General features: G+C 36.7%; 1 pseudogene; it reads left to right on the top strand.

The window, feature by feature from the left end:
- Positions 1-34,388: 34,388 nt before the first annotated feature.
- Positions 34,389-49,343, top strand: LOC149239231 (uncharacterized; annotated as a pseudogene).
- The last annotated feature ends 22,746 nt before the right edge of the window (positions 49,344-72,089 follow it).

Raw genomic sequence — 72,089 nt, 5'->3', positions numbered from 1 at the left:
GGGAACTGATCATCCCCCATTCCTTCTTCACCTGCAGGAAGATTCACTCTAGACAGAAAGCTAGCAACAACGTTTTCTTTACCAGGCTTATCAACAATAGTTAAATCAAACTGCTGCAATAAAAGTAACCATCTTATGATTCTAGCATTTACATCTGGTTTGTTCATTAAATATTTAATTGCAGCATGATCGGTATGCACAAATTTCTGATAGCCTATAATGTAATGCCTAAACTTGTTCAATGAATGCACAATAGCCAGGAGTTCTTTTTTTGTCATGGTATAGTTTAGTTCAGCCTTGGACAGGTTTTTACTGGTAAAGTAGATGGCATAAGGCAATTTCTCTTCTACCAGTCCTAAGGCTGCTCCTATGGCTTTATGTGATGCATCAACATGTATGTGAAATGGGAGGGTTGTTATTGGGAAATCTAGTGTCTATGAAGAGATGCTAGTCCCACTAAGGCTGATAGCTACCTCAGAAACAAACAAACTAAAGCTACTTTCGTTTTCCTTTATGAGAAATAGATAAGAGGGGAATAAAGGAGACCAACCTCTGTCTTGCACTTGGTTCCTTGCTTGATTCCTCTCCCTTCTGATAGATCTTTGCCACTCGCTTCCTCATCTACCCAGCGTCAAAGAGCACCTGTAGAATCAAAGCAGCATAACACTATCCAAGAACATAGATCTATTATCACAAACAATATAGGACCAGATATATATTGACCGCACAAATGCATATATCATCAATCATACAAGAATGTGGAGGAAAACTTGAATAGCTTTACTGATAATCAAGAAAGAGCAAAGAGGATTACAACCAATTGTTCTGACCCAGCATCATCCTCTCAGCAAAAAAAGCCCTTCTTCACCTCATGAAAAGCTTAGATCACCCAACACTATGATATTGCACCAAGAAACCAACAACACTTCCTTACAAGATACAAAATTCCAGCCTCCGGATCTCTGGGATGAGGGATCCATATATAGATGTTTGCAAGGGGGCTGAGTCAGCTTTTGAGATTTGATTAGTGTCCTCTCTCTGATAGTTCTTGATTCCACTTGGAGATTTATGATCTCTTACTCATCCCTAGGCGAATGCAGAGAGGCAAGTGTCACAGGAGAAGTTTCTAGAAGATTCCATGATCCTCCACCTTGCAGATTGACCCTGCCATTTGTCCTCTCTCGCCCATCGCACCCCATAGAAGGTCTTTTCAAGATGCATCACACCTCATGTGTTTATTTAGGTGGGATGCAGCGCACTTTGACCATGGAGCAGGTGAGATGGTCCAGTTTTGACCAGTTCTAAGCAGTATTTCATGAAGAACGTCTGGGAGAAGATGTAACGAGTTGACCTTGTTCTTTTAGAGGTTGGAACAACACGTTTAGGGACTTAAGAGCCCTTGGTTTATGGTAATTTATGATTGGGGTTGCAGTGCCCAAAAATGTCTATAACAGTTGCCCCCTAAAGCATGAGGTCATTAATATGTTGATGTCGGGTGAAATTCTTTATCATGAGGATCTGAAGTTCTTTCAAGCTAGAAGGTGACCTGTAATAAGATACAATACAATACATTATCTTCATAATATTTTCATGATCTAGCTGAGGTGGGCATTCCCATGCTCAACTTTATAAATTCATTTTCATCTACATAAGACAGACAACCGTCTGAGTGTAGACTGATGATTCTGGTAGAGCCATCATCCCTTAGGTTGGATGATTATCTGTGCAGTAATGATGTACATTTGATGTCTTTATTTTCCTGAATATATATCGCGGCCCAGATGGATGAAATTAGATCCGGGTTCTTCAATCTCGTTCGATCTTCACTCAAAGTAGAAGTCGATCCATGTGAGAGATGTTCTGGAGTCGAACATGGAAAGACATCGTCTGATTACCAGCCAATGATGTAAGTTGTTAACAAGCGCGAGAGGAATCACCGATAATGATGATGACCCTCAAGGTACTACAATACAATTCACGTGGTGTGAATAAAGGACTTGGCATCGAACACCATGCAAAATCTTTCAGTCAAAGGCCATTGATGTAAACCTGTCACTGGAAGTGAGAAACTTTCCATTGAGGCATGCAAGCTTCAAAGTACTGAAAGGGTTGTTCCTAGATCGACTTCTTGGATAATGAGTTGATGTCGACAAGAAGCGATCCGTCATAGGAGGGCCTTAGTGAATCCCACATCAATGACACAGAATGGAGCAAATTATTTTAATCGAGGTGAAAACGATCTAGTGATATAAGGTTCAGGGTGGCGGTCATGAAGAATGGAGTGTAAATGTATTGCAGTGGGTGAGACACATGCGAATTCTTTGAATGACTTCTCTTGAACATATCGGCGACACTGACATGATGGATCGGTAGCATTAACCCCAAATATGGATGGTGTGAAGGAACCATGGTGATGTGACCAGTGAATGGAACAACCCAACCCGACTCAGATGTGGAGTGAAAGTGTCATGTTGAAGAGCGACTTGCTACCGATAAAGTTTCTTCAAGTTTTATTCCCAATTTTTCCCCAGTCATTGCTAAGCAATACCTCTTTATTTTTTTCAAGCTTGAGGAGGATAACATATGATTGTTCTATAATTTTCCCTCTGGGCAAACCCATCGCTATGTTTTAACAAGCCTAGCGATAGTGAAACTCGTTCTTGTCTGTATGAACAAGTTTGTCGCTATTTTGGTTTTAACGAGTTTAACGACAAGGATAACTCGGTCCTTTTCAATTTTAGAGAGTCTGAAAAAGGGACGTAAAGAAAACTCCAATAATCCTTTTCCGTCATATAATCCCTTGAGCCCGAAAAAGTATAAAACAATACAAAAGGGATGAATTTTCAGTACTTTTAATGAGCCGAACAAGACAAGCGCTCGATCTTTTTGTGTAATAATCCCTCAAGTCCAAAAATATTAAAATCTAAAGGAGGGATAGCACTTCCGGTCCCTTTAATGAGCTGGAGAGGCCAATGGATTGGCAATATTTTCATATTTTACGAGTTAGTTGAAAAGAGTTTAAAGGAGACTCGTTTTTTGAGGAACGAGTGATAAATTCGGGTAGCAGCTGATTCCAGGTAAGGTTTGGAATTTTCGAATCACGGCAGTGTCAAAAGGAAGGCTAACAGGATCACTCTTCGCAGTTGTTCCTAAAAAAGGGTAAACAATCAAATGGAGGTGAATGATCGGCCAATACAGAGTGGAGGTGATGATGAGAACACGACCAAGGTTTCAAAGGCTGGTGATAATACATTCATGATGGTTATTTACCGGAAATTGGTTCATTTTTTAATGAGCTTAAACTCTGGGGGAACATTTTCTCATTGCCTATGTTTATTTGTTAACGAGCTTGAATTCCACGTTAAAACTGCTCGATTAATCCAGTCGTATAATAAGGATGTCTCATATATAAAATGGCATTTTTTCAAAGCTTTCCCCCGCATCCTTTCTTTATGAAAGTTAGGAAACAACCAATCCTATGAGTTTAAAGGGTTAGAGGACCTATAAATTTAAAAAATAAATGGTTTCTCTTCGCTTGCATGCCAAAAGGTTTGCATGCCCTGAGGTATAGCGAAGTAGAGTTTCCAGGTTACCCCTCAATTTGCAAACAAAACACTTGTTTTATCAGGAAAGGCCTACCTTTTCCAGGTTACCCCTCAATTTGCAGACAAAACATTTGTTATATCGGGAAAGACCTACGTTAACAGAAGTATCTTATTTCGATCTAATCCCATTTTCCAAAATGGGCGGGTGTGTCAGCCAGTCATATATCCTCTGCGGAAACCTACCCTATACCCAAGGTTCTCCTATCGAAACAGGCCAGGGTGCATGCCCCCTGGGTTTCAGTCATATCCTCCGAATCACTCGCGCTCATCAGGAGGATGGACTAGGGATTGATGAGACATTCCTTGCGTGAAAAGACCATTCAGGGTTGGTATATGACTATTTTCTATGTGAACCGGGGAATGATAGCTAGTCTACGAGCTTGACCACTCTTCCTTCATGCGGAAAACACATTACTCTAAAGAGTGAGGAGACAATGGCTCCCATGCAATAAATATAGTCTGGTCCAAGGAGTAGATTATAATCCAGGGGTCCTTGGACTACCATTACGTTCATGTGAACGGTTTTCCTTCTCAATTTTATCGGCACATTGGGAAGGATCCCTAACAGTCGACTGGTTCCTTTGTCAAAGCCTATTAGATTTCTCATCTCAGGCAAAAGCGATGGCGAACCAAGCGCTTTCAAGCAGTTGAGGAAAGGATACTCATAGAATCCCCTTCATCTATGATGGTACCGGCCATGACCATTCTATATATTTGAGCAATGATTCGAAATGGTACAATAGCTGGTAAGCGGGGTCTACCTAGTAGATTCCAATCGAAGGAAACAACTAGGTTGCTTGGAGGTGGGACCGAATAGATGGATGGATATGACTCTGACGAACTTCCTTCCTACGGTAAAGGAATGGGTAGACTGCCCCCATGTTCATCAGAGTCTGTGCTTACGAAAAGAATTTGGACAGTGTCATCCTTGTTCTCTTCGGTGATTGTATCATCTGAAGATGGATCCTCTGAAGGCAAGACCGGGTCAACTGTCGCCTCGACCTTTTGACTTTCATCTGGTGTGGATTCAGATGGTTTATATTCAATGATAGACGCTTCGGCTGACCACAAGGGCGTGTCAGCCGGATTTTCAACTAGTGATGGACTCGGCAAGAGCTTCTTATATCCAAGAGGAAGTCATAAAGGTGAAACCGGACGGTCGTCCAAAACTCTTTTAGCCTCATCTAATAAGGGACAACGGTGGATGGCGTGATCACCTTCACGCAATTTACAAGGGAATTTACATCTTTCTTTTTGTCCAGGGGCTTCACTTTCACTAGTTGACGGTGTACCTTCAACATGATCATCAAAGGTTGATGACACCAGATTGTGCAAACAAGGAGACCAGTCCCTTAAGATCCGAGGGATGCAAGGACAATCTCGATGATAGTGGTCTCCTTTTCAAATGACACATGGCGATTTAGGCCTGGATGGTGCAGTGTGTGGATTTTTGCTAGATGATTCCTAGTTGCCCCTTTTCGCCTTTGGCTCCTTCTTCTTCTTCTCTTTCTTCTTCTTCTCCTTCTTCTTCTCGGTTACTCGATTTTTGACTTTACCAGCTTCATCAAGTGAAGAGGAAGGAGGAGAGGAAGAATTGGATGAAGTAGAAGGTTGGGGGGTAACTCTGGTATCGTTTAGTTGCTGACTTGATTGTTCAGGAATCATGGTGTTCTGAACGACAGAGGTTGAGAAGAGCCATACGGGCAAGCCGATTGTCAATCCTAGAAGCGAGAATGTGGCCATATGGGGCGCACCAGGATTTCCCCCAAGGGGAATTCCTTGGTTGGTGGGCTCCATTTTTCTCAACCTAAGACCAACGTAGGAAAGGTGATATTTATTCCGATTAAAATAAATTTTAGACGCTTTGATACAACTTGTTTTTTCAATTTTTAAGAGTCGAGAAAAAACAAAAGATGACTCTAGTCGCCTTCGATTTTTAATGAGCCTGAAGTGACAAGTGCTCAGATGGATCTTTTCCTTTAAGGAGTCTAAAAAGGAACGAAAGAGACTACTCTGGAAATCTAGACAAAGGGATTACCAAACCAATCGCAAAACTGCAGAATACTTTTTATGGTACGGCAGTCAATCTTCCCGAATGTTGTGTTCAGTCCATTGTGATCGATAGGGCGGCAGACATGGCTTCCTATGGATAAAGGATAAAGCCTATTGTGGTCTCCCAGTATATACTCTACGATACGTGGGAGCACAAGTCTGTACTGGCACTTATCAACTCAAAGTGGAGGAATCACCCAACCAACAATGAAAACAATAGTTACCAGGCTTTACGACGCCAGAATACGTCTCTAGCCTTGACTTCTAGATGTTGTGCGTTAGGTTCCAAAGCATTTTTAGATTCATTAAATTTATTTTACAGTTGATCTTGCTTAAGAAATTTTCCTTTCAAGTTCACCGCGTGATGTAGATGTACAATTCCTAAAATGTAATCTAAGATGATAAACAGTCGTTTAATATTCGTTTTGCAATGAAAATCCTAGCTACTAAGGAAAGAGAGATGATGTTCTTTCAACATAGAGCAGAGAGCACACACTATATGCACTGTCCTAAATCCAACCAACAAACAGTCTAAATGCAAATGCACGTGCATGTATTTGTTTTCAGCCTTCTTAATGTGTGAATGGTAAAAAGAAAGCTAAGCGCGAATCTGAATTATTTTTCAAAGCGACATTACTAGCAAGTTTCTTTTCAAGACAAAATGAGGACAATGATGACACTTTGCGATTTGGAATTGAAAAACTTACTTTCGACACTTGAAAAACTACTAATTCAAATCAAATACAAGACTAACAGTGTAATCGACTATCAAGAACAATTGTATTCTCTTCTATGACTGAAAACGACACTTCCGACACTTTCAAATCAAGAAACGACAATACAATTACGCTACTTCTTTGTAAAAGAGAACTGAAAATGGCTCAAAATACATAAAAACATCTACAGTTCTTTGCACAATGGATGCAGAATAATGGCAAGGAAGGAGGTTTCAACAGAGGTGTACTGACTATAGGCAGCAAAACTCTTGAATAGAGTTGAAAAGAGTGAACACAGAAACCAAAGTCTAGGAGCAGAAAAGGCCTTATCTGATCAGCGTACCTGTAACACAGTGAAAAAGAGATGCAGTGCACCTACTACACTCGGGAAGTGCGATGCATCTAGAATTCACAGAAGAGACAGTGTGTTGGACCAGGGACGAGACTTCAACTAGGTTCCGGGTCACAGTTTGCAGCTCAGTTCAGGGATTTAGGCCGAGCAAGTGGTAATCAGTAAATCAATCACAGGGGTAGATCTAAAGAGGTTACTAGAGCCACCACAAGGGCAATTAGAGAGCTTGTAAATCAATTGTTCAGTTCATAAACAAAACCTGGAGATAGACTGAAGCAGCATTGATCTGCTTTTCACTTTCATAGCAAATGTAGTTCGAAGGCTAGTTGGCTTGACTTCAGGCTCCGTCTGTAAGTTTATAAAGCAAACAAATGTAGATAAACAAACAATCTATTCACTCCCCAATGGAGGCGCCATTTTGTTATCGGGAAATCTAGTGTCTATGCAGAGCTGCTAGTCCCACTAAGGCTGGTAGCTACCTTAGAAACAAACAAACTAAAACTATTTTCGTTTTCCTTTATGAGAAATAGATAAGAAGGGAATAAAGGAGACCAACCTCTGTCTTGCGCTTGGTTCCTTGCTTGATTCCTCTCCCTTCTGATAGATCTTTACCACTCACTTCCTCATCTACCCAGATTCAAAGAGCACCTATAGAATCAAAGTAGCATAACACTATCCAAGAACATAGATCTATTATCACAAACAATATAGGACCAGATATATATTGACCGCACAAATGCATATATCATCAATCATACAAGAATGTGGAGGAAAACTTGAATAGATTTATTGATAATCAAGAAATAACAAAGAGGATTACAACCAATTATTCTGACCCAGCATCATCCTCTCAGCAAGAAAGCCCTTCTTCACCTCATGAAAAGTTTAGATCACCCAACACTATGATATTGCACCAAGAAACCAGCAGCACTTCCTTACAAGATACAAAATTCCAGCCTCCGGATCTCTGGGATGAGGGATCCATATATAGATGTTTGCAAGGGGGGTGAGTCAACTTTTGAGAGTTGATTAGTGTCCTCTCTCTGATATTTCTTGATTCCACTTGGAAATTGATGATCTCTTACTCATCCCTGGGCGAATGCAGAGAGGCAAGTGTCACATGAGAAGTTACTAGAAGATTCCTTGATCCTCCACCTTGCAGATTGACCCTGCCATTTGTCCACTCTCGCCCATCGCACCCCATAGAAGGGATTTTCAAGATGCATCACACCTCCTGTGTGTATTAAGGTGGGATGTAGCACACTTGGACCATGGAGCAGGTGAGATGGTCGAGTTTTGACCAGTTCTGAGCAGTATTTCATGAAGAACTTCTGGGAGAAGATGTAATCAGTTGACCTTGTTCTTTTAGAGGTTGGAACAACACTTTTAGGGACTTAAGAGCCCTTGGTTATGGAAATTTATGATTGGGGTTGCAGTGCCCAAAAATGTCTATAACAAGGGCCCAGTTTGCACCTCTACGGATTGGTGCAGTGGTTACTTTATCCTTTTAAATGTACAAGACCTCTTGACAATGGTTTGACCATATAAATTCAGAATCTTTGACAAATAATCCAAACAAAGGAGAGGCTATCTTATTGAAGTATTTTATGAATATTCAATAATATCCAGATAGCCCTAAGAAACTCCTAACATCTCCTTGCTTTTGTGGAGGTGGGGCCCTTTGGATGATTGCTAATTTGTTTGGGTCCACCTGCAGTCCTCTCTGAGATATTGAGTGAGCTAGCACAGTCCCTTCAGTCATGAGGAATTCACATTTTTCTGGACTGAGGCACATGTTCATCTCAATGCATTTGCATAATACTTTGCCTAAGTTTGTTAGGGCCTCTTGGAAATCACAACCATAAGGTGTAAAATAATCCATCTAGATCTCCAAATCGTCATGAACTAATTCAGAAAAAATACTTAGGACTTCTCTCTAGAAGGTGGCAGGAGAATTGCACAGGCTGAAAGGAAGGACCCTATAGGAAAACATGCCCCAAGGACAGGTGAAAGTGGTCTTATCTTGGTCTTCTGAGCAGATTTGGATCTGGTTGTACCCACTGAATCCATCTAGGAAAGAAAAGAATTTCTTCCCTTCCAGGCCATCTAACACTTGATCAATGAAGGGTAAGGGAAAATGATCCTTCTTGGTGGCTTTTTTCAGCTCCCTATAATCAACACAAATCCTCCACTTCCCATTTTTCTTGGTCACTAACACCAAAGGAGAGAGCCACTCATTGTCGAAGATAGAGTGAATGAACCCTACATTTAACAGTTTTTGCAGTTCTTCTTTGACTATGTCTTTGAGGGGTTGATTCATTCTCCTTTGGGGTTTCCTAACTGGCTTGCAGCCTTCCTTGATGTATATATGGTAAGTACACACCGAGGGGTGTACTCCCTTCATTTCCTTGTAGTTCCAAGCAAAGGATTCTAGGTTCTCTTTCAACAAGTTGCATAGTTGTTCCTCCTCTAAAGAAGAGAGAGATGGATTAATCTTCAAGGTTTTATCTGGCGCAAATTTGATGGTTTTGACTTAGATTGGGTTGGAATTAGCCAAGCATAAGTCAAATGGATGACTGCTCAGTGTTTCTTTTACTTCTTCTTCTAGGGGTAATAGACTGGGAGTTGGACTTTGGAGCGGGCGTTTAATTACATCATCCTCATCTCATTATCCTCCTCCTATGATGGCTTCCAAAGTATATTGTTCAGCAGAATAAAGCTCATCTTCTTCATTCTCCTCCAACCATAAAGGTAAGTCATGTTCTAGGGACGGTTGAGCAAGAGGGTATAGGACTAATTGCTTGGACATATGCCCACTCTTGATGGTAATATCCTAGCTTTGCAGCTAATGTTAGCATTAGTTGTGGCCAACCATGGCCTCCTAGGGATGAGAGGGTAACCAATTAGCTTAGCCTTAGGTTGGAGAACTAGGAAATATGTTGGGTACTCCCAAGAATCAATGGAGACCATCACATCCTCCACAATTCCCTCAGGGGTGACTATGGAACGGTCTGCAAGTTGCAACACTATTCCGGACATCCTTAATGACCCTTTAAGGTTAAGCTTGAGCATGGTGTCCTTTGTCATCACATTAATGGCAGCCCCAAGATCGATCAGAGTGTGAGGGGCAATGGTGCCATTGATGTGGACATCAACTACAGCACTTCTAGCGTCTAAGTATTTTGGACATATTTCCTACCCCAACATTAAGTTAGATAACTACCTAATGACATTAATAGTAGGAGCATCCCCTTTTCTTCTTTCTGGATGCTTAAAACACTTCTCCTTAATTAATTTATTATAAATAGGCACATCTTTGATTGCCTGGAGAAGGGGAATCTTTACACATAGGCTTTCCAATTCTCCCAGAATTTCAGTTTCTTCTTGGGTAGGTTGGTGTGGTTGGGCTAGTCTTTCAGGAAAGGGTGGATTTTCTTTAAGGTTGCTTTCCTCTCTTTTTTCCTCAACCCCATCTCTGGAGAGGGAGGTTGGTTATCTGGGATAATTCTCCCAGATCTCAGGTTGATCTCCTAAATTTCAACAACATAAGTTGGGTATGATGTCTCTCCACCGTATGTTTGTTGGGCCTGCCTATTGTTTGGGTTTGGATTTGGCTGGGCAGGCATCTGGGGTTGCCTAGGTGGAGCATAGTGCAGGAGTCGCGGTTGGGTAGGTGATGGAGGCAATAGAGCTGGAACATTGTTGAATTGGGGCCTCCACCCCTTCGATGGGGTATTCCACTGATGTTGTGGCTAATTGTACGGTTGAAATGACTGGTTGGGTGACTGGGAATGATATTGAGATGCATAGGACCAAGGAGGGGATGTAGACAAAGAAGGATTGGTAGGGGGTCCCCAAGAAGGTGTAATTGTGTTTTGGTTGGGTCTATAATATGCATGGGATGATATTTGCATACCCTGCCGGTATAGTCTAGGCCCAGAAGGTATCCTCTTGTTGATGTAGCAAAGCTTCTCATTGACCCCTTCAACTCCTTTGTATACAGCTTTGAGTCCAGTTAAGGAAGACCACTTGTATGTGGAGTGGTTTTCTTCATAGACTGAGAAAACCTCAATAGAGTTTAATGGGCATTCATTCCTAGGATGCCTTCTGGTGCATCTAGGACAGAAGATGGCCAGGGATCTATCTGCTTCCTCTTTCTTTCTTATGATATTCATGGTATCCAATTGCAAGGGAAGGATTTGTATCATATCACTTTTGAAGTCCTCCAGCATATTTCCAATTTCACCCTTGATGTATGAGTTGGAAGATGAGGTACTATCCATAGGTTGACTACTTCTACCCTTGTTTTTGGTTGCCCTAGAATGGTTTCTAAAGATAGTCTTGATGTCCTCATAGGGTAGTTAGTATATATCTCCTCCTGGTAACATATGTAAGGTGTCTAGGATATCCTCCCTTATTCCTCTAAACAAGACTAGCTTCAGTGACTTAGGCTTGAGCGTGCACCTGGCCCTTTTGTAACTGAGCTGGGAATCTTTCTTCATAGTCTTCTAGGGATTCATCATGGCCTATGGTCATCCTAAAAATCTCATCCTTAGTGTCTTTTGACCTAGAGTAGTCCCTATATTTGTTGTTAAAGGCCTACTGCATCTAAGCCCATGTTGTTATACTATCTCTAGGTAAACCCATGAACCAGCGTAATGTTGCATCCTTGAGGTAGACTGAAACAGTTTCAACTTCTGCTCATCATCTGTGTAGTCATAGGTTCAGCAGACAACAACAAACTCAAATAGGAAGGTGTCAGGGTCCTCTGTGGTCAAGCCATGGAAATGAGGTAGAGCAAAGGGTCTTATGTTTTGGATTTTAGTGTCCCCATTGGTTTCCCTAATGGGGAAGGCACTCACGATTATCCCTCTATCTCCTCTGTCATTTAAGCATTCAACCATTAGTTCAGTAGGAATATGTTCTTCCTCTTCTTCTTCCCCTATAGGTTCTTCAAATATATCAAGTTGCTCACCTAAAGGGGCTTCCAATTCCCCGTCAGTGAAGAAGAAGGGAGGTTGACTGTTGGATGAGGTGAGGGTGTTTGGTAATAATTTTCCTGAAGTATCCCTAATCGTACGAGGCATGAAAGGAAATGTTTTTGGGTTTTTGTGAGATTTTTCTTGACAGCTAGAAAGTAATTGTAGAATGGAAACTGTTGATTAAATCAAAAATACTTAATAGAATGGAAACTACTTTTCATAATTGAAATTGCTGATGGAATGAAAACCACTAACAAAAAGAAACTACTTGTTGAATTGAAATTGTTGACTGAATGAAAAGACACTACTTACAGAAAGAAAAATACTTACTGAATTGAAATTCTTGTTGCAGGAAAGAAAACTACATTAACTTGCAAAATCGAAAGGAAAGAAGATAAATAACAAAATGACAGAAAGAAGCTAGATTACTTTTGTAGAAATAAACTAATGGAAGAAAGTTGGAAACTAGAAAATAGAAGAAAAGAACAGTAATCACTACTACTCTAACACCTCCCTAGAAATGGCACCAAAAAGTGATGAGCCTAGGTATTGCAACAAGAATGTTGCAACTCCCATGGCTACCACCTTTACTTATCAACCCGGGGTTCGTACAAACTTGGAGGTGACTGTGCTATATACACAAGTAGAAGTGAAGGTACTGCCTGTTGTCATGGCTCATCTGGCAAGAGACCCCAAGGGTTCCAAGCCAGACTTTTATAAGGTCAAAAGAAGCTTGTTTTTTATGGAAGGAGAGAAAACCTAGTCTAGGGGAGAGCTATTCTACTACAGAAATGAAGAAAACAACATGCAAGCCTAACTCACACCAAACCCTAGCTAACCAGTTACACAACTATGCTAAGAAGAATCATAAATTAACACTAACCTACTCCTGATATCTAAGTTGCAGAAGTAAGGCAGCAAAACTAAGATAAGGGGTGAAAAATGGATACTAGGCTAAGCCTGCATCTAAGCGGGAGAATGGTCAGAGGCCAAAATGGCGAAAAGAGGACGTGGGGGAGAAAAAGAGCATGAGGATTGTTTGATCAGGTGGGTGAAGGGCAGATGAACAGTCAAGATCAAACAGTAGGAGGGTACATAAACAAATGGGTGGACATGGTGGCCTAACAAGATGGACGGCTAGGATTATATCACGCGGGTAGTGGGAAGATGGACAACGAAGGTCACGGGCAAGAGAGAACGTGCGGAAATGGTATCGGGTGAAGTGAGAGTTGTCAGATCTCACAAGATAGGTCGATGGTGGAGGTTGAAGAGTGAAAAGAAATGTGAAAAAAGTGACAAGCGGGTTTGGAGGGTGGTAACTAGGATAACCCATGCCCTCAAAGCCATAAATGGTTTTGGGTAATTTCACGCGATTAGCCTCCTCGGTCAACATGTAGCATGGGGAAACCACCCATATCGTGTGCCCTCAGCCTGATAACGGTCGAAAGGAAATCCACGTGATATGGCGCGAGGACTATTGGATCTATCAAAGTAGATCTATGGTGAAGAGGTGACCAAGTAGGTTGGTGAGCAAGTGTGTGACAGCCATTGGATCTGATAAGGAAAATTGACGACAGGGATTTAAAATGGGAAAAATCAAATGCGAAAATGAATTTGGACGGTGATTGGACAATTTGGCTGTGTAAAAAGTGTTTGACGGTCAAAAACTATTTGAACGTCAATGAATAGTTTCTACTGAGCTTTTCATGCTGTAGGAGAACGAATGGGGAATGTGAGTGAGAGTGACTAACAGGGAGAAATTGAACAAGCTAAGGGCCATTAAAGGGGCAGATCACCCATGAACTCAGTGACTGTGTTTAACCGACAGAACTCCATGAAAACCAAAACCTTGTGTTTTTGGGGTTGTTGTAGGGTTTCTTCCTCACACCATGGTCCCAGAGGGAGGAGGTGAGGCCGAGACACCTGTGAGAAACCTTGTGGATCTTTCTCCTTGCCAACCTACTGATTAGATTAAAGCATGAATGGAACAAACTGAAACACAACTACTCTATTCTACCCTGCTGTAATGGACTACAACTATTTAAGCAAATGAACAGAAAACAAGGAGCTACTTAAGTCAATGAGAAGGAAATCCATGAGTCTGTGTTGAATCATTGTAATGAAAATGCATCTACTTAACAAAATGAACAATAAAACCATGCATCTATGCTACTTCTGTAATGGAAATGAACTACTTGAGAAAATGCACAAAAAACATGAATCTATACTGCTACTGTAATGAGAATGCCTCTAGCTGAATAAATGAATAGAAAGAAGGACACTAAGCTACTTAACAATACAAGAAAGAGGAGCTTTGGTTTCTAGGGTTGGGCCCTAACCCAAGAGCTTCAACCCTCTAAGTTAACTCAGAGCTGGCTCAAATAAAAACTCATCTTCATTATCAAAGAACATTGTATTACATCGAACTGTTACAAGTATGCAATTGACTATTGGTGACTGACTGACTATCTGACCAACTAACTTATGACTGGCTAAAAAAACAGAGGTCCTAAGCCTCCTTATTTATACATCTGAAGTCTCAACGACTTCCCTAAAAATCAAGGAGGTAAAACTCCCAAATTAATGGTAGCTTGTCCTTTCACATACACTAGCTCGGTTGCCTTCTAGTAGGGAGGCTGCATGTACTTCCACTTGCTTGGTTGTCTTGTTGTACTCCTGATTTGGTTGTTTGTACTTTCAGTCGATGGAGGGATATTCGAATTGATGGGTAGTAAATGAGGAGGATTTACCAGCTATAATTCCTCTTTCTTGTCCCATCCGATTTTTTACCAAATTATTTTGCCATAGTTCCTTGCTTTTACCCATCTATCCCTGCATTTCCTTTTCTTTTATCCTTTATTCCTAAATTACATGCACATTAGACCACAAAACAAAATATCCAACTCTAACTCAACCCATAAGCAAAATATAATCAAAATTATGCAATAAGTTGTGAGGATATTTGGTTTTACTAAGTTAGGAGGTGTATTAAAGCCAATTAAGGCCCATATACTTACTCAATGATGAGACTCATCACTCTTATTCTTCCTCCCCACTGTTCTCTTTTCCTTCTTCTTCTTCCTATGTTTTATTTGTCTCTGCCTCCTCTTCTTCCCACAGTTCTTCCTCTTCTTCTTTAGGTTCTTCCTCTTCTTCTTCAGGTTCCTGTTGTTCTTCCTCAAGTTCTTCTTCTTCCTCCTCACCACTAGAGGTTGGGTCACTCTCATATTCAATTGCTTCAATTACAGTCTCCCTGTCCATGTCTGTAAATGTGGACCATAAAATAGGGACACTTAACTGGCTCAAGCCATCTTCTCGTATGAGCTTGATGAGTCCATGATTTGCCAACAATTGATGTTCTCCTTCCTATACCTTTAGTCTCATTTCTATTATTGATTGCAATAAGAAGTAGGGTACAGTAAGTCTTTTGTTAAGGGGTAACTCCTCTCCAAATCTCAGCTCATGGAGGAATCTAAATTATTAACCATAGATTATACTGAGCCTTTTTAATTAAAAATTTGGGGCCACATTGGAAGCCACATTCATATCCATTTTTTGATATTTGGACTTTGCTTGAGATTCAATTAGAAACCATGGTTCGTTGAAATTCAATGTTTTACTTTTATGGTTTGGTTGAAAAGATAGATCATTATGGAAGTTAAAATATCTCAAGTTTTAATTTAAGAATTGAATATATGTTTAGAAAAGATAGACCATTATGGAAGATAAAATATGTAAAGAATTGAATATATGTTTAAAAAGATAGACCATCATGGAAGACAAAATACGTGAGTTCGCATTTTATTTTAAGAGTGGTTTGTTTTTCTTGGGTGGGTAAGAATTGAATATATGTTTAGGTTAATATTGAAATTTTTTTCTCAATGTAACTTTTCATGTTTCCTAGGGTGACATCTTGAAGGATTAATTCTATCATGGAAAAATTCTTATGGTCTGGTAGCAAGCTTGAGGGTAAGTTCAACCTAGCTAGTTGGTCCAAGCTTCCACGACCGACAGAAGGAGGGTGGGGATTTATGGAGTTAGAGAAATTTAGTAAATCCATTTTTATTATAAACATGTGGCATGCATTAAATGGGTCGAGTCTATGGCATGATGTCATTAGAGGTAAATATATGTTTGGGCAGTCGTTGGCTGAATGGATCAGGGGAGGGGCCTTTTATCTCTTCGACTATATCGAATGGTATGATGAAACAAATAATCTGCTTGATGACATTTTCTAGATGGGATGTGAGGGATGGATCTTTAATTGTAGTAGGCCTGGATATGATGTTGGGAATGTCGGGACACCATTCTTTAACTTCATATCTAATTGAATTTATTCACAGTAAGGGATATTTCTCCCTCTAACAGTACAACATAGAACAAGACAATCCCACTACAGAACAAAGATGGATAACAACGGAGGAATTAGGACTTGAGGGCGGATTTGTAGTGAATGGGAGAAATACATCATGGATTTAAGGGATGTTGGAATTGGCATACAAACAGGGAAGGACATGATTTTTTGGGGAGGCACAAAGAGAAAGGATAATCCATAGGTAAAATTCATATACAAAAGCTTTCCATTTCCAGGTGAGAAATATGAACATTTTAATTGGTTCAAGTTACTTGGGGAGGGGAAACTCCAAATAAACTAAAATTTTTTGGATGATTGATAAAACATGATCATTTTTTGACCAAGAAAAACCTACAGAAGAGGGGATTTATTGGTCCAGGGGTGTGTATCTTTTGTCAGCGATGACCAGAGACCGTAGAACAACTTGTTCCTACATTGTTCCTACTGGAAGGCAGTTTGGGAAGGGGTACTTAACTCTTTCAACATAAAGGTATGTTATGTGGCTCATTTTGTGGCAGGATGCATCAAATTATGGTATAAAAAGAACAAAACTTTTCGATTCCTGCCTCTATATATTATATGGTCAATATGGAAATCAATAAATTCTGCTATCTTCCAAGAAAATATTATTTATGTTAGAACTATCATCATAAAATATGTCTCTTTCTTCAATGAAAAGGGACCGATAAAGGAGAAGGTTAAAATAAGATAGTAAGGTTTAGAGACACCTTGGGAAGGTACCCTGTTGGATTTTTTGATGTAGCTCGCAGGCATCAAAAGTGTGGTTGTGGTGCTTTCTTAGTCATGAAACCTAGCACTTTCTATCATTTATGGTGGGAAGGAGGTGAAGGGACCAACAACCAAGCTGAGGTGATAGGGTTATGGGGGATTTTGAAAGCAATGAAGTGGATAGGGATGGTAAATATTTAGATATATGACAATGCAAAGGGGGTCATCGACTGGGTAAGAGATCACAACAAATTCAAACCACCTATTTTAAGTAATTGGATGGATCAGATTAGAGATTTGATTAAATCATTTCAGAACATTAATGTTGAACACATCTACAGAGAGAAAAATATGACTTCCAACCTCCTATTATGGAAGATAAACTATGTAAAGAATTGAATATATGTTTAAAAAGATAGACCATCATGGAAGACAAAATACGTGAGTTCGCATTTTATTTTAAGAGTGGTTTGTTTTTTTTCTGTGGGTAAGAATTGAATATATGTTTAGGTTAATATTGAAAAAAATTTCTCGATGTAACTTTTCATGTTTCCTCGGGTGATATCTTGAAGGATTAATTCTATCATAGAAAAATTCTTATGGTCTGGTAGCAAGCTTGAGGGTAAGTTCCACCTAGCTAGTTGGTCCACTCTTCCACGACCAATAGAAGGAGGGTGGGGATTTATGGAGTCAGGGAACTTTAACAAATCCATTGTTATTATAAAAAAATGGTGTGCATTAAATGGGTCGAGCCTATGGCATGGTGTCATTAGAGGTAAATATATGTCTGGGCAGTCGTAGGCTGAATGGATCAGGGGAGGGGCCTTTCATCTCTCGACTATATAGAATGGTATGATGAAACAAATAATCTAGTTGATGACATTTTCTAGATGTGAAGTAAGGGATGGATCTTTAATTGTAGTAGGCCCAGATGTGATGTTGGGAATGTCGGGACACCAATATTTATATTCATAGTTAATTGAATTTATTCACAGTAAGGGATATTTCTCCCTCCAACAGTACAACATAGAATAAGATAATCCCACTACAGAACAAAGATGGATAACAACGGAGGAATTAGGACTTGAGGGCGGATTTGTAGTGAATGGGAGAAATACATCATGGATTTAAGGGATGTTGGAATTGGCATACAAACAGGGAAGGACATGATTTTTTGGGGAGGCACAAAGAGAAAGGATAATCCATAGGTAAAATTCACATACAAAAGCTTTCCATTTCCAAGTGAGAAATATAAACATTTTAATTGGTTCAAGTTACTTGGGGAGGGAAAACTCCGAATAAGCTGAAAATTTTTGGATGATTGATATTACATGATCATGTTTTGACTAGGAACAACCTACAGAAGAGGGGATTTATTGGGCCAGGGGTGTGTATCTTTTGTCAACGAGGACCAGAGACAGTAGAACACTTTTTCCTGCATTGTTCCTACTCGAAGGCGGTTTGGGAAGGAGTACTTAACTCTTTCAACATAAAGGTATGTTATGTGGCTCATTCTATGGTGGGATGCATCAAATTCTGGTATAAAAAGAACAAAACTTTTCGATTCCTGCCTCTATATATTATATGGTCAATATGGAAATCAATAAATTCTTCTATCTTCCAAGAAAATATTATTTCTATTAGAACTATCATCATAAAATATGTCTCTTTCTTCAATGAAAAGGGACCGATAAAGGAGAAGGTTAAAATAAGATAGGTAAGGTTTAGAGACACCTTGGGAAGGTACCCTGTTGGATTTTTTGACATAGCTCGTAGGCATCAAAAGTGTGGTTGTGGTGCTTTCTTAGTCATGAAACCTAGCACTTTCTATCATTTATGCTGGGAAGGAGGTGAGGGGACAGACAACCAAGCTGAGGTGATAGGGTTATGGGGGATTTTGAAAGCAATGAAGTGGATAATGATGGTAAATATTTAGATATATGACAATGCGAAGGGGGTCATCGACTGGGTAAGAGAGCACAAAAAATTCAAACCACCTATTCTAAGTAATTGTATGGATCAGATTAGAGATTTGATTAAATCATTTCAAAACATTAATTTTGAACACATCTACAGAGAGAAAAATATGATTGCTGACCTCCTATCCAAGAGAGGACTCAAGTTCCTTCTAGGTATGTTCCACAATGCCATCTTTGAAAATAACATAAGGATCAAGGTTGATAGTCCCATTTGTAATTAAGGTTTCTTATCGAGGAAAAGATTATAACAATATTATGGATGTACAAGGAACATGATTTGAAAACACGAACTCATAGAGTGACAGGGAAAGACCATATTTAGAGGAACATTTTCTAAGTTTGTAAGAGTTTAATGGCAAGAGAAGATTTCTTTCCTCTGGGGCAACATATTTTCTTTTAGTTGTGTTTCTATATATTTTATGTGACTAATCGAATCTGGTTTTTATTTGTAAGAGGTTAATGTAATGTTTTAATTTGTATTTTGGTACCTCCTTTTTTAGAAGCATCGTTCGAGCCTCGGGCATTTTGGATTGTAGTAGGGATGGTATCATAGGTTACACTTCTTTGCGGTATGTTGATGGAAGCAGAAACGTGAATATGTAAACTTTCTCATCATTTATGAATGAGAGCATCATTTTTTTCTTCTAAAAAATATGATAATTTTGGACCTGCGCAAAATTAGCGCTCCGAGAGTGAGACTGGATGAGCATGCATTGTGTCATTTGAAATGTCCTTTTTATTTTAGTTGAGTTATGAAATGTTTCCTGAGAGTTATAATTTTCTAAATATAATAATTTCATAGTTTCATCTTTAAATATATCTATTTTTGTGTGATAGTTATAGATGCAAATATATTAATATATGAATTTTCTATACATGTCTATTTTCTGTTGCTAAATAGATCAATTTTAGTTTTATTATTTTGAATGAAAATTATGAGATAAGGCTAACAATTTTAGCATTAATTTTCTGAATGCAAATTGCGAAATAAGGCAGTATAGAGGAACACTAGGCATGGAAATGCATGTTTGATGAAGTGGATCTAATTAAAGCATACAATAGTGTGGATTGGGAGTTTTTGTATTTGGTGTTGATTAAAACTGGTCTGCCTTTGTTCAAATCAAGATGGATCATGGCTTGCATCAGGACTTCCAATTTTGTGGTTATTATCAATGATTGCCCAACTAAATTCTTTAGGGTGTACAAGGGTTTGAGGCAGGGTTGTGCACTATCCCCTTTACATTTTTGTTGGTTGTCGATTGCTTAAGCCTGAAGATGTAGGAAATTCAAAATAAGCGGATGATGGAGGGGTTAAATTTATCAAGAAAGCAAGCAGTGACACATTTGTGTTTTGTCGGAAATTTATTGTTTGGTGGTCAGAAATCCATTAGGGAATTGACTATCATTTCGCATGCACTGGATGCTTTCTCGAAGGCATGTCGGACCTCTTGATGAGTAAGGAGAAATTTTTACTGGTTTTCAACGGGGTGGAGGACGAAGTTAAAAGACAGATCTGTCTTATTTTTTATATTAAATGTCAGAAATTAGAGCTGGGAATTAAGTATTTGAGTTTTAGATGAAAACTGAACAATTATGGGATCAATGGTTGGGAATGGTTGGCTACAAAATTGGAGAAAAAAATGGTGAGTTGGATGCATAGAATACTTTCTCTGGGCAGGAGGATGATTCTGATCAAATCGGTATTGCAACATATCACTATTTTCTGGATGTAACTTTTCATGTTTCCTAGGGTGATATCTCGAAGGATTAATTCTGTCATGCCAAAATTCTTATGGTCTGGTAGTAAGCTTGAGGGTAAGTTCCACCTGGCTAGTTGGTCCACGCTTCCATGACTGATAGAAGGAGGGTGGGGATTTATGGAGTCAGAGAACTTTAATAAATCCATTGTTATTATAAACAAATGGTGTGCATTAAATGGGTCGAGCCTATGGCATGGTGTCATTAGAGGTAAATATATTTCTGGGCAGTCATAGGCTGAATGGATCAGGGGAGGGGCCTCTTATCTCTCGACTATATAGAATGGTATGATGAAACAAATAATCCAGTTGATGACATTTTCTAGATGGGAAGTAAGGGATGGATCTTTAATTGCAGTAGGCCCAGATGCGATGTTGGGAATGTCGGGACACCATTCTTTATATTCATAGTTAATTGAATTTATTCACAGTAAGGGATATTTCTCCCTCCAACAGTACAACATAGAAAAAGGTAATCCCATTGTAGAACAAACATGGATAACAACAGAGGAATTAGGACTTGAGGGCAGATTTGCTATGGAATGAGAGAAATACATCATGTATTTAAGGGAGGTTGGAATTGGCATACAAATAGGGAAGGACATGATTTCTTGGGGAGGCACAAAGAAAAAGGATAATCCATAGGTAAAATGCATATACAAAATTTTTCCACTTCCTGGTGAGAAATATGAACATTTTAATTGGTTCAAGTTACTTGGAGAGGGGAAACTTCGAATAAACTAAAATGTTTTGGATGGTTGATATTACATCATCATTTTTTGATGAGGAACAACCTGGAGAAGAGGGGATTTATTGTGCGAGGGGTGTGTATCTTTTGTCAGCGAAGGCCAGAGGCCGCAGAACACTTGTTCCTACATTGTTCCTACTCGAAGGTGGTTTGGGAAGGGGTACTTAACTCTTTCAACATAAAGGTATGTTTTCTGGCTCATTCTATGTTGGGATGAATCAAATTCTAGTATAAAAAGAACAAAACTTTTCAATTCCTACCTCTATATATTATATGGTCAATATGGAAATCAATAAATTTTGTTATCTTCCAAGAAAATATTATTTGTGTTAGAACTATCATCATAAAATATGTCTCTTTCTTCAATGAAAAGGGACCGATAAAGGAGATGGTTAAAATAAGACAGTTAAGGTTTAGAGACACCTTGGGAAGGTACCCTATTGGATTTTTTGACGTAGCTAGTAGGCATCGAAAGTGTGGTTGTGGTACTTTCTTAGTCATTAAACCTAGCACTTTCTATCATTTATGGTGGGAAGGAGGTGAGGGGACCAACAACCAAGCTGAGGTGATAGGGTTATGGGGGCTTTTGAAAGAAACAAAGTGGATAGGGATGGTAAATATTAAGATATATGATGATGCAAAGGGGGTCATCGACTAAGTAAGAGAGCACAACAAATTCAAACCACCTATGTTAACTAATTGGATGGATCAGACTAGAGATTTGATTAAAATCATTTCAGAACATTAATTTTGAAGACATCTACAGAGAGAAAAATATGATTGCCGACCTCCTATCCAAGAGAGGGTTACGGTCCTTCCAAGTATGATCCACTACGCCATCTTTGAAAATAATGTAAGGATCAAGGTTGATAGTCTCATTTTTAATTAAGGTTTCTTATCGAGGAAAAGACTATAACAAGATTATGGATATACAAGGAACATGATTTGAAAACATGGATTCACAGAGTGACAGGGAAAGACCATATTTAGAGGAACATTTTTTAATTTTGCAGGAGTTTAATCGCAAGAGAAACTTTCTTTCTTTTGGGGGAAACATCTTTTCTTTTAGTCGTGTTTCTATATATTTTATGTGACTAATCGAATCTGGTTTTCATTTGTAAGAGGTTAATGTAATGTTTTAATCTGTATTATGGTACCTCCTTTTGTTAGAAGCATCGGTCGAGCCTCAGGCATTTTGGATTGTAGTAGGGATGGTATCATAGGTTATACTTCTGTGTGCTATGTTGATGGAAACAAAAACATGAATATGTAAACTTTCTCATCATTTATGAATGAGAGCATCATTATTTTTCTTCTGAAAAAATATGATAATTTTGGACCTGCGCTACTCCGAGAGTGAGACTGGATGAGCATGCGTTGTGTCATTTGAAATGTCCTTTTTATTTTAGGTGAGTTATGAAATTTTTTCTGAGAGTTACAATTTTCTAAATATAATAATTTTAGAGTTTCATTTTTAAATATATCTATTTTTGTGTGATAATTATAGATGCAAATATATTAATATATGAATTTTCTAGATATGTCTATTTTCCGTTGCTAAATATATCAATTTTAGTTTTATTATTTTGAATGAAAATTATGAAATAAGGCGAACAATTTTAGCATTAATTTTCTGAATGCAAATTGCATAATACGGTGGTAGAGAGCAAGACTACATGAGCGACAACTGCATAAAACAATACACTTTCTATGACTATTTCTAAGCAATGATGTATTGTATTATCCAGGACACTCAGATTGGGAAACAAATTAATCGGTTGTGGAAGAACAATTCAAAGGAAATCCAGTCAACGCTGGAGAGGCTTATTAGTATTTTAAGTTGCAAAAACCTCTTGGTTTAACATTGGAACCAACATGGATAATCTAATATTGGATTCTAAGGAATAGTTTTGCATCAGTGTAGTTATACTCATAACAACGATTTTTGCTATTAGGAAGTGTAGTGTTTATGGATTTGGTGCTTCCTGCTTCGGTATAGTGTAGTGCAATATGGGTTGTTTCTTTTAAGGTCAAATGAAAAACCATAAGGAAGGCTTGAATGTTTTCACTCTTAGCAATTTCTTGTTTGCATCTTTATAGAATTGTAAAGGGTAACAATAGGATAGTTTAATTTCTCAGATTTGACCATCATAACCCCTATCTTGTTAGTTTTTATTGATATATGAAAACTATAATAAAAAACATTGAATTTTTATTTGCTTGTCAAAACTAAAGGGGCTATTTCCAAAAAGAACAACATCATGAATATAAAGGAGAATGGTGATGACATCAAATCCAAAGTATGCAAACACACCATGTTTCTTCTACACATGATTGATTTTCATAGATTTGATGATCACTACCTTTGTTTTATAAGGCTTATAGACATACTTAAGATATCAACAAAAATCTTTGAGGTCAAGATTGGAGGGGCTACTTACAAGTATGATATCATCTAGGATGGTGATGATGATTACTCTTGCAAAAATAGTGCCAACAAACAATGTATATTAATGTGATACAAATAAGACAAATATAATGATTAATATTAAAAGAAAATACAAAATATACATATCATTCTCAACTTTAAATTTGAAGAACGATTTCTTTAAAAACACAAATTTTTAGGCTTTGTTAAGATATGTACAACAGAAATCAAAATCTCCAGATGACACCTCTTTTAAAGTGAAGCTTGAAGCAGCAAAAAAAAGACTTCGGGAAGGATATCAAAAAGTAGAAAATGGTTTGTAGTCTTTCATTGGAATGCATTTTCTTTTATTTCAAATTTGTTCCTACATTATTATTATTAAATTAAACTGTGAACTAGTGAATATTGGCTCAGGGAACTAATGTAATGATGTTGTATTTTTGCAGCCAAGAAGCAGCGAAGGGTTCAAGCAATTCAATTACAAGACCTACCTAAACATGGCGCTCAACAGTTTCATGCTACGCCAGTGCCACGACATCATCGTCAGTGGCTGAATAAGCCCATATGGTGACATCATCGTCGGTGGCTGAATAAGCCCATATGGTGAAACCGCAGGTGTGCAAAGAACTGTGATGCTGAGAAGCCGCTGACCTTGTGCAAAGAATTGTGATGCTAGAGAAAGTAACCAACCAGCCTATTTGTTGGCTTCATTTCCATTTCCATTTCCATTTTATAGTTTTTGGTTGATCCCGAATTCTTCATAGCTCAGAGATTAAGAGAACTCAGTTTTGTTTCCCTTCCTGGTCGATTTTGGGTCCGTTACGTAGCCTGAGATTATGGAACATCATAAAAACTGAATATCAACTAACTTTTTAATTAAAAATTTGGTGCCACATTTATATCCATGTTTTCATATGTGTACTTCGCTTGAGATTCAATTAAAAACCATGGTTGGAATCCAATGTTTTACTTTTATGGTTTGGTTGAAAAGATGACCATTATGGAAGTTAAAATATTTGAAGTTTGCAATTTTAATAATGGTGTTTTTTTTTGTTTTTTTAAAGAAATTGAATATATGTCTAAAAAAGATAGGCCTGCCATTATGGAAGATAAAATATGTGAAGAATTGAATATATCAGCCAAGGCAAAATATATGTGAGTTCGCATTTTTTTTTTACAATAGTTTGTTTTTTTGGGTGGGTAAGAATAGAATATATGTTTTCTTTGGGTGGGTAAGAATAGAATATATGTTTAGGTTAATATTGAAATTAAAAAAATATATTAAGTTGAATGTTTTATAAGAGCGTGTAGTTTTGGTTTTTAATTTTTTTTAAATATATGTTTTTGATATATTAAAGATAAAATTTCATTTTATTATTTTTGAGTGTTTTATATATATATATATATATATATTGTGATGCAAGTTTCTTTTAGAGTGAAAGACGATTTAATCCTCTCTTGAGATGCAAGTCTCTTTTAGAATCAAAGAACATTTCATCCTTTCTTGATATGCAAGCCTCTTTCAGAATCAAAGGAGATTTGATCACTCTTGGTGTTTGGTAGATCTAGAGTTAAGATCTAGATAGTATCCTCTCTTGAGATGCAAATCTCTTCTAGAATCAAAGAACATTTCATCCTCTCTTGATATGCAAGCCTCTTTTAGAATCAAAGGAGATTTGATCACTCTTGTTGTTTGGTAGATCTAGAGTTAAGATCTAGATAGTTAGCCTCTTTTCGAGTGAAAAGTGTTTTGATTCTCTCTTGAGATGCAAGCCTATGAAAGGATATTTGATCAATCTTAACACCCCAAATGAGACCAAATATCTTGAGATGCAAGTCACTTTTAGAGTGAAAGGATATTTAATCATATTTTGAGGCTGGGCTTTACTGGCGCACAAGGGATCCCACTGAGAGCACCTAGTTCTCCTTTTCCAGGTTCTTGACTCCTTTCCTAGCTGGGTTCGAGGGTTGGGCTATGTTCGTAGACTGTGATTTTCTCTATATTGTTGACGTTAGGGAATTAGATGAGCTCATTGATGATAAGTATGCTATAATGTGTGTCAAACATGATTACAAGCCCAAGAGTGCTACAAAAATGAATGGGGTTGTGCAGACTACTTACCCTAGAAAGAACTGGTCATCTATGGTTTTGTATAATTGCGGGCACCCCAAGAACAGAGTTTTGACACCCTCTGTTGTGAATTCCCAATCTGGGGCATTTTTGCATAGATTCACTTGGCTTGATGACAATGATATTGGACCCATTCCCTACAGCTGGAATTTCCTTGTTGGTCACAATGAGATTGATGACAAGGGACTTCCCAGATCTATACATTATACAATGGGAGGCCCTTGGTTCGAGGCCTGGAAAGATTGCCAATTCGCAGATCTGTGGCTTCAGGAAGTGGATGAGTATAAGAGGTCCCAGATGATACAGAAGGTGATTCAAGATGAGCTCATAAGGCTGTTGGATACAAGAATGAATGAAAGAGCAAGAGAGCTTGAAACCAGAGTAGGTGAGTTGGAAGGCAAGGTTAGAGAGATCTCTACTCTACAGAAATTGCTGTTGTTTTATCTGCAAGAGAGGTTTCTAACAGAGGGAGGGAATGGTGTGAAAGAACCTCCTTTTGATGCCTAGTTGAACAAGGGATTGCGGAGCAGAAAGGAATTGCTTTGGAATACCCTGCCGGATCTTGTGAGAGTGCAAAATAGGAATATGTTTTGGAGGTACTGTGCAGGATGTATCCTAATTATTTTTATTCGATTCTATTTTTATCTCTAAATATTAGAGAGAAATTGTAGTTTTCTCCATAAATTTTGAACTGGAAGTTAACTTATTTCTTAATATACTATTCGCCCATGGTATAGTCAAATCACCTTTACTTTATAGCAGCTAAGAAATAGCTACATTCTTCATTCTCATCCTTTTTCCTGAAAGAATGGTATGAAGGGTTTGTACCCTATCTGGACAATAATGTCATTGTGACAAAAAAATTTCTCCAATGTAGTTATCTCAGACATTGCAATTTCATGGAATATGCTTCATCATATCAATTGGTGTAATTGTATATGGATGGTTATTTTAGGTTATTCACCTATGGTATGGTCAAATATGCCTTTAATTTAGCTACATTCTTCAATATCATCCTTTTTCCTGAAAGAATTGTGTGAAGGGTTTGTACTCTATCTGGACAAAAATATTATTGTGGCATTTTTTTTCTATCTTAACTGCAGTTATCTCAAACATTGCGATTTCATGGAATATACTTCATCACATCGATTGGTATAATTGTATTAATTCTATTTATTAGCTATCTTGATTGCAATGTATGGATGGTTGTTTTCGGCTAGGCTCAAACATCTTTGTGTTGTTGGGGTTGCCATTGTGGTGTATTTAGTGACTATTTTGATGTGTTTATGTTGAAAATTTCTAACCTTCATAAGCATTTTTAAGTTCATTGTTATTCAATAAGTAGTGTATTTTGTGAAAGACAATGGAGATCAATGGATCTTCTCATTTGCTGTGAACAATACTAGAGTGCTCAAGCTAGTGTGTACAAAGCATATCACAGCAAGATATATTCATATTTTGCATGTGCGAAGTATGCATTATGCTCACATATGGAATTTTTAACAGTGTCTTTCTACGAGAAAAGTATGCCTTTATGTTTTGATGCAGACACCTCCAATCTGCACAGCACTCTGGTCCTCAGGTTTCCACAGGGGTAGACTTACACCACCCATTTAAACCTAACATAAATGTCAAAGAACGCTTCCCGTGATCTGAAAAGGGGTTAGTAACTATAATAGAGAATAGGCTGTGAAAGCTTTAGCAGAGGGATCAAATGAAGATTTCCAATCTCAAAACCTGCAAACAAGTTTACAGCAGAAGAGATTTAGTGAAGAATTACGTGATGCTCTGTTCCTGCAAACAATTGCGGTATTTTTGAATGCAAACCACTAAAATATTCAGGTTGGGGATGAATAATCTACAGGGGAAGTTTGGACACTTTAGATTGTTCACAAAGTCTTGATTTTATGTTTATATTTTGTGATTGCTAGGAACGAATGGAGCAAACTTTCATCTCTGTTTCTACTGATATTGGGTGGCCCATGAGGCAAGGGCATAAATTGTGGTGCATTGTATCTTTACTTCTACTTCTTTTTTTCTATATTTGCCTATTTGTTATAGCAAATGTGCATTCATTTCATTGCATAGAGCATTTTTCAAAGTAAGATTCACATAAGATATCCAAGGATGAATTGAAAATAACCTATACGAGGAGGATAAATGTGGTAGTGTCATGGATTGCATAATAACATATGGCATACAGGTTCGATCATAACTCACTATTTCTACCTTTGACAATGGACTTTGGAAAGATGCCCATCCTATATGTAAGAAATTTGTGTTTTAAAGATTTTTTGAATTACTAACTCGGGATCTTGAAGTCAAGACTTTTTACTAAATGTCTTTGCTAGATACCTTAGAGATGTAACTATTGTTGTACTTAGCTATTGTCTAACAATTATAACAGTTAGTGAATTCCATATTGTAGGACATATGTTGGAAAGTCAATTTTTCGTTGTTTCTAGAATTTTAGAGTTGACCTTTCCTGTATTATTATAAAACCCTGGCCATTGACAGTGATTTCTAAATTATAGTTTTGCAAATGGACATCGCTCCTAGAGTAAAAATATTCAATGTTCAGGAAGAAAGAGTACCGGTGTACCGGGTGTTGTGGGGTGAAGTTTGAGGATGGGTCTTCGGATCAAAACATCTCTTCTTGTACATCGCATGGTAAATCATGCTCAACTTCTCTGTAGTGAACCATTTTGTAGGAACATGTTCCATTCTTATTTAATTGGAGCTCTTCTTCATTCGAAGACTCTTCTTCCCAAACAATTTTAGGTTCTGCAACTAGATATTTGAGATAGTCGACATAAATTTAGATTGTTGCACCTAGATATGAATCCATTCATCTCATCAATTAAGCGGATTGCTTTTGTGAAAATGTGTTTCCTTATTGGTTTGGGATATTTGATTTTTTCCATCTGCCCTGAGAGAAGTAAGGTGCACTCTACAGCCAGGGGTGCAGAGGACATTGTATGTGTGTCTCAAACATTGCGATTTCATGGAATATACTTCATCACATCGATTGGTATAATTGTATTAATTCTATTTATTAGCTATCTTGATTGTGATGTATGGATGGTTGTTTTCGGCCAGGCTCAAACATCTCTATGTTGTTGGCGTTACCATTGTGGTGTATTTAGTGACTATTTTGATGTGTTCATGTTGAAAATTTATAACCTTCATAAGCATTTTTAATTTCACTGTTATTCAATAAGTAGTGTATTTTGTGAAAGACAATGGAGATCAGTGGATCTTCTCATTTGCTATGAACAATACTAGAGTGCTCAAGCTAGTGTGTACAAAGCATATCACAACAAGATATATTCATATTTTGCAATTGCGAAGTATGCATTATGCTCACATATGGAATTTTTAACAGTGTTCTTCTACGAGAAAAGTATGACTTTATGTTTTGATGTAGAGACCTCCAATCTGCACAGCACTCTGGTCCTCAGGTTTCCACAGGGGTAGACTTACACCACCAATTTAAACCTAACATAAATGTCAAAGAACGCTTCTCGTGATCTGAAAAGGGGTTAGTAACTATAATAGAGAATAGGTTGTGCAAGCTTTAGCAGAGGGATCAAATGAAGATTTCCAATCTCAAAACCTACAAACAAGTTTACAGCAGAAGAGATTTAGTGAAGAATTATGGGATGCACTATTCCTGCAAACAATTGTAGTATTTATGAATGCAAACCACTAAAATGTTCAGGTTGGGGATGAATAATCTACAGGGGAAGTTTGGACACTTTAGATTGTTCACAAAGTCTTGATTTCATGTTTATATGTTGTGATTGCTAAGAATGAATGCAGCAAACTTTCATCTCTGTTTCTATTGATATTGGGTGGCCCATGAGGCAAGGGCATAAATTGTGGTGCATTGTATCTCTACTTCTACTTCTTCTTCTTTTTGTATTTGCCTGTTTGTTATAGCAAATGTGCATTCATTTCATCGCATAGAGCATTTTGCAAAGTAAGATTCACATAAGATATCCAAGGATGAATTGAAAATAACCTATACGAGGAGGATAAATGTGGTAGTGTCATGGATTGCATAATAACATATGGCATACAAGTTTGATGGTAACTCACTATTTCTACCTTTGACATTGGACTTTGAAAAGATGCCCATACTATATGTAAGAAATTTTTGCTTTAAAGATTTTTTGAATTGCTAACTCAGGATCTTGAAGTCAAGACTTTTTACTAAATGTCTTTGCTGGATACCTTAGAGATGTAACTATTGTTGTACTTAGCTATTGTCTAACAATTATAATAGTTAGTGAATTCCATATTGTAGGACATATGTTGGAAAGTCAATTTTTCGTTGTTTCTAGAATTTTAGAGTTGACCTTTCCTGTATTATTATAAAACCCTGGCCATTGACAATGATTTCTAAATTATAGTTTTGCAAATGGACATCGCTCCCAGAGTAAAAATATTCAATGTCCAGGAAGAAAGAGTACGAGATGTTGTGGGGTGAAGTTTGGGGGTGGGTCTTCGGATCAAAACATCTCTTCTTGTACATCGCATGGTAAATCATGCTCAACTTCTCTGTAGTGAACCATTTTGTAGGAACATGGTCCATTCTTATTTAATTGGAGCTCTTCTTCATTCGAAGAATCTTCTGCCCAAACATTGTAGGTTCTGCAGCTAGCTATTTGAGATAGTCGACATAAATTTAGATTGTTGCACCTAGATATGAATCCATTCATCTCATCAATTAAGCGGATTGATTTTGTGAAAATGTGTTTCCTTATTGGTTTGGGATATTTGATTTTTGCCATTTGCCCTGAGAGAAGTGAGGTGCACTCTACAGCCAGGGGTGCAGAGGACATTGTATGTGTGTCTCAAACATTGCGATTTCATGGAATATACTTCATCACATCGATTGGTATAATTGTATTAATTCTATTTATTAGCTATCTTGATTGCAATGTATGGATGGTTGTTTTCGGCCAAGCTCAAACATCTCTGTGTTGTTGAGGTTGCCATTGTGGTGTATTTAGTGACTATTTTGATGTGTTCATGTTGAAAATTTATAACCTTCATAAGCATTTTTAAGTTCACTGTTATTCAATAAGTAGTGTATTTTGTGAAAGACAATGGAGATCAGTGGATCTTCTCATTTGCTGTGAACAATACTAGAGTGCTCAAGCTAGTGTGTACAAAGCATATCACAGCAAGATATATTCATATTTTGCATGTACGAAGTATGCATTATGCTCACATATGGAATTCTTAACAGTGTTCTTCTACGAGAAAGGTATGCCTTTATGTTTTGATGTAGACACCTCCAATCTGCACAGCACTCTGGTCCTCAGGTTTCCACAGGGGTAGATTTACACCACCCATTTAAACCTAACATAAATGTCAAAGAACGCTTCCCGTGATCTGAAAAGGGGTTAGTAACTATAATAGAGAATAGGTTGTGCAAGCTTTATCAGAGGGATCAAATGAAGATTTCCAATCTCAAATCCTGCAAACAAGTTTACAGCAGAAGAGATTTAGCGAAAAATTACGTGATGCTCTGTTCCTGCAAACAATTGCGGTATTTGTGAATGCAAACCACTAAAATATTCAGGTTGGGGATGAATAATCTATAGGGGAAGTTTGGACACTTTAGACTGTTCACAAAGTCGTGATTTTATGTTTATATTTTGTGATTGCTAAGAACGAATGCAGCAAACTTTCATCTCTCTTTCTATTGATATTGGGTGGCCCATGAGGCAAGGGCTTAAATTATGGTGCATTGTATCTCTACTTCTACTTCTTTTTTTTCTGTATTTGCCTGTTTGTTATAGCAAATGTGCATTCATTTCATTGCATAGAGCATTTTGCAAAGTAAGATTCGCATAAGATATCCAAGGATGAATTAAAAATAACCTATACGAGGAGGATAAATGTGGTAGTGTCATGGATTGCATAATAACATATGGCATACAGGTTTGATCGTAACTCACTATTTCTACCTTTGACAATGGACTTTGGAAAGATGCCCATCCTATATGTAAGAAATTTGTGTTTTAAAGATTTTTTGAATTGCTAAATCGGGATCTTGAAGTTAAGACTTTTTACTAAATGTCTTTGCTGGATACCTTAGAGATGTAACTATTGTTGTACTTAGCTATTGTCTAACAATTATAACAGTTAGTGAATTCTGTATTGTAGGACATATGTTGGAAAGTCAATTTTTCGTTGTTTCTAGAATTTTAGAGTTGACCTTTCCTGTATTATTATAAAACCCTGGCCATTGACAGTGATTTCTAAATTATAGTTTTGCAAATGGACATCGCTCCTAGAGTAAAAATATTCAATGTTCAGGAAGAAAGAGTACCGGGTGTTGTGGGGTGATGTTTGGGGGTGGGTCTTTGGATCAAAACATCTCTTCTTGTACATCACATGGTAAATCATGCTCAACTTCTCTGTAGTGAACCAATTTCTAGGAACATGTTCCATTCTTATTTAATTGGAGCTCTTCTTCATTCGAAGACTCTTCTGCCCAAACAATTGTAGGTTCTGCAACTAGCTATTTGAGATAGTCGACGTAAATTTAGATTGTTGCACCTAGATATGAATCCATTCATCTCATCAATTATGCGGATTGCTTTTGTGAAAATGTGTTTCCTTATTGGTTTGGGATATTTGATTTTTGCCATTTGCCCTGAGAGAAGTGAGGTGCACTCTATAGCCAGGGGTGCAGAGGACATTGAATGTGTGTCACATCACTTGTATAAGGTTAATAAAATAAAATGAGAGAAAAGTCATTGTCATATGTGTAGAAATTCCACAAAAATTCTGATCTGCTTGAATGAACAAATCTGAACCTAACTTGTAACTCGAGATGCATAATATAAAAACACTTGTTTTTCTAGGGAACCCAACTGGGAAAACCCTCTGCTTGATTGAGAATTTTATTGATAGAAGAATGAGCAATAGATATCTTACAAAAACAATCTTGTTTCAATAGGAACCAATTTGGTTTTCTATTCTTATACTAAGCTGAAGCACTCCTTGCAAGACTTTGATCCCTGCTTCCCTATTTCCTTGCGCAAGTCCCAAGGAAATTCTCCTATAAATATGTGCACAAGCCTCTCTTTGTATGTTGAACCTCTCACAAGTTCACACACACAAACACAAATCTGTGTTCTCCACTGCCTTGTGTCGCCAACCCGTGCTCACAAGACAATTGAATAACAATGTGCCTTAATCCTTAGGGGAGTGCTCAGACATCAAGGCTCAAAGCCATTACAAGAAATACTCATTATGAACTCAATACATAACATGTAGGGATTGAACCTGTTTGGGGGCGACAACAAGTTAACGGCATTTATGCCAACCACGTGGGCTAAATCCGGTTGATGTGTGTATGTGTATAAGTTAACAGATGTCAGATTTAAATTTGGATATGGATCCACCAATATTTTAAACATTAATAATTTGTTAATACATTACATTAAGTCATTCTATGAACCATTTCACTCTTAACATGTTACTTTTAAGATTACTTACTAATAACATGTATGTGGTTCATAAAGTTTACATTTAATTCAATTATGTACAATGGCAGTGGTTTATAAAAATTACTTTAATATATTTAAGAGCCTAATTCAGAATTCCACAAAAACAATTGTTGAACTTCAGACTCTCTCAATCCCCTCTTAAGGTCATATGTGAGGAGATGCCAACCTGAAGGAAATATGCTACATGTCACTATCAAAATTGAAAAATGAAAAATTAGAAATGGAGTTTCTTCAAGAGTTTCATGATTTGATTTTCTCAATCAGTCTATCTGCCTCTCTTTGTACCTTTTGGGACAATTGCTAGTCGTATTAGTTATTAGTTAATTAGGCCGATAGTTCAATCTCCACTTGACATCTGTGCGCCGAACTTTCGAGAGAGTTCGTGGAGTTTATGGCTGTTTCTGTATACGGTTTTGTGGAGTTAATGGCTATTTCAGTTTACGGGCTCCAATTTCTGTTTGTATAGTCGAATCGACATTGGCAATGGCATCCCCTGTATCCTCATGCCCCCAAAACCCTCTTGAAATTTAAATCGGGATAGAAATTGAAAGTTCGCCTCGTTCTCACAATCTTCGTCCTGCAGTTTCAGCGATTGACGCCTCGTCATCCGCGGCTGCAATGACAGCCTCCACCTCATGTAATTCCCACAACAATCGCAACTTCTATTGTGATGTATTTATCAATCACAGAGGGCCAGATGTTAAGAAAACCTTGGCTAGACATCTCTACCATCGCCTTCGTTTACACGGAATCTGAGTCTTTTTGGACAGGCCAGAATTGTATGAGGGGGGAAATTTTTCCTCAGAAATAGAATCTGCCATTAGAACCGCCTCAGTCCATGTGGCTATTATCTCTCGTACATATGCAACATCGACTTCGTGTTTGAATGAGCTCTTCCTAATGTTGGAGTCGAAGGCTATTATTATTCTGGTGTTTTACGGTGTAAAACCAGATGATCTTTGTTTGTCGCAGGGCAAAGATGGAGTGTATGCTCAAGATCTATGCAACTTAGAAATCACGCAAATGGGTGAAGGGAAACTACGATACAACTCCACCAGCGTTCAAACCTGGAGAGATGCACTTTCTCGTGTTGCAAAAATAAGGGGTTTCGATCTAGACGCATATAATGGGTGAGATCTCAACCCTCCCCTCTCAGTATTGTAATACTTCATGCTGATTAGATATACATAGGTTAAAGTTTCTCATTAGCTGTATTTATTTTCTTGTGAATAACCAGACACGAAGGGGAGTTGCTAGATCAAGTGGTTGAATGCGTGTTGAAACAGGTGAAAAAATTGATATTCAATGTCGCCAAATATTGAACTGCTTTGGAGGAAAAGGTGAAGGATTTTGAAAATAGAGTCCTGTTGCAGCAGCAGCAGGAGAGTGGAAAGGTTCAGGTCGTGGGGATTGTTGGGTTGGGCGGGGTTGGAAAGACAACCCTGGTGAAAGAACTCTTCAACAGGAAGAGGTCAGATTACAGTAAATCTTACTTTTTATGTGATATCAGGGAAAATGCAAATAAAGGTTCATTACATCATTTGCAGAGTGAACTTCTCAATGGCTTGACTCACTTTGATATTCATATAGACAGCATCTATGAAGGCATATATATTCTTAAAAGAAATCTCTCATGTTCTAATGCTTTCACAGTTTTTGATGACATGGATCAGGCAAATCAGCGGGATGCATTTTTTTCGGTTCAAAGTGTACTCAGGGCAGATAGCTTAATTTTGATTACATGTAGAGACAAAGTTGTTCTCACAGATTCAGGAGTTCAAAACACATCAATTTATAAATTAACAGGCCTTGATGCACAACAGTCCCATGAACTCTTTTGCTTGCAGGCCTTTAGCCAACCCTATCCACTTCCAGGGTTTGACTATCTCGCGATTACCAAACCTTATATGGCTTCGCTGGAATGAATGCCCCTGGTTTTATCTACCTTCTTGGATACCTATGAAGAACCTTAGGGTCTTAGAAGTGCAGGGGAAGAAATTGAAATCATTGTGGCAATTTGGATATCAGGTGAATAAAATTTTGGCAATTTAAAGTATGTGTTTATTCGTTATTGATTTCGCACAGTAGGATCTGCAATGAATTTAAATGGTTTTGCAGAAGCTAATCGTCGAATTCTTTCTTACAACTAAAACCCTGGAACATTTTGCAGGCACCTTTGCTGTTGCGACAGTTAGTTATTTATTCTCCCCTTTCAAAGTTACCAAAATCAATAGGGAACCTTAAGCACCTCGAACTGATTTTCCTCCATAAGATTAATCTTAAAACTTTGTCGGATGAATTTTTTCATTTGGTGTCGTTGAAACGATTGGAGTTAACAAGTTGCCCAAATCTAAAGTCACTGCCAGATTACTTTGGGCACTTAATAAACTTGGATTACATTGATCTGTCTCACACTTATCATTTGCAGGTGCTTCCAAAGTCTTTCGGTAATTTAATATACCTGAAATACATAGGTTTGTCTCACTCCCTATAGTTGCAGATGCTTCTAGGTTATTTTGGTAATTTAATTCGTCTTAAATATCTTGATTTGAGTTGGTGCTATAATTTAACCGTCTCTAGCGAAACACTGGGAAACATTAGCACACTTGAATGTTTAGATGTTTCCTATTGTAAGAACATTGAAATATTACCACCGCAAATAGCATATCAAAAGTACCTAAAAAAATTAGATCTTAGGGGTACAAACATAAAAGAATTTCCAAATGAAATTGGAGACTTGGGCGATTTAGAAGTTCTGGAAATAGGGAGCCCTTCGCTCAACAGTCTACAACTTTCACTTGGTCACTTGAAGATCTTAAAGGAATTAAGACTCGAGAATTGCAGTGAATTGAAACATTTTCCGGTGACTATTCGACTGTTGACTCAGTTGACTGAGTTGAGAGTATTGAATTGCCGGTTGCAAACATTGAATATATAGAATCTAGATATACATAGGTTAATGTTTCTCATTAGCTGTATTTATTTTCTTGTGAATAACCAGACACGAAGGGGAGTTGCTAGATCAAGTGGTTGAATGCGTGTTGAAACAAGTGAAAAAATCGATATTCAATGTCGCCAAATATTCAACGACTTTGGAGGAAAAGGTGAAGGATTTTGAAAATAGAGTCCTGTTGCAGCAGCAGCAGGAGAGTGGAAAGGTTCAAGTCGTGGGGATTGTTGGGTTGGGCGAGGTTGGAAAGACAACCCTGGCGAAAGAACTCTTCAACAGGAAGAGGTCAGATTACAGTAAATCTTACTTTTTATGTGATATCAGGGAAAATGCAAATAAAGGTTCATTACATCATTTGCAGAGTGAACTTCTCAATGGCTTGACTCACTTTGATATTCATATAGACAGCATCTATGAAGGCATATAGATTCTTAAAAGAAATCTCTCATGTTCTAATGCTTTCACAGTTTTTGATGACATAGATCAGGCAAATCAGCTGGATGCATTTTTGTCGGTTCAAAGTGTACTCAGGGCAGATAGCTTAATTTTGATTACATCTAGAGACAAAACTGTTCTCACAGATTCAGGAGTTCAAAACACATCAATTTATAAATTAACAGGCCTTGATGCACAACAGTCCCAGGAACTCTTTTGCTTGCATGCCTTTAGCTAGCCCTATCCACTTCCAGGGTTTGACTATCTCGCGATTACCAAACCTTATATGGCTTTGCTGGAATGAATGCCCCTGGTTTTCTCTGCCTTCTTGGATACCTATGAAGAACCTTAAGGTTTTAGAAGTGCGGGGGAAGAAATTGAAATCATTGTGGCAATCCGGATATCAGGTAAATAAAATTTTGGCGATTTAAAGTATGTGTTTATTCGTTATTGATTTCCCAAAGTAGGATCTGCAATGAATTTAAATGGTTTTGCAGAAGCTAATCATCGAATTCTTTCTTACGATTAAAACCCTAGAACATTTTGTAGGCACCTTTGCCGTTGCGACAGTTAGTTATTTATTCTCCCCTTTCAAAGTTACCAAAATCAATAGGGCATCTTAAGCACCTCGAACTAATTGTCCTCCATAAGATTAATCTTAAAACTTTTTCGAATCAATTTTGTCATTTGGTGTCATTGAAACGATTGGAGTTAACAAGTTGTCCAAATCTAAAGTCACCGCCAGATTCCTTTGGGTACTTAATAAACTTGGATTACATCGATCTGTCTCACTCTTCTCATTTGCTTGCTATTTGTTTTTTGACTATTTTACTTGTCCTCTGGAAGGAACTTGCAAAAGAAGAATGGAGATGAATATGGGAAGACCATCTCTACAATTTAAAGCAGAGAGCTAATGTTAGAGATGCGGTTCAAGCATCATCTTGGGGTGCCAGGATGAGCCAGCAAAACTATTCGACTTCCGATTGATCAATTTGCTAGCTTTTCTAGATGTACTTATCATACAGCAGACAAAGTGAAGAGAGGCTCTATAACCAGGAGAAGCTGCATCAGTTTGAGACCTTTTCTGCTGTGGCCTGCCCTGTTTATACTTACCCTGTTGCATTGTATGCTTGTAGATATGCAAGTTAATAACTAAGAATACTTTGAAATTGGTTTCAAAGTATGAGTTTAGTGAATGTCATGTTCTAAAGCTTATTGTGTCCATTCTATTTAGAGATATCTGAGGCTAAGGATATGTTGACACTTTAGCCTTTAGCTGAAGGCTTATCATCCAAAGATCATATTGTATCTACACTTTGTTTGTATCATAAATATGCGGTTTCACTAAGATCAATAATTTTCATAGTGGAGCAATGCCAGCGGCTTTGGGACTTTATAACCTGAATTTTAGTAATTACCTTCGCTGATTTGATATGTCGGGTCTTAGGCCATCCAAACCAACTTACAGTTTTAGTTATAACTTTACAATTTTCCTTGGAATGTAAATGAATGGAATGAAAACTAAAGCAGGAGGCTTACGAGACTGTACTAAAGTTTTCTTGATTGCTTCCTTAAAGACGATATGTTATATAAGAATCACAAATTGACAGAATGAGTTCAAACAAACCAGGAGGCTTGCAGTACTACATTGAACTTTTATACTTGTGTCATTTTAGACAATATATGTCATATAAGCATCACAAATTGATAGAATGAACTACTGGTAATGGAATTGAATTAGACATGTGGGTTACATTTACTCTGATATAATAAACCTTATGTGTACTGGTGTTTAGATATGATTTGATGTGCTACTAGTGTGAGAGTGGTTATTGTCATTGTAAGTAAGGTGATTATATCAGCAAATTTTTTATTAACTCGGCAACAAGTGTGGCCTCCCCTTGTATGGGAATAATACAATGAAATGTTGCTGACTATCACCATTGAGAACAACCCACAACTATATCATCAATTATTCTTAATACATACACATTTGTCTTGTAATCTTGCCCAGCCCACCATAGAATTTATGTGCATGTTGAAGGTGGTTGCTTATTTCAAATTGGGGAACTTGGCTTAAAATTATGAGTTCCAAACTTAAATCCTATTTCAATGAGCTGGCTACACATCTAATAGAATTAGACATGCGGGTTAGATTTACTCTGATATAGTAAACTTCTTGTGTACTGGTGTTTAGATATGATTTGATGTGCTACTAGTGTAAGAGTGGTTATTGTCATTGTAAGTAAGGCGATTATACCAGCAAATTTTTTATCAACTCGGCAGCAAGTGTGGCCTCCCCTTGTATGGGAATAATACAATGAAATGTTGCTGACTATCACCATTGAGAACAACCCACGACTATATCATCAATTATTCTTAATACATACACATTTTTCTTGTAATCTTGCCCAGCCCACAATAGAATTTATGTGCATGTTGAAGGTGGCTGCTTATTTCAAATTGGGGAACTTGGCTTAAAATTATGAGTTCCAAACTTAAATCCTATTTCGATGAGCTGGCTACACATCTAATTTGTTGAACTTCAACCTTGGGAACTAAGACAGATGCTGACTCTTTTTGCTGTGTCATTTGTTTATTCTTTCTAAATGATGATGTGCCCAACCACATACTAGCACTTACAGTAATATATTCATCTAAATTTTTCATACGTTTGCTTAATATTTTGTGCACTGTATGCACTGCGTTAGCTTTTTAATTTTTGTACTCTTTAGACATTCTTGCAAGGGGAATGTCATGGCCTTTTTATTTTTGTACTCTTAGACACTCTTGGTAGTGTCAAATGGTACTTTGAAATATTGTTGTTGTAAAATAATAGCTACATTGCACAAGCATCTAGAATTCCGGAACATTGGGAAGGTGGATATGATTGTTTATAACATCAAAGTTTCTTCACATTGCACAAGTATCTAGAATGCAGGAACATTTGGAATGTGGATATGAGGGTTTAGAATAGCAAAGTTCCTTCAAAATTTACAAGAAACGTCAGATTGGGAGTGGAAATACTATAAATTAAATAATTATAAAAAAATATTCTAAATCACAATACATCTTATAGTGAGTGGTGCATTGATATATATCATATTTCAATTTATAAAATGTTTGAAGGTATTACTTACCAATGTTCAGATTACATTCATACACTATTTGAAGTTATTACTCACCAATGTTCAGATTACATTCATACTCTGTTTGAAGGTATTACTTACCAATGTTCAGATACATTCATGATAGATGAATATAATCCACGTATATTTGGTTAAATTAAAAACTAACTGAAATGAAATGCCAATATTGGAATGTTATGCTTCTTATAAATGCATATACTCTACTTATTATTTCAATCAAAATGTGGGCTATTTCTTAACTATTTTGTCTCCTAGGAATGCTTTAGATTTTAATATTTAAATTTATTTCAATCAAATGCCTCCTATCTGTTGGAAATGCAATACGGTATATACTATAGTATATCAGATTTTACTATGTTAGTATACTCAACTATTCAACAAGTTACAAGTAACAAAACTCAGCTACTTTTTTCTATAACTAAAGCCTGGAAAGTAAACTTGACATGTTAGTATACCCAACTATTCAACAGTTAACAAGTAACAAAACTCTTCTATATCTAAGGCCTGGAAAGTAAACTTCACACGTCATTTATAAGCTATAGTATTTTGGCTTTAGCAGACCATATAGGCAATTAGTAAAACCACAGCAGAATTTAAGAAACCATGCAGTGTAACTTACAACACTACAGTGAATCACATAACAAACTTTAGTGGACAAGCATACCTGGGAAATGCTAGTTTCAGAAAGTAACAAATATGTTGAGATGACCAAATGGTGGCAAAATGCCTCACACAGTTTCTCATGATGTACTACCAAAATTCTCTTCAATGCATCTCTCTTATCTATGACTCTTCAATGTGCCTCATCCCTCAATCAATTGTGACTACTAAATACACCTTGGTCCTTCTCACACTAGATTCACAATGTTGCTTTACTTACACAATGACTCATAATACAACATGATGTGAGATGCCAAATAATACCTAACAAATGTGTATTCTCCATGATGAAATAGCTAATTTATAGATAAATACTAACACTTTAAAACTATTTTATAGTTTTTTGGAAGCATCATGAAATTGACATTGAAACAGTGAGAAAACATCATCAAGAATGCAAAAATTTAGGGCCCATGAACTTGAAAGCTTGTAGGTGATTTTGTCAGATTGAGAAAGCTTGTATTGGAAACTTGATTTAAAATGTTACCAAATTCCATTCCCGGGTCTCGAAGCTCGCAAGTTCTCTATTCTTCATGATGGAGTAGCAATAATCTATGTTCTTCATGATGGAGTAGCTATTTTATAGATAGAAATTAAAACTTATAAAATCGTTTTGTAATCTTTTTTGGAAGCATCATGAAATTGACATTGAAACAGTGAGAAAACATTATCAAGAATGCAAAAATTTAGGGGCCATGAACTTGAAAGCTTGTGGGTGATTCCTGTCAGTTTGTATTGGAAACTCCATTTAAAAATGTTACCAAATTCCATTCCTGGGTCTTGAAGCTCACAAGTTCTGTGTTGTAGTTTTTAAGGAAATTTAATATCCTCATGGCTTATATTACTATTCCCTAAAGAAAGAATCTTCCATAATAATCCTCTATGCATTTACGCATTCGTTTGAAACTTTGATGTTCAATCATGTTTCCCTTGTAAAATGTTACAAAATACCAAATTCCATTCCTGGGTCTTGAAGCTCCCAAGTTCTGTGCTTTAGTTTTTAAGGACATTTAATATCCTCATGGCTTATATTATGATTCCCTAAAGAAGGAATCTTCCATAATAATCGTCTATGCGTGTACGCATTCATTTGAAACGATGATGTTCAATCATGTTTCCCACACGAAGGTAGACCATTTTTTTCCAATCTTATCGAAAGAGGTCACAATTTTGTCTGGACGGAAAATTCTGAAATTTGACTGTGGGAGTGTTTAAATTGTTTTTGGATGGCAGAAATGGATTTAGCATCCATCATGAATGCCTCGGTACCCAAAATATTGAAGCTTGACCGTTGTAATTGACATTCTCAAAAAAATTAGCTGGATTTTTTCAAAATTACGCTATAATTTCTATCATTTTTTGTGCAAAATTAAGGCACTCAAAATTCTAAAACTTGACAACTATAATCCAATTTTTCAATAAATTTAGCTAAATTTTTTCAAAAGCATGCTGGAATTTTTATTATTATCATGATGGCTCCAACAATTTTTCATGCATTTTCAAATATGGAACGATGACCATGATATTGTTCACAATGTCATTCGTTTCTTTCACCTCTTCCATTACAATATAATATTATTTTCTAATAACACCATAAATAGGTAGCATACAGAAAAATTATATATAAAAAATAAAAATAAAAAAAAAAACTTTAAAATAATGTACAAAAACATGTTCACATAAACAAAAACAACTACATGGATAATGAATAACCTCACTTTACTATTATTTACCAAATAGCCATATTCGAATACACATAACTAATCATTTCAAGTATAACTCATTATCATCCACCCTAGCTTTCAACAACGTCCATTCACATGTTGATATTTTTCCACACACTACTATTATTTACAAAATATCCATTTTCAAAATACACATAACTAATAATTTCAACTCTAACTCATTATCATCCACCCTTTCTTTCAACAATGTCCATTCACATGTCGCTATTCTTTCAAAAACTACTATTATTTACAAAATATCCATTTTTAGAGTACACATAACTAACTATTGCAATTGTAACTCATTATCATCCACCCTTGCTTTCAAAAATGTTCATTCACTCGTCCCTATCCTTCCCCACTCTATGCTATTCGTCACCACTCTATGCCTTACGGCGTTTCCTTTGCAACATAAGGTGCAAATGCTAGTTTATTATAAAGGAATATTATATTTTTTATAAATAAAATAATTTTAATTAGTAATATATATATATATATATATATATATATATATATATATATATATATATAGATATATATATATATATATATATATATATATATATATATATATATATATATATATATATATATATATATATATATAGATATATATATATAGATATAGATATAGATATATTGATTAATGATTTAAGAAGTTCCATGTATAGATATGTGTTATTATTATGAATTAAGTAAGTGGTATAGACTTCATATTAAGGTCGTTGTTTAGGAATGGAAATTTTCCTTTAGGAATGTCGAGGAGGTGTATACCTCTAAATTTAACAGCCTCCACCTCATGTAATTCCCACAACAATCGCAACTTCTATTGTGATGTATTTATCAATCATAGAGGGCTAGATGTTAAGAAAACCTTGGCTAGACATCTCTACCATCGCCTTCGTTTACACGGAATCTGAGTCTTTTTGGACAGGCCAGAATTGTATGAGGGGGGGAATTTTTCTTCGGAAATAGAAGCTGCCATTAGAACCGTCTCAATCCATGTGGCTATTGCCTCTCGTACATATGCAACATCGACTTCGTGTTTGAATGAGCTCTTCCTGATGTTGGAGTCGAAGGCTCCTATTATTCTGGTGTTTTACAGTGTAAAACCAGATGATATTTGTTTGTCGCAGGGCAAAGATGGAGTGTATGCTCAAGATCTATGCAACTTAGAAATCACGGAAAAGGGTGAAGGGAAACCGCGATATGACTCCACCAGCATTCAAACCTGGAGAGATGCCCTTTCTCGTGTTGCAGAAATAAGGGGTTTCGATCGGACACATATAATGGGTTAGATCTCAACCCTCCCCTCGAAGTATTGTAATACTTCACACTGATTAGATATACATAGGTTAAAGTTTCTCATTAGCTGTATTTATTTTCTTGTGAATAACCAAAGACGAAGGGGAGTTGCTAGATCAAGTGGTTGAATGCGTGTTGAAACAGGTGAAAAAATTGATATTCAATGTCGCCAAACATTGAACTGCTTTGGAGGAAAAGGTGAAGGATTTTGAAAATAGAGTCCTGTTGCAGCAGCAGCAGGAGAGTGGAAAGGTTCAGGTCATGTGGATTGTTGGGTTGGGCGGGGTTGGAAATACAACCCTGGCAAAAGAACTCTTCAACAGGAAGAGGTCAAATTATAGTAAATCTTACTTTTATGTGATATCTGGGAAAATGCAAATAAAGGTTCATTACATCATTTGCAGAGTGAACCTCTCAATGGCTTGACTCACTTTGATATTCATATAGACAGCATCTATGAAGGCATATAGATTCTTAAAAGAAATCTCTCATGTTCTAATGCTTTCATAGTTTTTGATGACATAGATCAGGCAAATTAGCGGGATGCATTATTGTCGGTTCAAAGTCTACTCAGGGTAGATAGCTTAATTTTGATTACATCTAGAGACAAAGCGGTTCTCACAGATTGAGGAGTTCAAAACACATCAATTTATAAATTAAAAGGCCTTGATGCACAACAGTCCCCGGAACTCTTTTGCTTGCATGCCTTTAGTTAGCCCTATCCACTTCCAGGGTTCGACTATCTCGCGATTACCAAACCTTATATGGCTTCGCTGGAATGAATGCCCCTGGTTTTCTCTTCCTTCTTGGATACCTATGAAGAACCTTAGGGTTTTAGAAGTGCGAGGGAAGAAATTGAAATCATTGTGGCAATTCGGATATCAGGTGAATAATATTTTGGCGATTTAAAGTATGTGTTTATTCGTTATTGATTTCGTACAGTAGGATCTACAATGAATTTAAATGGTTTTGCAGAAGCTAATCGTCGAATTCTTTCTGATGATTAAAACCCTGGAACATTTTGCAGGCACCTTTGCTGTTGCGACAGTTAGTTATTTATTTCTCCCCTTTCAAAGTTACCAAAATCAATAGGGCACCTTAAGCACCTCGAACTGATTGTCCTCCATAAGATTAATCTTAAAACTTTGTCGGATGAATTTTGTCATTTGGTGTCATTGAAACGATTGGAGTTAACAAGTTGCCCAAATCTAAAGTCACTGCCAGATTACTTTGGGCACTTAATAAACTTGGATTACATTGATCTGTCTCACATTTCGCATTTGTAGGTGCTTCCAAAGTCTTTCGGTAATTTAATAAACCTGAAATACATAGGTTTGTCTCACTCCCTATAGTTGCAGATGCTTCCAGGTTCTTTTGGTAATTTAATTCATCTTAAATATCTTGATTTGATTTGGTGCTATAATTTAATCATCTCTAGCGAAACACTAGGAAACATCAGCACACTTGAATTTTTAGATGTTTCCTATTGTAAGAACATTGAAATATTACCTCCGCAAATAGCATATCAAAAGTACCTAAAAAAATTAGATCTTAGGGGTACAAACATAAAAGAATTTCCAAATGAAATTGGAGACTTGGGCGATTTATAAGTTCTGGAAATAGGGAGCCCTTCGCTGGACAGTCTACCACTTTCACTTGGTCACTTGAAGATCTTAAAGGAATTGAGACTCGAGAATTGCAGTGAATTGAAACATTTTCCGGTGACTATTCGACTGTTGACTCAGTTGACTGAGTTGAGAGTATTGAATTGCCGGTTGCAAACATTGAATATATAGAATCTAGATATACATAGGTAATGTTTCTCATTAGGTGTATTTATTTTCTTGTGAATAACCAGACACAAAGGGGAGTTTCTAGATCAAGTGGTTGAATGCGTGTTGAAACAGGTGAAAAAATCGATATTCAATGTCACCAAATATTGAACTGCTTTGGAGGAAAAGGTGAAGGATTTTGAAAATAGAGTCATGTTGCAGCAGCAACAGGAGAGTGGAAAGGTTTAGGTCGTGGGGATTTTTGGGTTGGGCGAGGTTGGAAAGACAACCCTGGTGAAAGAACTCTTCAACAGGAAGAGGTCAGATTACAGTAAATCTTACTTTTTATGTGATATCAGGGAAAATGCAAATAAAGGTTCATTACATCATTTGCAGAGTGAACTTCTCAACGGTTTGACTCACTTTGATATTCATATAGACAACATCTATGAAGGCATATAGATTCTTAAAAGAAATCTCTCATGTTCTAATGCTTTCATAGTTTTTGATGACATAGATCAGGCAAATCAGCTGGATGCATTTTTGTCGGTTCAAAGTGTACTCAGGGCAGATAGCTTAATTTTGATTACATCTAGAGACGACACTGTTCTCACAGATTCAGGAGTTCAAAACACATTAATTTATAAATTAACAGGCCTTGATGCACAACAGTCCCAGGAACTCTTTTTCTTGCATGCCTTTAGCCAGCCCTATCCACTTCCAGGCTTTGACTATCTCGCGATTACCAAACCTTATATGGCTTTGCTGGAATGAATGCCCCTGGTTTTCTCTGCCTTCTTGGATACCTATGAAGAACCTTAGGGTTTTAGAAGTGCGGGGGAAGAAATTGAAATCATTGTGGCAATCTGGATATCAGGTAAATAAAGTTTTGGTGATTTAAAGTATGTGTTTATTCGTTATTGATTTCGCAAAGTAGGATCTGCAATGAATTTAAATGGTTTTGCAGAAGCTAATCGTCGAATTCTTTCTTACAATTAAAACCCTAGAACATTTTGTAGGCACCTTTGTCGTTGCGACAATTAGTTATTTATTCTCCCCTTTCAAAGTTACCAAAATCAATAGGGCACATTAAGCACCTCGAATTGATTGTCCTCCATAAGATTAATCTTAAAACTTTGTCGGATGAATTTTGTCATTTGGTGTCATTGAAATGATTGGAGTTAACAAGTTGCCCAAATCTAAAGTCACTGCCAGATTCCTTTGGGTACTTAATAAACTTGGATTACATCGATCTGTCTCAATCTTCTCATTTACTTGCTATTTTGTTTTGACTATTTTACTTGTCCTCTGGAAGGAACTTGCAAAAGAAGAATGGAGAGGAAGATGGGAAGACCAGCTCTACAATTTAAAGAAGAGAGCTAATGTTAGAGATGCGGGTCAAGCATCATATTGGGGTGCCAGGATGCGCCAGCAGATCTATTCGACTTCCAATTGATCAATTTGCTAGCTTTTCTAGATGTACTTATCATACAGCGGACAAAGTGAAGAGAGGATCTGTAACCAGGAGAAGTTGCATCAGCTTCAAACCTTTTCTGCTGTGGCCTGCCCTGTTTATTCTTACCCTGTTGCATTGTATGCTGGTAGATATGCAAGTTAATAACTGAGAATACTTTGAAATTGGTTTCAAAGTACGAGTTTAGTGAATGTCATGTTCTAAAGCTTATTGTGTCCATTCTATTTAGAGATATCTGAGGCTAAGGATGTGTTGACACTTTAGCCTTTAGCTGAAGGCTTATCATCCAAAGATCATATTGTATCTACACTTTCTTTGTATCATAAATATGCAGTTTCACTAAGATCAATAATTTTCATAGTGGAGCAATGCCAACAGCTTTGGGACTTTATAACCTGAATTTTAGTAATTACCTTCGCTGATTTGATATGTCGGGTCTTAGGCCATCCAAACCAACTTACAGTTTTAGTTATAACTTTACAATTTTCCTTGGAATGTAAATGAATGGAATGTCAATTAAAGAAGTAGGCTTACGGGACTGTACTAAAGTTTTCTTGATTGCTTCCTTAAAGACTATATGTTATATAAGAATCACAAATTGATAGAATGAGTTCAACCAGACCAGGAGGCTTGCAGTACTGCATTGAACTTTTATGCTTGCGTCATTTTAGACAATATATGTCATATAAGCATCACAAATTGATAGAATGAACTACTAGTAATGGAATTGAATTAGACATGCAGGTTACATTTACTCTGATATAATAAACTCCGTGTGTACTGGTGTTTAGATATGATTTGATGTGCTACTAGTGTAAGAGTGGTTATTGTCATTGTAAGTAAGGTGATTATATCAGCAAATTTTTTATTAACTCGGCAACAAGTGTGGCCTCCCCTTGTGTGGGAATAATACAATGAAATGTTGCTGACTATCACCATTGAGAACAACCCATGGCTATATCATCAATTATTCTTAATACATACACATTTTTCTTGTAATCTTGCCCAGCCCACCATAGAATTTATGTGCATGTTGAAGGTGGCTTCTTATTTCAAATTGGGGAACTTGGCTTAAAATTATGAGTAAGGCGTTTCCCTCTGAAATGAACTCCCCCAAATGCTTTTCTATCCTAATCATAGCTGCTAGATCTTTTGTTAGACGATTGAACAAAAATCAGCCGTCTAATCCGTCTAATTTAATAAAAAATGTTTCAAAACATTAAAAAACGTTATTACCCTGCAGCTGTTTGTGCTTTTGCAAGGGATTTAATTCGTTTAATGCTTGGGCCACCAATTTGATTACCCGCGAGTGGGATGAGAGGTTATCAGTGCCAAGGTTCGATCACCCTCGCACTCAATTCCTCTGCAGAGATTTTTCAGTAGCGGAAATGGGCATTCACATTCGAATGCATATAGGAATTGCTGAGACATGCTAGTATCGAGACTGGGACTGGGCATCGGGCTGGCACTCGCAGTATCTCCCCCAAGTTTGGCCGAGTCTCCAGAACCAAAGCTGAAGATGCAGGAGGACCAGAAGTCGCGAGATCCAGTCTCACCACAGCCTCGAGCAGGCATCATGGGAGGACCTGTTATTACCAAAAGTGGAAAAGTGCTTCCAAAGCTCAAGATCTTTGTGGGTTACGATCCCCGTGAGGATCTTGCCTATGAGGTCCGCAGGCATTTGATACTGAAACATGCCACATTTCCAATTGAAGTAATCCCCATCAAACAAGCGGATCTCCGCAAGGCTGGGCTTTACTGGCGCACAAGGGATCCCACTGAGAGCACCCAGTTCTCCTTTTCCAGGTTCTTGACTCCTTTCCTAGCTGGGTTCGAGGGTTGGGCTATGTTCGTAGACTATGATTTTCTCTATACTGTTGACGTTAGGGAATTAGCTGAGCTCATTGATGATAAGTATGCTATAATGTGTGTCAAACATGATTACAAGCCCGAGAGTGCTACAAAAATGAATGGGGTTGTGCAAACTACTTACCCTAGAAAAAACTGGTCATCTATGGTTTTTTATAATTGCGAGCACCTCGAGAACAAAGTTTTGAAACCCTCTATTGTGAATTCCCAATCTGGGGCATTTTTGCATAGATTCACTTGGCTTGATGACAATGATATTGGACCCATTCCCTACACCTGGAATTTCCTTGTTGGTCACAATGAGATTGATGACAAGGAACTTCCCAAAGCTATACATTATACAATGGGAGGCCCTTGGTTCGAGGCCTGGAAAGATTGCCAATTCGTAGATCTGTGGCTTCAGGAAGTGGATGAGTATAATAGGTCCTAGATGATACAGAAGGTGATTCAAGATGAGCTCATAAGGCTGTTGGATACAAGAATGAATGAAAGAGCAGGAGAGCTTGAAACCAGAGTAGGTGAGTTGGAAGGCAAGGTTAGAGAGATCTCTGCTCTGCAGAAATTGTTGTTGTTTTATCTGCAAGAGAGGTTTCTAACAGAGGGAGGGAATGGTGTGAAAGAACCTCCTTTTGATGCCTAGTTGAACAAGGGATTGCGAAGCAGAAAGGAATTTCTTTGGAATACCCTGCCGGATCTTATGAGAGTGAAAAATAAGAATATGTTTTGGAGGTACTGTGCAGGATATAGCCTAATTATTTTTATTCGATTCTATTTTTATCTCTAAATATTAGAGAGAAATTGTAGTTTTCTGCATAAATTTTGAACTGGAAGTTAACTTATTTCTTAATATACTATTTGCCCATGGTATAGTCAAATCACGTTTACTTTATAGCGGCTAAGAAATAGCTACATTCTTCATTCTCATCCTTTTTCCTGAAAGAATGGTAGGAAGGGTTTGTACCCTATCTGGACAATAATCTCATTGTGACAAAAAAATTTCTCCAATGTAGTTATCTCAAACATTGCAATTCATGGAATATGCTTCATCATATCAATTGGTGTAATTGTATATGGATGGTTATTTTAGGTTATTCACCTATGGTATGGTCAAATATGCCTTTAATTTAGCTACATTCTTTAATATCATCCTTTTTCGTGAAAGAATTGTGTGAAGGGTTTGTACTCTATCTGGAAAAAAATATTATTGTGGCATTTTTTTTTTCTATCTTAACTGCAGTTATCTCAAACATTGCGATTTAATGGAATATACTTCATCACAACGATTGGTATAATTGTATTAATTCTATTTATTAGCTATCTTGATTGCAATGTATGGATGGTTGTTTTTGGCCAGGCTCAAACATCTCTGTGTTGTTGGGGTTGCCATTGTGGTGTATTTAGTGACTATTTTGATGTGTTTATGTTGAAAATTTCTAACCTTCATAAGCATTTTTAAGTTCACTGTTATTCAATAAGTAGTGTATTTTGTGAAAGACAATAGAGATCAATGGATCTTCTCATTTGTTGTGAACAATACTAGAGTGCTAAAGCTAGTGTCTAAAAAGCATATCACAGCAAGATATATTCATATTTTGCATGTGCGAAGTATGCATTATGCTCACATATGGAATTTTTAACAGTGTCTTTCTACGAGAAAAGTATGCCTTTATGTTTTGATGCAGACACCTCCAATCTGCACAGCACTCTGGTCCTCAGGTTTCCACAGGGGTAGACTTACACCACGCATTTAAACCTAACATAAATGTCAAAGAATGCTTCCCGTGATCTGAAAGGGGTTAGTAACTATAATAGAGAATAGGTTGTGCAAGCTTTAGCAGAGGGATCAAATGAAGATTTCCAATCTCAAAACCAAGCAAACAAGTTTACAGCAGAAGAGATTTAGTGAAGAATTATGTGATGCTTTGTTCCTACAAACAATTGCAGTATTTATGAATGCAAACCACTAAAATATTCAGGTTGGGGATGAATAATCTCCAGGGGAAGTTTGGACACTTTAGATCGTTCACAACGTCTTGATTTTATGTTTATATGTTGTGATTGCTAAGAACGAATGCAGCAAACTTTCATCTCTGTTTCTACTGATATTGGGTGGCCCATGAGGCAAGGGCATAAATTGTGGTGCATTGTATCTCTACTTCTACTTCTTCTTCTTTTTCTGTATTTGCCTATTTGTTATAGCAAATGTGAATTCATTTCATTGCATAGAGCATTTTGCAAAGTAAGATTCACATAAGATATCCAAGGATGAATTGAAAATAACCTATACGAGGAGGATAAATGTGGTAGTGTCATGGATTGCATAATAACATATGGCATACAGGTTTGATCGTAACTCATTATTTCTACCTTTAACAATGGACTTTGAAAAGATGCCCATCCTATATGTAAGAAATTTGTGTTTTAAAGTTTTTGAATTGCTAACTCGGGATCTTGAAGTTAAGACTTTTTACTAAATGTCTTTGTTGGATACCTTAGAGCTGTAACTATTGTTGTACTTAGCTATTGTCTAACAATTATAACAGTTAGTGAATTCCATATTGTAGGACATATGTTGGAAAGTCAATTTTTCTTTGTTTCTAGAATTTTAGAGTTGACCTTTCCTATATTATTATAAAACCCTGGCCATTGACAGTGATTTCTAAATTATAGTTTTGCAAATGCACATTGCTCCCAGAGTAAAAATATTCAATGTTCAGGAAGAAAGAGTACCGGTGTACCGGGTGTTGTGGGGTGAAGTTTGGGGGTGGGTCTTCAAATCAAAGCATCTCTTCTTGTACATCGCATGGTAAATCATGCTCAACTTCTCTGTAGTGAACCATTTTGTAGGAATATGTTCCATTCTTATTTAATTGGAGCTCTTCTTCATTCAAAGACTCTTATGCCCAAACAATTGTAGGTTCTGCAACTAGCTATTTGAGATAGTCGACATAAATTTAGATTGTTGCACCTAGATATGAATCCATTCATCTTGTTAGTGTCAGTCTTTCCATCCTTCCTCCAGTGATCAAACGTGCTCTTACAAAGTGAATTTGAAGTGTCAAGGTCAAATTTTGTCATTTCAAAGAGTTTTCAAGCAAAATTTGGTCACTAGGCATTAGGTCTAGGGTTTGCTTTCACTCCTTCTAAAGTTGTCCAAATGCCAATCTATGTCACTATTCAGCTGAGTTTATCATCATTCATAGGGTTTTCATTATCATGTCAGTGTCTAATGAGTCATTTTACACCTTGTTCATGCTTCAGTTGCGCCCAGGCAAGGTCATTTCCCTCTCCTAGGGTTTTGAAGGCAATTTCTCTTGGACGGTCAAATCATCGGAAAAACTTGTATCCTAATGTTCATACACCTTCCCCTATCCTTAAAGTACCTTATCAAACACTTCCCATCCCTTAGATCCGCCAAATTCCTCATTTTTGCACAAACCCTAGTTTCTAGCTACAACCTGGCAATTTTCTAGGTTTGGCCTGTGTTTTGCCCTTTTAGACCCCTTCCCCTGCTTCCTAACATCCCTCCCCACTCCCAAAAAATTCCCCAAGAATTTAGAAGCCCCCTATCCCCTGCATTTCGCCTCATTTCGATGAAATTCCTTGCTTCACACATCTGGATCAGTCTCACTCAAAAGCCGTTTCAGAGAAATCAAAGATGAATTTTGGAAACCTGAGAGAGGTTTTTGTCCAAAACATGCCAAAGAAGAAAAACCTCCTTCACTTTTTGCACAGGTGTCATGGTTTTAGAGAAATGTCAAAATTACAATTGTCGGATCCAAGGAGGTTGGCCAAGCACTAAAACGACGGAAAAGGCCCGATCCACTCCAAATTTTGGCCAAAGCCTCTTTTACTGAACATGGTACTTTATTGGGGACTCCCAGACCAAATTTCAAGAAATTTGGAGAAATTTTTGTCATTTGTGAATTTTTTGTGCCAAACACAGGTTTTCCTCCCTGACGGGTCTCACCCCCCGCGCGACCCTTTCATTTGGCTACTTCGTTCCGGGAAAACTCAGCATTTCTGGATTTTTCATGAAAATTTACACATGCTCACCCATTTCCAAGATATTTTATGAAGTTTTGGGCCTCCAGAAAGTCAAAAAACAAGCAAAAAATGACTTTCTGCCACATTTTTGACACACAGAAAGCAGTCTTGGGAGATTGCAATTTTGGAGGGGAAAATGACAACCAAATTCAGAAATTCTAGTTGAGTTGGAAAGTAGACTCACAGACCATTCCAACAAGCCTACTCTTGCCCCATTTGGACACCTGGAAGTGCCCCAAAAGTGCTCTCAAAGGCGCGCGACCCGTCAGGCAAATTGCTCAGGAAATCAACCTACAGCTCAGCAAAAACGCAGTTTGACTGGATTTGACTTTTTGGGAGTTGATTTTCATCCTCCTTGTTGTAAATGATGTAATTTTATGATGTTTAGGCACTTATTTACCTATTCTAGAAGATTCATTCATGAAATAGCAAACATTTAATGAATGAATTGGTTTCCTAGCTTATAGAGGCAAGTTGTTTTGACTGCCTAGATTTTAGTGCTCAGTTTAGAATTGGTTGAAACAGCTCCTAAAAGGATGAGCTCGACCCCTAGAGGCAAGGAAAGGTGTTAGCTTGCCTATATTATGTATTTTCTCAATCATTTTCATGGTTGGAAGGTTGGACTCTTGAGGGAGAAGCTCTTATTGTATTACTCACTGTATCTCTGCAATTTTTGGCAAAGGAAGACCAGGGTTTTGCAGTCCTTTTTGGGATTCTTGTGGTCACATGTATTGATGGTGTGTTTCTCTTTGTACTTGTAAGTGTGTTATGTGAATCATTTCCTTACTTTTCCTTCTGCACATTAGGCAAATGAAGTGTTAAAGTAGAACTCATGACTGTCATGCTCTGCTTTTAAGTTTGCTTAATATCAATGTTTTCGACTGTTTAAAGGGAATTCAAGGTTATTGCTTGCTCTCTTTAACTCCTCACCGGTCATTCTCATCCATCCATCTCTATTAAAGGCATCAATATTGTTTCCTACCTTGCCCCAAAGAACCCCCTGCGAAAACTGTGTCCAATCCCCGCACCTAAAATTGCTTTTCCCCAATTTTCCACCAAAAACCCTAAAAATCCCAAATCAACCCTTTTGATCAGTTTACTAGCCTAAAATCAGTGTTACCCTATTGGTTATCTCGCCCATTGAAGATCTTTATCGAGATAGACCGGAGAGAGCCCTCTCCTGCCCCGTAGGGCTAGCTACGAGGCTAAGTGGTTTGATGTTGCCTTGAGGTTTACCTTTCTCAGCCTGAGGTGAAATTTCAAGCGCTAACAAATCTCATCAATTAAGCAGATTGCTTTTGTGAAAATGTGTTTCCTTATTGGTTTGGGATATTTGATTTTTGCCATTTGCCCTGAGAGAACTGAGGTGCACTCTACAGCCAGGGGTGCAGAGGACATTGTACGTGTGTCTCAAACATTGTGATTTCATGGAATATACTTCATCACATCGATTGGTATAATTGTATTAATTCTATTTATTAGCTATCTTGATTGCAATTTATGGATGGTTGTTTTCGGCCAGGCTCAAACATCTCTGTGTTGTTGGGGTTGCCATTGTGGTGTATTTAGTGACTATTTTGATGTGTTCATGTTGAAAATTTATAACCTTCATAAGCATTTTTAAGTTCACTGTTATTCAATAAGTAGTGTATTTTGTGAAAGACAATGGAGATCAGTGGATCTTCTCATTTGTTGTGAACAATACTAGAGTGCTCAAGCTAGTGTGTACAAAGCATATCACAGCAAGATATATTCATATTTTGCATGTGTGAAGTATGCATTATGCTCACATATGGAAATTTTAACAGTGTTCTTATACGAAAAAAGTATGCCTTTATGTTTTGATGCAGACACCTTCAATCTGCACAGCACTCTAGTCCTCAGGTTTCCACAGGGGTAGACTTACACCACCCATTTAAACCTAACATAAATGTCAAAGAACGCTTCGTGTGATCTGAAAAAGGGTTAGTAACTATAATAGAGAATAAGTTGTGCAAGCTTTAGCAGAGGGATCAAATGAAGATTTCCAATCTCAAAACCTGCAAACAAGTTTACAGCAGAAGAGATTTAGAGAAGAATTATGTGATGCTCTGTTCCTCCAAACAATTGCAGTGTTTATGAATGCAAACCACTAAAATATTCAGGTTGGGGATGAATAATCTCCAGGGGAAGTTTGGACACTTTAGATTGTTCACAAAGTATTGATTTTATGTTTATATGTTGTGATTGCTAAGAACGAATGCAACAAACTTTCATCTCGGTTTCTACTGATATTGGGTGGCCCATGAGGCAAGGGCATAAATTGTGGTGCATTGTATCTCTACTTCTACTTCTTCTTTTTTCTGTATTTGCCTATTTGTTATAGCAAATGTGCATTCATTTCATTGCATAGAGGATTTTGCAAAGTAAGATTCACATAACATATCCAAGGATGAATTAAAAATAAACTATACAAGGAGGATAAATGTGGTAGTGTCATGGATTGCATAATAACATATGGCATACGGGTTTGATCGTAACTCACTATTTCTACCTTTGACAATGGACTTTGAAAAGATGCCCATCCTATATGTAAGAAATTTGTGTTTTAAAGATTTTTTGAATTGCTAACTCGGGATATTGAAGTCAAGACTTTTTACTAAATGTCTTCGCTGGATACCTTAGAGATGTAACTATTGTTGTACTTAGCTATTGTCTAACAGTTATAACAGTTAGTGAATTCCATATTGTAGGACATATGTTGGAAAGTAAATTTTTCGTTGTTTCTAGAATTTTAGAGTTGAAAACCTAAAAGCCTGCAAACAAGTTTACAGTAGAAGAGATTTAGTGAAGAATTACGTGATGCACTATTCTTGCAAACAATTGCGGTATTTATGAATGCAAACCACTAAAATATTCAGGTTAGGGATGAATAATCTACAGGGGAAGTTTGGACACTTTAGATTGTTCACAAAGTCTTGATTTCATGTTTATATGTTGTGATTGCTAAGAACGAACGCAGCAAACTTTCATCTCTATTTCTATTGATATTGGGTGGCCCATGAGGCAAGGGCATAGATTGTGGTGCATTGTATCTCTACTTCTACTTCTTCTTCTTTTTCTGTATTTGCCTATTTGTTATAGCAAATGTGCATTCATTTCATTGCATAGAGCATTTTGCAAAGTAAGATTCACATAAGATATCCAAGGATGAATTGAAAATAACCTGTACGAGGAGGATAAATGTGGTGGTGCCATGGATTACATAATAACATATGGATACAGGTTTGATGGTAACTCACTATTTCTACCTTTGACAATGGACTTTGAAAAGATGCCCATCCTATATGTAAGAAATTTTTGTTTTAAAGATTTTTTGAATTGCTAACTCAGGATCTTGAAGTCAAGACTTTTTACTAAATGTCCTTGTTGGATACCTTAGAGATGTAACTATTGTTGTACTTAGCTATTGTCTAACAATTATAACAGTTAGTGAATTCCATATTGTAGGACATATGTTGGAAATTCAATTTTTCGTTGTTTCTAGAATTTTAGAGTTGACATTTCCTATATTATTATAAAACCCTGGCCATTGACAGTGATTTCTAAATTATAGCTTTGCAAATGGACATCGCTTCGAGAGTAAAAATATTCAATGTCCAGGAAGAAAGATTACGGGGTGTTGTGGGGTGAAGTTTGGGGGTGGGTCTTCGGATCAAAACATCTCTTCTTGTACATCGCATGGTAAATCATGCTCAACTTCTCTGTAGTGAACCATTTTGTACGAACATGGTCCATTCTTATTTAATTGGAGCTCTTCTTCAATTGAAGACTCTTCTGCCCAAACAATTGTAGGTTCTGCAACTAGCTATTTGAGATAGTCGACATAAATTTAGATTGTTGCACCTAGATATGAATCCATTCATCTCATCAATTAAGCAGATTGCTTTTGTGAAAATGTGTTTCCTTATTGGTTTGGGATATTTGATTTTTTCCATTTGCCCTGAGAGAAGTGAGGTGCACTCTACAGCCAGGGGTGCAGAGGACATTGTATGTTTGTCTCAAACATTGCGATTTCATGGAATATACTTCATCACATCGATTGGTATAATTGTATTAATTCTATTTATTAGCTATCTTGATTGTTATGTATGGATGGTTGTTTTCAGCGAGGCTCAAACATCTCTGTGTTGTTGGGGTTGCCATTGTGGTGTATTTAGTGACTATTTTGATGTGTTTATGTTGAAAATTTATAACCTTCATAAGCATTTTTAAGTTCACTGTTATTCAATAAGTAGTGTATTTTGTGAAAGACAATGGAGATCAGTGGATCTTCTCATTTGCTGTGAACAATACTAGAGTGCTCAAGCTAGTGTGTACAAAGAATATCACAGCAAGATATATTCATATTTTTCATGTGCGAAGTATGCATTATGCTCACATATGGAATTTCTAACAGTGTTCTTCTACGAGAAAAGTATGCCTTTATGTTTTGATGTAGACACCTCCAATCTGCACAGCACTCTGGTCCTCAGGTTTCCACAGGGGTAGACTTACACCACCCATTTAAACCTAACATGAATGTCAAAGAACGCTTCCCATGATCTGAAAAGGGGTTAGTAACTATAATAGAGAATAGGTTGTGAAAGCTTTAGCAGAGGGATCAAATGAAGATTTCCAATCTCAAAACCTGCAAACAAGTTTACAACAGAAGAGATTTAGTGAAGAATTACGTGATGCTCTGTTCCTGCAAACAATTGTAGTATTTATGAATGCAAACCACTAAAATATTCAGGTTGGGGATGAATAATCTACAGGGGAAGTTTGGACACTTTAGATTGTTCACAAAGTCTTGATTTTATGTTTATATTTTGTGATTGCTAAGAACGAATGCAGCAAACTTTCATCTCTGCTTCTACTGTTATTGGGTGGCCCATGAGGCAAGGGCTTGAATTGTGGTGCATTGTATCTCTACTTCTACTTCTTTTTTTTCTGTATTTTCCTATTTGTTATAGCAAATGTGCATTCATTTCATTGCATAGAGCATTTTGCAAAGTAAGATTCACATAAGATATCCAAGGATGAATTAAAAATAACCTATACGAGGAGGATAAATGTGGTAGTGTCATGGATTGCATAATAACATATGGCATACAAGTTTGATCGTAATTCACTATTTCTACCTTTGACAATGGACTTCAAAAAGATGCCCATCCTATATGTAAGAAATTTGTGTTTTAAAGATTTTTTGAATTGCTAACTCGGGATCTTGAAGTCAAGACTTTTTACTAAATGTCTTTGCTGGATACCTTAGAGATGTAACTATTGTTGTACTTAGCTATTGTCTAACAATTATAACAGTTAGTGAATTCCATATTGTAGGACATATGTTGGAAAGTCAATTTTTCGTTGTTTCTAGAATTTTAGAGTTGACCTTTCCTGTATTATTATAAAACCCTAGCCATTGACAGTGATTTCTAAATTATAGTTTTGCAAATGGACATCGCTCCCAGAGTAAAAATATTCAATGTTCAGGAAGAAAGAGTACCAGGTGTTGTGGGGTGAAGTTTGGGGGTGGGTCTTTGGATCAAAACATCTCTTCTTGTACATCGCATGGTAAATCATGCACAACTACTCTGTAGTGAACCATTTTCTAGGAACATGTTCCATTCTTATTTAATTGGAGCTCTTCTTCATTCGAAGACTCCTCTACCCAAACAATTGTAGGTTCTGCAACTAGCTATTTGATATAGTCGACGTAAATTTAGATTGTTGCACCTAGATATGAATCCATTCATCTCATCAATTAAGCAGATTGCTTTTGTGAAAATGTGTTTCCTTATTGGTTTGGTATATTTGATTTTTGCCATTTGCCCTGAGAGAAGTGAGGTGCACTCTACAGCGAGGGGTGCAGTGGACATTGAATGTGTGTCACATCACTTGTATAAGGTTAATAAAATAAAATGAGAGAAAAGTCACTGTCATATGTGTAGAAATTCCACGAAAATTCTGATCTGCTTGAATGAACAAATCTGAACCTAACTTGTAACTCGAGATGCAGAATATAAGAACACTTGTTTTTCTAGGGAACCCAACTAGGAAAACCCTCTGCTTGATTGAGAATTTTATTGATAGAAGAATGAGCAATAGATATCTTACAAAAACAATCTTGTTTCAATAGGAACCAATTTGGTTTTCTATTCTTGTACTAAGCTGAAGCACTCCTTGCAATACTTTGATCCCTACTTCCCTATTTCCTTGCTCAAGCCCCAAGGAAATTCTCCTATAAATATGTGCACAAGCCTCTCTTTGTATGTTGAACCTCTCACAAGTTCACAAACAAACACAAATCTGTGTTCTCCACTGCCTTGTGTTGCCAACTCGTGCTCACAATACAATTGAATAACAATGTGCCTTAATCCTTGGGGGAGTGCTCAGACATCAAGGCTCAAAGCCATTACAATAAATACTCATTATGAACTCAATACATCAAATATAGGGATTGAACCTGTTTGGGGGCAACAACAAGTTAACAGCATTTATGCCAACCACGTGGGCTAAATCCGGTTGATGTGTGTATGTGTATAAGTTACCAGATGTCAGATTTAAATTTGGATATGGATCCACCAATATTTTAAACATTAATAATTTGTTATTACATTACATTAAGTCATTCTATGAACCATATCACACTTAAAATGTTACTTTTAAGATTACTTACTATAACATGTATGTGGTTCATAAAGTTTACATTTAATTCAATTATGTACAATGGCAGTGGTTTATAAAAATTACTTTAATATATTTAAGAGCCTAATTTAGAATTCCACAAAAACAATTGTTGAACTTCAGACTCTCTCAATCCCCTCTTAAGATCATATGTGAGGAGATGCCAACCTGAAGGAAATATGCTACATGTCACTACCAGAATTGAAAAATGAAAAATTAGAAATGGAGTTTCTTCAAGAGTTCCATGATTTGATTTTCTCAATCAGTCTATCAGCCTCTCTTTGTACCTTTTGGGTAAATTTCTAGTCGTATTAGTTATTAGTTAATTAGGCCGATAGTTCACTCTCCACTTGACATCTGTGCGCCAAACTTCCGAGAGAGTTCGTGGAGTTTATGGTTGTTTCTGTATACAGTTTCATGGAGTTAATGGCTATTTCAGTTTACGGGCTCCAGTTTCTGTTTGTATAGTTGAATCGACATTGGCAATGGCATCTCCTATATCCTCATGCCCCCAAAACCCTCTTGAAACTGAAATCGAGATAGAAATTGAAATTTCACCTCGTTCTCACAATCTTCGTCCTGCAGTTTTAGCGATTGATGCCTCGTCCTCCGCGGTTGCAATGACAGCCTCCACCTCATGTAATTCCCACAGCAATCGCAACTTCTATTGTCATGTATTTATCAATCACAGAGGGCCGGATGTTAAGGAAAGCTTAGCTAGACATCTCTACCATCGCCTTCGTTTACACGGAATCCGAGTCTTTTTGGACATGCCAGAATTGTATGAGGGGGGGAATTTTTCTTCGGAAATAGAAGTTGCCATTAGAACCGCCTCAGTCCATGTGGCTATTGTCTCTCGTACATATGCAACATCGACTTCGTGTTTGAATGAGCTCTTCCTGATGTTGGAGTCGAAGGCTCCTATTATTCTTTTGTTTTACGGTGTAAAACCAGATCATCTTTGTTTGTCATAGGGCAAATATGGAGTGTATGCTCAAGATCTATGCAACTTAGAAATCACGCAAACGGGTGAAGGGAAACCACGATACAACTCCACCAGCATTGAAACCTGGAGAGATGCCCTTTCTCGTGTTGCAGAAATAAGGGGCTTCGATCTAGACACATATAATGGGTGAGATCTCAACCCTCCCCTCTGAGTATTGTAATACTTCACGCTGATTAGATATACATAGGTTAAAGTTTCTCATTAGCCGTATTTATTTTCTTGTGAATAACCAGAGACGAAGGGGAGTTGCTAGATCAAGTGGTTGAATGCGTGTTGAAACAGGTGAAAAAATTGATATTCAATGTCGCCAAATATTGAACTACTTTGGAGGAAAAGGTGAAGGATTTTGAAAATAGAGTCTTGTTGCAGTAGCAACAGGAGAGTGAAAAGGTTTAGGTCATGGGGATTGTTGGGTTGGGCGGGGTTGGAAATACAACCCTGGTGAAAGAACTCTTCAAAAGGAAGATGTCAGATTACAGTAAATCTTACTTTTTATGTGATATCAGGGAAAATGCAAAAAAAGGTTCACTACATCATTTGCAGAGTGAATTTCTCAATGGCTTGACTCACTTTGATATTGATATAGACAGAATCTATGAAGGCATATAGATTCTTAAAAGAAATCTCTCATGTTCTAATGCTTTCACAGTTTTTGATGACATAGATCAGGCAAATCAGCGGGATGCATTTTTGTTGGTTCAAAGTGTACTCAGGGCAGATAGCTTAATTTTGATTACATCTAGAGACAAAGTTGTTCTCACAGATTGAGGAGTTCAAAACACATCAATTTATAAATTAACAGGCCTTGATGCACAACAGTCCCAGGAACTCTTTTGCTTGCACGCCTTTAGCCAGGCCTATCCACTTCCAGGGTTTGACTATCTCACGATTACCAAACCTTATATGGCTTCACTGGAATGAATGCCCTTAGTTTTCTTTGCCTTCTTGGATACCTATGAAGAACCTTAGGGTTTTAGAAGTGTGGGGGAAGAAATTGAAATCATTGTGGCAATTCAGATATCAGGTGAATAAAATTTTGGCGATTTAAAGTATGTGTGTATTCGTTATTGATTTTGCACAGTAGGATCTGCAATGAATTTAAATGGTTTTGCAGAAGCTAATCATCGAATTCTTTCTTATGATTATAACCCTGGAACATTTTGCAGGCACCTTTGCTGTTGCGACAGTTAGTTATTTATTCTCCCCTTTCAAAGTTACCAAAATCAATAGGGCACCTTAAGCACCTCGAATTGATTGTCCTCCATAAGATTAATCTTAAAACTTTGCCGGATGAATTTTTTCATTTGGTGTCGTTGAAACGATTGGAGTTAACAAGTTGCCCAAATCTAAAGTCACTGCTAGATTACTTTGGGCACTTAATAAACTTGGATTACATTGATCTGTCTCGCACTTCTCATTTGCAGGTGCTTCCAAAGTCTTTCTGTAATTTAATAAACCTGAAATACATAGGTTTGTCTCACTCCCTACAGTTGCAGATGCTTCCAAGTTCTTTTGGTAATTTAATTCATATTAAATATCTTGATTTGAGTTGGTGCTATAATTTAACCGTCTCTAGCGAAACACTGGGAAACATCAGCACACTTGAATGTTTAGATGTTTCCTATTGTAAGAACATTGAAATATTACCTCCGCAAATAGCATATCAAAAGTACCTAAAAAAATTATATCTTAGGGGTACAAACATAAAAGAATTTCCAAATGAAATTGGAGACTTGGGCGATTTAGAAGTTCTGGAAATAGGGAGCCCTTCGCTCGACAATCTACCACATTCACTTGGTCACTTGAAGATCTTAAAGGAATTGAGACTCGAGAATTGCAGTGAATTGAAACATTTTCTGGTGACTATTCGACTGTTGACTCAGTTGACTGAGTTGAGAGTATTGAATTGCAAGTTGCAAACATTGAATATATAGAATCTAGATATACATAGGTTAATGCTTCTCATTAGCTGTATTTATTTTCTTGTGAATAACCAGACATGAAGGGGAGTTGCTAGATCAAGTGGTTGAATGTGTGTTGAAACAAGTGAAAAAATTGATATTCATTGTCGCCAAATATTGAACTGCTTTGGAGGAAGAGGTGAAGGATTTTGAAAATAGAGTCTTGTTGCAGAAGCAACAGGAGAGTGGAAAGGTTCAGGTCGTGGGGATTGTTGGGTTGGGCGAGGTCGGAAAGACAACCCTGGCGAAATAACTCTTCAACAGGAAGAGGTCAGATTACAGTAAATCTTACTTTTTATGTGATATCAGGGAAAATGAAAATAAAGGTTCATTACATCATTTGCAAAGTGAACTTCTCAATGGCTTGACTCACTTTGATATTCATATAGACAGCATCTATGAAGGCATATAGATTCTTAAAAGAAATCTCTCATGTTCTAATGCTTTCACAGTTTTCGATGACATAGATCAGGCAAATCAACTAGATGCATTTTTGTCAGTTCAAAGTGTACTCAGGGCAGATAGCTTAATTTTGATTACATCTAGAGACGAAACTGTTCTCACGGATTCAGGAGTTCAAAACACATCAATTTATAAATTAACAGGCCTTGATGCACAACAGTCCCAGGAACTCTTTTGCTTGCATGCCTTTAGCCAGCCCTATCCACTTCAAGGGTTTGACTATCTCGCGATTACCAAACCTTATATGGCTTTGCTGGAAGGAATGCCCCTGGTTTTCTCTACCTTCTTGGATACCTATGAAGAACCTTAGGGTTTTAGAAGTGCGGGGGAAGAAATTTAAATCATTGTGGCAATCCGGATATCACGTAAATAAAATTTTGGGGATTTAAAGTATGCGTTTATTCGTTATTGATTTCGCAAAGTAGGATCTGCAATGAATTTAAATGGTTTTGCAAAAGCTAATCGTCGAATTCTTTCTTACGATTAAAACCCTAGAACATTTTGTAGGCACCTTTGCCGTTGCGACAGTTAGTTATTTATTCTCCCCTTTCAAAGTTACCAAAATCAATAGGTCACCTTAAGCACCTCGAACTGATTGTCCTCCATAAGATTAATCTTAAAACTTTGTCGAATGAATTTTGTCATTTGGTGTCATTGAAACGATTGGAGTTAACAAGTTGCCCAAATCTAAAGTCACTGCCAGATTCCTTTGGGTACTTAATAAACTTGGATTACATCGATCTGTCTCACTCTTCTCATTTGCCTGCTATTTTGTTTTGACTATTTTACTTGTCCTCTGGAAGGAACTTGCAAAGGAAGAATGGAGATGAAGATGGGAAGACCAGCTCTACAATTTAAAGCAGAGAGCTAATGTTAGAGATGCGGGTCAGGCATCATCTTGGGGTGCCAGGATGCGCCAGCAGAACTATTTGACTTCCAATTGATCAATTTGCTAGCTTTTCTAGATGTACGTATCATACAGCGGACAAAGTGAAGAGAGGCTCTGTAACCAGGAGAAGCTGCATCAGCTTCAGACCTTTTCTATTGTGGCCTGCCCTGTTTATACTTACCCTGTTGCACTGTATGGTTGTAGATATGCAAGTTAATAATTGAGAATACTTTGAAATTGATGAACTTGAAAGCTTGTGGGTGATTCCTGTCAGTTTGTATTGGAAACTCCATTTAAAAATGTTATCAAATTCCATTCCTGGGTCTTGAAGCTCACAAGTTCTGTGTTGTAGTTTTTAAGGAAATTTAATATCCTCATGGCTTATATTACTATTCCCTGAAGAAAGAATCTTCCATAATAATCCTCTATGCATGTACTCATTCGTTTGAAACTTTGATGTTCAATCATGTTTCCCTTGTAAAATGTTACAAAATACCAAATTCCATTCCTGGGTCTTGAAGCTCCCAAGTTCTGTGCTTTAGTTTTTAAGGACATTTAATATCCTCATGGCTTATATTATGATTCCCTAAAGAAGGAATCTTCCATAATAATCGTCTATGCGTGTACGCATTCATTTGAAACGTTGATGTTCAATCATGTTTCCCACACGAAGGTAGACCATTTTTTCCAATCTTATCGAAAGAGGTCACAATTTTGTCTGGACGGAAAATTCTGAAATTTGATTGTGGGAGTGTTTAAATTCTTTTTGGATGGTGGAAATGGATTTAGCATCCATCATGAATGCCTTGGTACCCAAAATACTGAAGCTTGACTGATGTAATTGACATTTTCAAAAAAAATAGCTGGATTTTTTCAAAATTACGCTATAATTTCTATCATTTTTTGTGCAAAATTAAGGCACTCAAAATTCTAAAACTTGACAACTATAATCCACTTTTTCAATAAATTTAGCTAAATTTTTTCAAAAGCATGCTGGAATTTTTATTATTATCATGATGGCTCCAACAATTTTTCATGCGTTTTCAAATATGGAACGATGACCATGATATTGTTCACAATGTCGTTCGTTTCTTTCACCTCTTCCATTACAATATAATAGTATTTTCTAATAACACCATAAATAGATAGCATACTGAAAAAATAAAAATAAAAAATCTTTAAAATAATGTACAAAAACATGTTCACATAAACAAAAACAAGTACATGGATAATGAATAACCTCACTTTACTATTATTTACCAAATGGCCATATTGGAATACACATAACTAATCATTTCAAGTATAACTCATTATCATCCACACTAGCTTTCAACAATGTCCATTCACATGTTGCTATTTTTCCCCACACTACTATTATTTACAAAATATCCATATTCAAAATATACATAACTAATAATTTCAACTCTAACTCATTATCATCCACCCTTTCTTTCAACAATTTCCATTCACATGTCGCTATTCTTTCACAAACTATTATTATTTACAAAATATCCATTTTCAGAATACACATAACTAACTATTGCAATTGTAACTCATTATCATCCACCCTTGCTTTCAACAATGTTCATTCACTCGTCTCTATCCTTCCCCACTCTATGTCTTATGGCGTTTCCTTTGCAACATAAGGTGCAAATGCTAGTTTATTATAAAATAATATTATATTTTTTATAAATAAAATAATTTTAATTAGTAAAACATATATATATTGATTAATGATTTAAGAAGTTCCATGATATGTGTTATTATTATGAATTAAGTAAGATATGTGTTATTATTATGAATTAAGTAAGTGGTATAGACTTCATGTTAAGGTCGCTGTTTAGGAATGGTACTTTTCCTTTAGGAATGTCGAGGAGGCGTATACCTCTAAATTTAAATTAATCTCTGTTACAAATGTTGATTTGCATTCACCCAGTGATTTATCAGAATTTGGGAGGGAGTCATTTCGGCTCCACTCTCCCTCATGCTCTGCTCTCCTCCACAGTGGAAAAAAGTGGATGTTCTTCAAATTGCAAATAGTTAATTAAATGAAAGAGATTTGAATTATTGCCCACTTCTAGGTTTATTCTCCAACAGTACATGATTTGCAAAGCTTTAAATTATGATAAATTTTAGATCCTTTCTAGTTGTTTTATTACAACTTTAAATTTATTCTTAAACCGGCCCTCTCCCCTAGCTTTAGCTTCAAAACAGTTGGAATTTGCTTTTTATTTTTTCAAACTTGTTAAAAAACACCTCTAGCCACTTCTAAATCGCTGATCATAGTGATCTCTGACATGAGTAGATTTTAACTGCTATCTAACCTGCTGGCAAAAAGCCATAATCACTTATCATTTCACGTGTTGCAGTACTCCGTTGCTCAGCTGTATGAGTGCTTGACAAGACTAGAATCGATGCAACTCACAGTGAAGAACCTAAAGGTAATAATGCGTTTTTAGTCATTTAAAAAATGCACAGCTTCATGCAAGAATAATTAAACGTAGGGAATTCCCTAGTCTCTTATCTGTGTGTGCAATTCTATGGCCAGGACACTCAGATTGGGAGACAAGTTAATCGGTTGCGGAAACACAGTTCAAAGGAAATTCAGTCAATGGTGAAGAGGCTTAACAGGTATTTTAAGCTGCAAAAACCCCACCCCACCCCTCTCTCTCTCTGGTGGACCTTCATTAATGTTGGAAGCATGGATAAATATCTAATTCTGAATTCCAACAATCCCTTATGCACAAGCTGTGTAGTTATCGTTATACTCACAGCAACAACGTGTTTGTTATTAGTTGCATAATAGAAATTAATATAGAGCATTTATTTCAGCTAATACAAGTGATTTATATAGAGCATTTATTAAACGTGCTAACTGCTTCGCTATGGTAACTAACTTAGAGGCTTAAACGTGCTTACTGCTTCGCTATGGTGTACTGCAGCGCCTGGAAAAACGTTGCTGATGAATGGGCCGAGACCACTGGTAACGTTGTCATCTCAGCTATCTTATTTTCCCCAGCACCTATCCAAGCTTGTCATCTGTTTTACTACTAGCCTTTTTGTACTTTATTGCGTTTCTCATATATATGCATCATTTTGTCTGTAGCAGGTTGTACCTCACTAGATTCTATTTCTATTTCACCTGCAAGTGTAAATAATGGCCGAAATGGACTCCCTTCACCCCCACTTGATGAGTGGGAAGATGGCCTAAATGGACTCCCTACACCCCAACTTGATGAGTGGGCCTTTGCAAACCAGATGATTTCCAGTACAGAAATATCTCAGGTACTCTTTCTCAAATATATATTTAGGGTTTGGTCTCTTCCTCAAATATATGTTTAGGGTTTGGTCTTTTCCTAAATGTGCTTGAAGCTGAGATATAATGTGGTCATGAAAAATTGAACACTCAAATATCATTTAGCCAGGGCTTCTTTCCATGAATTAGTAGAATTGCATACTATGAAAATGAAAACGTGAGCAACAACTTCTAACAATAAATACTTTCCTTCCTTAAAATAATGGCTCTTTCAATGAATTCAATGCACATCAATAATCTAAAAGAACAAATCACAAAAACAGTAAAATTCAGCCACTTCTATTACAATGACCAATAACTAAACATCTCCACCTTCATCGATTTACATGCATGCAAGACCTATAACTAAACATCTCCACCTTCATCGATTTACATGCAAGATTATAGCATTATAAAGGACACGAATAAAAAATGGTGTAGCTCCTCCCTCTCCTCGATTTACTTGAGCATTCAAGAGTTATTCTATACTCACTCTCCGTTTTTCTTTTAAGCAATTGATGTGTGATTGTAGGTTCTTATTGGTATTCTATACTTCGATTATGACCTTCTTCTAAATCACTGTTTTTTCTCTTTGTGTGTGCTTGTGTTTCAAAATAAAGTTCTTCCATGGCTGGGATGATGATGAGAGTAAGTTATTCTTGTCTCTTTTAGTTTTAATAATTTTTTTGGTTGTAATTAGGATTCTCTATGATATATACTCTGTTTTGTGCCTAAAGAAATGATGTGTGTTTTTTTGCTGGAGACACTGGTTTATTAGTTATTTTCTATTATTTATAAACTGTGATCGTCAAATTATTTGTTATTATTTATCATCTCACATTCTTTTATTATTTGTTACAGCCAATGAAATACAACAATCAGCGCGCCATAGTAATCTGAAGAGGGATAGCAGTCCTCATGTCAAGCAAACTACCAACAAAGAGAGGGGGAATTTAAAAGAAATATTCAAATTTAGGCTGTCACATATTGCCAAGGCCATAAGATGAGCAACTCAAATAGTATAGCGGCCAGATTTGACGTTGGGATACCTCCAATAATAAGTTCAAGTTCAAAACATAAAGGAAATCCAGAAAATGTGCTAAAGCACCCTGATTTGGACACCAATCAGACGAAGCCTGATTCGTTTGCTCTCCAAAATGTAAGAAAACGAGAATGTGGATAATCCATTTTGCATAAAACATCCACTGGATCTATTTGTAATATAGCAATTTGTTTTTGTATTTGTACAACAGAAATCAAAATCTCCAGATGAAGCTTGAAGCAGCAAAAAAAAGACTTCGGGAAGGATATCAAAAAGTAGAAAATGGTTTGTACTCTTTCATTGGAATGCATTTTCTTTTATTTCAAATTTGTTCCGCAGGTGGCTGAATAAGCCCATATGGTGAAACCGCAGGTGTGCAAAGAACTGTGATGCTGAGAAGCCGCTGACCTTGTGCAAAGAATTGTGATGCTAGAGAAAGTAACCAACCAGCCTATGTGTTGGCTTCATTTCCATTTCCATTTTATAGTTTTTGGTTGATCCCGAACTCTTCATAGCTTAAGAGAACTCAGTTTTGTTTGCCTTCTTTGTCCATTTTGGGTCCGTTACGTAGCCTGAGATTTTGGAACATCATAAAAACTGAATATCAAGTAACTTTTTAATTAAAAATTTGGTGCCACATTTATATCCATGTTTTCATATGTGTACTTCGCTTGGGATTCAATTAGAAACCATGGTTGGAATCCAATGTTTTACTTTTATGGTTTGGTTGAAAAGATGGACCATTATGGAAGCTAAAATACCTGGAGTTTGCCATTTTAATAATGGTGTTTTTTTATGTGTTTTTTTAAAGAAATTGAATATATGTCTAGAAAAGATAAGATAGGCCATTATGGAAGATAAAATATGTGAAGAATTGAATATATGTTTAAAAAATAGATTATCAGCTCAGGCAAAATATAGGTGAGTTCACAATTTTTTTAACAGTAGTTTGTTTTTTTTTGGTTTTTTTTGGGTGGGTAAGAATAGAATATATGTTTAGGTTAATATTGAAATTAAAAAAATATATTAAATTGAATGTTTTATAAGAGTGTGTAGTTTTGGTTTTTTAATTTTTTTAAATATATTTTTTTGATATATTAAAGATAAAATTTCATTTTATTATTTTTGAGTGTTTAATACATATATATATTTTGTGATGCAAGTCTCTTTTAGAGTGAAAGGCGATTTAATCCTCTCTTGAGATGCAAGTCTCTTTTAGAATCAAAGAACATTTGATCCTTTCTTGATATGCAAGCCTCTTTTAGAATCAAAGGAGATTTGATCACTCTTGGTGTTTGGTAGACTCCTTTCTTGATATGCAAGCCTCTTTTAGAATCAAAGGAGATTTGATCACTCTTGGTGTTTGGTAGATCTAGAGTTAAGATCTAGATAGTTAGCCTCTTTTCCAGTGAAAAGTGTTTTGATTCTCTCTTGAGATGCAAGCCTATGAAAGAAGAATTGATCAATCTTAACACCCCAAATCAGACCAAATATCTTGAGATGCAAGTCACTTTTAGAGTGAAAGGATATTAAATCATATTTTGAGATGCAAGCCTCTTTTAGAATGAAAGGAGATTTGATCCCTCTTGCTGCTTGTTTTGGTAGATCTAGAGTTAAGATGGTTCTAGGATGGTAAATAATTTCTAACAACATAAATTGCTATATTCTAACTGTGGTAGCCTGGATTTGAACCAATAACTTCATAGGAGGAAACACATTCTCTTAACCATTAGATCCACTTCATAATTTTGATTGATTATTACATCGAGAACTTATTCTTTATATATAGGAAAATATATGTCAAAATCTAGCCACTACATAACATTGGCATAAGTATAACCAACATCAAGTCAACCCAGTAAGTACTTGAAGTTTGGTTGATTTGGTATCAAACTTTTCATTTCATACATTGAATTGGTTGGTTCACTGCTATGAGTCACTCATCTAGTTTGAAGATGAAGCTTGGTTGATTTGGTGTCAAACTTTTCATTTCATACATTGAATTGGTTGGTTCACTGCTAAGTCACTCGTCTAGTTTGAAGGCCAAGTCAATACCTTTGAGGGTCAACCTGGTCAAGTCCGCTAATTTTGAGTTTGAGTTTTAAAATGTTGATTTAAATTAGGTTTAATGTATGACATCCAACCCAATATGAAGTTTTTTTTTTTTGCAAACATTTCTTTGATCCTAAAGACTTCCCCAAAATTGTGGGATCCTTGATCAGTATCTTTTCAGGGCTTTCGCTTCATTATCATTGTTATTCCTAACCTTAGGCCTGTTTTCCTCACCATTATTGTTGTTTAACTTGTTATTTTTTTTAATCTGAAGTAACACTTGATACCCACCTCCTCATTTCCATTAACAATAATCTCATTATATGGTTCAGTTGAAATAACAATGTCACACTCACAACAAGTGAGAAAAATAGATGCGTATAGTTTATATTCATTCCAATCTCTCTTCGTAAGTTATTTTGAGCGATCGAGAACCACAACAAGGACTGCATATTTAATTAGATTCCATATACCAATCCTTGAATATTTGAAAAAGCTTCTCCATTTCTTTGTAGAATCTATTTTTAAACCACTTGAAACCCTAATCATATTTCACATTGGCCCCTGATCACTCAATAAACTTGAAATCCACAACAAATAATGTCACTTATTAGACTAACTCATCATTGTGAATGAATGGACCCCTCATTTCGTGATCAAATACAACTCCCTGAACCACCAAATTTTATTTATTTATTTTTTTTAAATAAAAACCCTAATCTATTAAAAACCTAAAATTGTATCTTTAACCTTAGTCTCTACATCTAGCTTGCTTTCTTTGTGTGACCAATATCTTCTAAGGGATAGACCATCAGTTTTGGAAACTTGACAAAAATAATTTCAATAATATAATATACCATTGGATGGGAAGCTAGTGTGATTTGAACATTTACAAGTTCTTTGATAAACATAACATTTGAGTTGTCAAGATGAATAATCTAAGTTGTACTTTTGTTGTGTTAGCATTTATTTAATTGCATATCACAAAAGGCACGATATTTAAGATGCTCTTAATTCAACCAAACAATTATGGACATTGTAATTATAAATTTCAAAATCCATAAAAAATTAAAAAATTAAAAAATTAAAAGAAAATTAAAAAATTAAAAATTAAAGATTAAAAAAATAAAATTAATAATTAATAATTAATAATAATAATAATAATTGTAGGTTTTGAGCTTTAAAACAAATTTTGATCATAACCTCCCTCATAATAATTTATTTATTTATTTTTATTATTATTTTTTTTATATCTTAAATTTTGGATTTACAATAGATAGGGGTACTTTTATCTCATAATTCACCATTATCTCATGAGATAAACAAGGGGATGACATGGAATCTTGGAGTAGCATGAGATCTATTTGTTGAGGAACGTTGCAAATGTTATAAAGAAAAATATTTTGTTTTGTCTTTTCTATATCCTTAATCAAATTTTAGTCAATATCCATTAAAGGTATATTTATTGTTACTACATTCTTGGGCTTGAGAATATTACAAATTTCTTGGGATTCAGACTAGGATGGGATGTAAAAAGATCAAAGTTAACACACCCTTTACTGTTGAGGTTCTTCCACCTTTCTATCATTTGGGTAGCATGTATCTCTTCTATTATTTACTTTTCTATTCTATAATCTTACTTTCATCACCTTATCTATCAAGTGATATGGAGTTTAAGAACATGGTTTCACATCTAGTCTTTCCTTCTTCTTAAACCTCTTTGTCTTTATCATCATGAATACACACGCGAGCTTATTATTGTAGGTCCAAAAATTTATTTGCCACCAATGTCATCAAATACAAGCATTGTGGAAATGCCTTTTCATAATGGTTAATATAATGATAATTTCAATAATTATCCATGCCTACACCCTCCAAATTCAAATTAGCATTTCCAAAGATTACATGGATCTGAAGAATTAAT

Source organism: Pinus tabuliformis, chromosome 8 (assembly GCF_031772625.1).
Source record: "Pinus tabuliformis cultivar Carrire ecotype Pingquan chromosome 8, CPIR1, whole genome shotgun sequence".
NCBI classification, from domain to species: Eukaryota; Viridiplantae; Streptophyta; class Pinopsida; order Pinales; family Pinaceae; genus Pinus; species Pinus tabuliformis.
Note: the sequence above shows the minus strand (reverse complement) of the source record. Positions and strands in the feature narration are given on the sequence as shown.